Raw genomic sequence first — 72,089 nt, forward strand, 5'->3', positions numbered from 1 at the left:
TTCAATGTTGATGCGTTTGTTCTAGCAATACCAACAAATCTATTCAGATGACACTGAGGTAGCAACAAAATAACATGACACCAAAAACTATGGGTGATCCAACACTGTGAAGTGCTGATTCCCTGCACTCCCATTCCAAGCAAGAGACTGAGCCCACAGGAATATTATCTAACAAGCCTTAGCTTCTTCTACCTACAGATTATACGTTGGCCTCATGCTATTTTCATTTCATGATTACTGAGTGCAAACAGTTGGGGATAGAATGGAACCCATGGGGACCTCGGCTGTCTCATCCTTTGTTCATCTCTTGAACTAGGCCTGTAATTGTCTCTGATGCTTTATTTCTTCAGAATATCAAATGCTATTAACAAGATTATGGCCACACACTTGCTAAATGTCATTGTTTTAAATCACCGCCGATGAGTGCAAAAAAATCCATGAAATTAGAGCCCTTAGTTTCTGAGAAATACTCTAGTGCAACCACAGAAACCTTAAACTGGCTTCCTTTAAGCAAATATGGTAGAATTTTTTTTTTAAATCAACCTTTTCCTCAAATTAAGATGACTGATGCTAGATTTCCTCTGAGTCCATCCTTTTTTCTGGCCTAGTTATAGACCTCCTTTGCACTCCTTAAAACAGAGTTCATATTTAGAGTGCTTGATACAACCTTAACTCTACTGGCGAGATTGGCAAAGGCAAAATCAGTGACATCCAGAAGGAAGAAAGCCTGACCACAAGCTGTTGTGTGACTATTGTGTGCTGTAAGCCAAAGGGGGAGCCAGAAAAGTGGGCAGCTATTATGCTCTCCACTGACACACACATACGCACACATAATGCTGTAGCTGGAAAAAGGCATGCCAAAACTTGGCATCAGGGTTCTGCAGCTGTCAAGCATGCCCCATGAGTGACCACAGCAGTTGGATTCAAACTGGAAGCAGATAAAGGAGAAACAGCAGGAGGAGGATGGAGAGGATCACATGCAACACCATAATCAACAGGAATGGTGTCGTGCCAAATGAGAATTTAAATGACTTCATGTTCCATTCTGTGTTGAATTGGACTGCGATTTTAGAGTGGTTTTATAATACGAACAAACCCCAAACCTTTCCATTTTACACTCATCATTTGGAGTTTCCTTTACTTTTGATTCAACTCTGTCCTTCTTGGTTCTGACTCTTTGTTGTTATTAGCGTTCCTTATGTACAAGGGAGATTTTTTCAACCTTGTTAAAAAAAGCTATGCCTGCCTCAGTAGCATTTCCATGTTATTTAGCACCTTTTATCTCAGAAAAACACCAAGACGTTTTCCCAGTTCTACTACATGCATATGGAATTACTAAAATGCAGCGCTTCTGGGGTAATGGGTGGAGCCAGGCTGAGAAGCAGCACACAACAAAAAAACAGATCAGGTGATCATTAGATAAAAATGTTGATCAAGGCTTCAAGACAAACCCCTAACTCTACTTGGACAAAAGTGGCATGAGTCCTTTAGAGTCCAAACAGAGCAGAGGGAACCTGAATTATTTTAAGTATAAAAAATCCTGATGATGTCAACCTTCTCAACCAATTAAATTCTACAGCAACTATCACAATGTTGATCTCCAAAGGTGAATCTCCTAAGATTTGTAGTTGGAGCTGATTTGGCAAAAGGGCCAAGGTTTGAGAACACGCCATTTTAGTTGTTAGAGCAGGTCAAAATGCACATGTGCAAAATCACACACACTTAATCATTACTCCCCTTTAGTTCCTTTGAAATGTTGACATTTTTTAAAAAAAGCAACTTTCAGAACATTTCAGCCAATACTATTAAACTGGATTTTGAAGTGAGTATAAAACACTTTTCTGCATCATAGGCCTGAACTAAAAATTAATGGTAGTGCCAACATAATTAATGTGTTGGGAGTGTGAAAAGAATCCCACCCCTAACTTAAATAGTTGCCCCAGTGTAGATGCAGCTCTAACAGCAAAACAACCCACCTCCCCGTTCCTCCCCCCCCCCAAAAAAAACCTTGCCTTATAACATATGTCTATACTGGCAAACCTTTCCCAGTGTAGATGCAATCTTAAGCCTCGTAAAAATCTTAAAACCCTGTGTGATGTAGTTAAGTTGACCTAAGCCTGGTGTAGACACCACTGGGTTTACAGAAGAATTTTTCAGTTGACTAGTTACAGCTTTTCTGAGTGGTGGAGTAACTAGAGTCTCAGAAAAATCCCAACCCCAAATGTCTCTGCTACAGCAGTGTTGTTGTAGCAATGCAGCTCTGCCTCTGTAGAGTTTGTAGTGTAGACATACCCTGAGGCTATGTCTACGTTGCCTCTTTTGCCAGCTCATTAACAACTTCTTGTGCTTCATTTGCATAATTTCTCCCCAAGGCTTTTTGCGCAAGAGGTTTTTGCACAAAAACAAGCAGTGTAGATGGGTCTGTTTTGTGCAAAAAAACACTTTTGCGTGAGATCTGTATACCTCCTTTTTTGAGGCATAAGGATCTTGCGCAAAAGGGGTTTTTGGAACAAAAAGTATAAACGCAAAAAGCTTCGGGAGATTATGCAAACGAAGCATGAGAAGTTGCTAATGAGTGCTTCATGTGCATTGCCTCTTCTGCAAAAAAGAGGCAGTGTAGACGTAGCTTTGAGTGTCTTCACAGCTGCAATAGAGCAGGAAAATAGAGAGGAGGTGCTAGAGGTGAAAGCAAGTGGCTTAACAAAGAGAAAGAAAGAAGGGGGGAAATTTTTTTCAGTTGTCCCAAATGCCTAAGGGGTAGGATAAAAAATTGATTCAGAAAGTTTGTGAGAGGAGCTCACATGGCACAGCTTGAGTACAGTATGAAACTCTAGATAGAAATCAAGTGTCCCCCTCGCCCTCTGTACCATCTGAGCTTTCCTCATTGTGCAGAGGAAGATTGATCTACTCCCTCATTTGGGAGATCATAGCTCACTCCTACCCTTCAAACAGCAATTATTTTACAGTGCTATGTGGCTCACCCATTCTTCTAGTAGAGCAAAAGCTTGGCTGAGCAGGCTCTCTACTCAGCCCTACTGCTGCCCTGTGTGAACGTTTTTGTCTTAGGACTTCTTCCATCGTCATTGCAACAAAGTTCACTGTACATGTTAAAAGCCCCAGATTGACTAGGACTTGAATTGCTCTGGTACATCAATTCACCATGTGGTCTTGGGTTCGAGTACATAAGGATTGCCCAAGTGATGGCAAGAAAGGAACCCAATAAAGAAGATGTATGAGCTCATGTGCCCTGCCTCTAGTTCTCCAGGTAAGTTGTAGGAGGATCATAATGACTTTTTGGTGGAGAAAGAAAGGAAACACATAGGCAAGCCAGCGAGGGGGTATATTTCTTGGGGGCGAGGGCAGAGAGTCATGGAGTTAATTGGCCAATATAAATCTGAAAAAACGTATTTGTGTTTATGTGGGCATAGTTTTTTGTTGTGTGTTATTTGTGCCCAGATTAATTAGCTTGTCCCCTGAACTCTGATAGTATTGAATTATTTTTGTGAAAAGGGATTTTAAGAGAGATGGCAGGGAGTGGCCAGGAGTTGTCATTATTGTTCTGATTGTGTTTTGATGTAGGAACTAAAGGTTCCTCCCTGAGCCAGAATAGTTGTACAGTCAGATCTCCTGTCTATCTTAGTAATGTAACACACGTTCAGAGCAAGTAGGGAGCAGCCCTATTATCCGGCAGCCTGGTCTGGAGAAGGAAAATCAAATTATTTGCTGCCTACTGGACATTCTGCTGACCTGCACTTACAAATAATGATGGACAGACCTGTCCATGTAAAAATGGGTCTTCTGCTTTAGCTTCCTTATAGACAGCCCTGCATAGCAGATGATTTACATGCCTAGACCACTACTGTCCTCCTTTGTATCTATCTATATTTATATGGTCCCCATTACCATGCTATTGGAATATCTCACTATCTTTAATATCATTTTCCTCACTACCTCCCTGGGCATTACCCCCATGTTACTGATGGAAGGCCAAGGTACAAAGAAGCTAAGTGACTTGAAAAAACAGGGTTGGGAATGGAAGGACATAGGCAGAAGCTTTACAGTGATGCTTAGAGACAGGGTAGTTTGAGAGATAATGGCCCAGATCCAAACAAATAGTTAGGTACCTGATTCCCACTGATTTCAATAGCTTTGAGTATCGGCGCCAGTCCTGTATCATTTATTCTCAGCCAGCCCCTTGTTAGGTGTTTGAACAGGGCTATGCTTCTTTAGCATGCTCATAACTAGTGTGGCTCTGTAAGAGAAGAAGAGCTCATGCAAACTTTGGTCTCCAATGTTTGGTCTCCATTTCTATCTTTCCCAGTTAAGTCTATAATCTTACTCAAAAGGTGGTGTGATCACATCTGTCAATCAGATTTTTAAAGAGCCATTTGTGAGTAAAACCCGTCGTGATGGAATTCCATTTTCAATGTGAAAACAGCATTCATCTCATTCTCTCATTCAGGACAGAGGTCATCTTCCCCTGGAACCCGCATTGACAGCTGTCCAGCTTCTATTTGAAACAAACTGTATCTAGACAACGCAGGGGATTGAAGGGCTGGATAACAACATAGCTCTGGCTGGCCAGGCTTGCAAGTCTTTGATGTTTCTTCTAAGGCATATTTGGACAATGGGAATCTGAGATATGAGACTCAGCCAATTCTTTCCACATGTACAATTGTAATTGTTTCTAGTAATTACAGGATAATAGAAACGTCATTAGAATTATCTGCATAATGTGTCTGTGAATGTGTCTATGGCTGGGGTTGTCTCACCTCCTGGAAACCGGTTATGAAGGGGATGCTTAGTGCAATGGAAGTCCCAGCTCAATGCATTGTGGGTAGTTTGAGTCTGCTGTGACTTTTCCGGAGCAGATGCCCTTCCAAGTAAGTTATTAAGGCTTAAATGGAGGAGAGAAAATAAGGGAAAAGGGAATCCTTCTTGTGGATATAGGGTGTGTCTACACAGCACCTTTAGCTACGCAAATTGCTTAGCTTATTTCAAGTGTAATTTGAAATAGCTTATTTGTGCCAAATTTTAAATAACTTGCTATTCCAAAATGCCCCTTAACCCTTGTAGAATGGACATCAGAATAAGTTCCCATTATTTCGAAATCTATTTAAAATAATAGGATGCTTCAATAGATGCGGAATAGCTATTTGAGGATACTTCCGGTATCCCAAAATATCTCCTCATTGTAGACATATCCAAATGTTGCATCAACAAAGTGTGCATGAAGACATCTGCACCCACCTGAATAATGCAGGACAAAGTCTGAGTTGTTGAGGATCTAACTACTTGTTTCTTGCACTGATCCCAAGCTGCTGTAAATCAGCATCTCTCCATTGAATTCAGCTGAGCTATGCCGGTTCTCACCAGCTGTGGAGCTAGCAAGTGCAAATCAAGGTCTCAAAAGCACAAGTGCTCACATTTCTTCCCTCTCTCTATTATGCAGCATGTTGTTGCCCTGTATGAACAGACAGATTGCAGCATGGTTAGTGGATTGGGAGTCAGAAGACCTGGGTTTCATTCTTAGCTCATCCAGGGCCCTGCTTTGTGACCTAGGGTAAGTCATTTCACCTTGTTTTACTTTCCACCAGTTTGTCCATCTCCTCTATTTATGTTATAATCCCTGCCAGGCAGGAATTCTTTCATACTACAAATTTTCACAGGGCCTAACCCAATAGGGTTCTGATCTTCATTGGATGCTTCTGGACAATGAATTCACACAAGGTCTCAGTCCAGATGAAAATATACTTCTACTATTTAATAGTAACAGGAACATTAAAATCCTTCTTTTCAAGTTTAAATACACATGTAGTGGGCCAAATCCTGTCCTAATTAACTATATACCATGTACAATTCCAGTGCAGCTATGTGAAGCAAATATCAGGTGGAATTTAGCCCACAATTTCTAAGACTATCACAAATTCACAATAAATATCAAAGCAGGGATATAAAAAATAAACCCCATGAAACAAACAAACAGAAACCCCCAGTGGAATGTGGATGAAAGCCAACAGAATACAAAAATTCCATGGTGGATTAAAGATGCCATAGCCACCCTTAGACACAAAGATTATGTGAAATTCCTGAATAATGTGGAATAAAAGGGACTGAAAGATCATTAAAATTAATCAGAGATTAGCATAAACAAAATGCAAGACTGAGCCAGTGTTATCTGCTATCAATTGAACTTATTTTAGCAGAGAAATAAGACTAACAGATTTGTTGCATGAAAATAAGGATAAGTAAGATCTCTTAACCATTTAAAGGGTCACTGACAAGTCTTGTAAACCCTTTTGTGAGGTTCCCCAAAGATGAAATATTATTATAAAAGACTATTATTGTGAATGTCCCAAACACAAGGGTGAAATAATTTAAAATTGTCTGTGTTCTGAATACTCAACTAACTACCCCTCTTACATGTTAGCTCGCAGTCAACCCTTCCAGCCATTTCCTGTTCCTACAGAACACCCCAGCACTTGTTTGTGGTGTTTTGTCACTTTCATTTCCAGAAAAGGCCAGAGCATGTAAATAGAGGCATGCCAAAAAGAAGCCCAAATATAAAACCAAACATGAATTCTGAATGAATGCAATGGCAAAAAAAATTCCCCTGGAGTAAGCTATGGCTTTTATGCACTGTGGTGCTGTCAATTTTCCCAGAAACAGCATACGGTAATTATAAACAGATAGTGTAACGTTTGTCCAGTATATATAGATTTCTACTAGGATAATATCCTTACGCTGCATTTTTATGTATCTGAATCACAATTAGTCAGCATCTAATCACAACCAGTGAGGTAGATGGAAGTGAATTCATGCCTTTACTTATAACAAAACTAAAGAAAAGATTATTTACTAGTAGAGGCGGTTATGGTTGTGATGAGCTTTGAAAGCTTTAAAAGACCACCAAGATGAATTCAGCTTATATATTTGGCCTTATTCACCATCAAATTAAAGTTAATATTTGAAGAAAAATTTGATCACTGATCAAAGCAATTTTCTCCATGGGACCATTATAAGATAGGCAATATTTTATGGAGAATGAAACACAGGCCCCACTGGTATAAACTGGCATAGCTCAGTTGACATGATGCATATGTCTGCTCAGCAGTTGGGAGCATGTGTCTCACTGCAGCTAGACAGATACGCACTAGCTTTGCTTGAGGTAGCAATATGTCTGTGGTGACGTGAGCCACAGCTGAGGCTGAGTACATACCTGGGTGGACAGGCAGTACTATACTCAGGTGGCTAGCCTGAGCTAGAGCCTGTGCCATGGCAATCATGTTGCTCTATTTAGTGTGCTTGCTACGGATGGACTAACAAGCATCTGTCTACTAGTGCTAGGAAGCGCTCTCCCTGCTGTGTAGATGTAGACCAACACAGCTGAGTTACACTAGATGAGGATCTCATCCATAATATGTATTTCAGACAAAACATAGCATATAAGTAGAGGCTTGTCTGCAAATGTATATTTCATGTTTGCTTTCCTTGTGCAGTTACTTTACTTATGAACTTCAGAGGGGTAGCCATATTTTTCATCTATGCTCAATACACAAAAGAATAGAGGTCACATGCCCAGAATAACAATCCTTTTATTTTTTTAATCTCATTTTTTTACTGGTGTCTTTGCTTTCTATCTGTATGAACAGTAGGACAATGGAACAGACTGCCTTGGGAGAATGCGGACACTCCTTCACTGGAGGTTTTAAAAAGGAGGCTAGATAGTTATCTGGGATGGTTAGACACGACAAATCCCACATCTTGACAGAGGGTTAGAGTAGATGTTTCTTGAAGTCCCTTCTAACCTGATGATGATGCTACATGTATAAGGTGCCATCTACACAGTTCAGTGGGTGAGAAAGCTGATGGGTATGACAGACAGGTCTGGGTGGAAGGAGGTGGAGGAGAGCACTGCATTTAATGGGTGAATAAAGGGGTTATTCTTCATCCTTCAAAGGCTCTCTGACTTCCATTTGCCAAGCGTCTCCTCCAGACACTTTAAATTAGACCTTTGCCTCAGTCTTTTGGGCCTGCTCTATTTAGCTACCCTTTCAGTTCTCCTCTTTTCCAGTTGTAGTATAGTAACTATGGCTTTTTGGGAGGCTGCAGGTCTCACTGCCTATTTTGGGGTCAGAAAAGGTTTTTTCCTTTTCTCTTTGATGGTTTAACCTTTCTTACATCATTATGAGGGTGAATTAATAAGGAAAAATAAATTGACATATTGCATAGGAATTTAATTCCTAATCAGACCCTTGCTGCTCATTCCACTGCACAAAGCATATAAATGGATCCCAGATGGGGTTGTAGTCAACATTTTTTTGTCAAGGAAACTGTTTCTTTGCTGCTACTGATTAATTTCCCAGAGACATTCCTTCCTATGAAGTAAGTAAGCATCTTTCCATATCCCTATGATGCACAGTTAGCAAAAGAAACTATATCAATACTTCGGATTTATATTTAGTCATTTACATTTCTAATAGGATTTGGCCTTCCTACACCACTGACCATCACTTTAATTATAAAATCATGAGTGGTGTGGAGAGGGCAGATAAAGAAAATTTTATTAGTTCCCTAAATAGAAAAACTAGAGGTCACCAAATGAAATTAATGGGTAGCAGGTTTAAAACTAATAAGCGAAAGTTCTTCTTCACACAGCGTGTAGTCAACCTGTAGAACTCCTTGCCAGAGGAGGCTGTGAAGGCTAGGACTATAACAGAGTTTAAAGAGAAGCTAGATAATTTCATGGAGGTTAGGTCTATAAAAGGCTTTTAGCCAGGGGATAAAATGGTGTCCTTGGCCTCTGTCTGTCAGAGGCTGGAGAGGGATGGCAGGAGACAAATCGCTTGATCGTTGTCTTCAATCCACCCTCTCTGGGGCACCTGGTGCTGGCCACTGTTGGCAGACAGGATACTGGGCTAGATGGACCTTTGGTCTGACCCAGTATGGCCGTTCTCATGTTCTTATGTGAAAGAGCATGGAAACTCTGCTAGATCTTCTGCTACCATATTGGTATAGATCTAACACATACTTGATTAAACTGGGATATTTTCAATAGACATCTGATTGTGACTGCTTAATTTACATAGATTTTTGAAGAAGTATTGTTCACCTTTCAGTATGGATGGGATAGTAACTACACTGTGCAATGGTTATTTTGAGTTATTCAACTGCTCTTGCATGACTGGATTATCCAAAGGTGGGGTGTGGGGAATAACCAATCATTAGTGCCTGGAAAATATCTGACTATGCTAGTGTCCTATGATTAAAGAAAAGATGTGCTAAATGTGAAATCTATGCATACAAAGACTGCATTTAAACTCTGGGTGGATCAATCAACTTCCTGAAAGTGTGGTATTAATTTTAGCCTATTTGGACGTTACACAAGTACAGATTATTAAGGCAACTCAGGAAATAGGGAAGACATCAACCTTGTGGTCTTCCTCAAAAATTTGCACCACTAGAACCAAGATTTGAACTAAATAGATTGTCTATCAGTAAATACAGTCCTGAGGTTTATGAAGATTCTTCTTGAGACTGATGGAGACTCCATCTGGGTTATCTACAGAATAGCATTAGGTAGTTTCTCTGCAAGCTGAATAGAGCTCTAATAAGTATTGTTCTTCAAAGAGTTAGTTCAAAGTGGATGCTCTCTTCAAATATTCATAAATGCAAGGGAGAGAGAAGGTTCAGGGATATATCTCCAAGTCATTTCCAATTCCTACCACTGTTTTTCATTTTAAAGACTGGCGGACTGCCATTCTGGCTGCCAATACAAGTTCAAGTACCCATGACTAATAGTGGCTTCAAAAGAGTCACTCCATTAGCCATGTTCACCACAACACATTGTGTTCCAGGCCCAGCCCTACCCTGCACTACCTCCCATACCAGTGACAGCCTTCACTGATTGAGACTTCTCTCCCTCATCCACCTCCTTCTGCTTTCTTTCAGTCCCTATGTGCCTGTGTCTGTGTCGATATTCATACAAAAATCTTAATACTGCAGTACATTTATTTTCTCTGGATTGGCCAGCATATTTGTCACTCCCCACTAAGGGTTTCTGTTGTGCAATTGTCACATTTTTCTTCAACTGCCTTGTTTTAAAATGTTTTGTTTTATTATTCTACTCATATGCTGTGTTAAACTGTGTGCTGTTTCAAAGCACTCCTCGTGCAAGCACATGCTAGCTAACTTTGCTTCTCTGTGCAGTGAAATTCTCCGGAGCTATTGTAAGAAAATCCCCAAGGCAGCTTTCCTGCCTTACAACACAGAGATCTGTATTGTATCAATAAGGACTGAAAATCCCTCCTGTTGCCTCCCTCCATTTCTGAGGGCTTTCTATTTTCAAAGTAAGTTATTAAGAAGTAATGCTTTATTTTAGGATGAAATAGAGCAAACCACATTTTAATATAACACCAGTTTAACCCCTGAGGAATACCACTGACTTGGAAGAGTTACACCAACATACAAATGGAATAAATGAGAATCAGGCTCAGAATACAAAATAAATACCAGAACATAATCAAAGCTGTATACTGACCTCAGTTCATACATGGGTAATATCAATCTAATTCACAGATCAGAGAGTACATTTTGCTAGCCTCTGGAGTCAGTCTGTCAAAAATAGACATTAAAATATATTTTTCTTTCTTCCACAAATCTAATATATTTCATTTTCTCAAAGTCTGTTTAAAAATTGCAGAAGTACTTGAGCAGCCAAATACAGCCTCAGCTGTGAAGTTTGATTTGGAGCCAGATCAGAACTTCCCAAAACATTTATCTCTTATATTCCAGTGGAGGCTCATTTCTAATTTGATGTGATAGATGAAGACTGGGAGATTTGATTCAGAGAAGCAACCCAAAGTCTGATGGCCTCTTTAAAGCTTTTCTGAACCTCTGGAATCTCTACACTGGGTGGGAAATCTCATGAGTTTTGTACTTATTACCTCCTGTCTGGCCAAAAATACTATGTGAAAGACTGTTTTTAATGGTATTTGAGCACTTCTGCTTTTTGTCTTCCCTGGAATCCAGAAATGAAGGGGAAATCTACAACAATTAGAACTAATCGGAAACAAATGACCTTTCCAAAATACCCATTAAGTTCAGTGGCAGTATTAGATTTAGCAAAAGGGATGAGATTGGACCCAAAGATAACAAAAGACAAATTCTTTGTGAGGTTGAACTTTATTTGAAACGTGGATGAATATCCCAGTCTGTCTTTCTGTTCTCGATCCTTACATTAGTCCAGTCATTAAGATTAGATCCTTCTGTTTTCTGTTCTCGATCCTTTCATTAGTCCTTTCACTAAGGCTTGATTCTCATCTCACTTACAGTGGTATAAAGGTACATCTACTCGACACCCTTAGGTTGAAATAAGATACAAAATTTGACCTACGCAAATTGTTTTGATCTAATTTTGAAATAAAGCACTATTCTGATAAGTCCCTTAACCCTTGTGGAACGAGGGTTAGAAGGATGCTGGAATAGCCCATTATTTTGACATCTATTCTATCATATATATAGTAGCCCAATGTCTGTGAGTCTGTAACGCTGACATACACAGCTACGCCCCCGACCGTGTACGTCAGTGCCTCACCCTCTTCCCCTCCCGCCGTGGCGCTCCGCTGCTCAGCTGGGCCCTGGCAGGGGAGCAAGCAGTGGCAAGTGGTCATTTGGTGTCCGCATTCCCATGCATGGCGGTGCTCACTGCCCCGTCCCCCCTTCCCCTCCCGTCGTGGCGCTGAGTGTTGCGCCCCTCAGCCAAGCCACTGTGGGGGAGGGGAAGGGGGACGGTGACGTACACGGTCCTGCCCCCTGGCCGTGTATGTCACTGCCCTGCCCCTCCTCTTCTGCAGAAGCCCGGCTGAGTGCGCAACACTCAGTCAAGCTGCCACAGAGGATGGGGAAGGGGGGACGGTGACGTGCACCTGACCGTGCACGTCACCGCCCTGCCCAAATGGCCGCTTGCGCTGCTGGCTCCCCCACGGCGGCCCGGCTGAGGGGCGCAGCCCTCAGCCGAGCCTTCACGGAGGGAGGGGAAGGGGGCGGGGTGGTGACATACACGGCCAGGGGGCAGGGCTGTGTACATCACCACCACCTCTTCCCCTCCTGCTGTGGTGCTCAGCTGAGTGCTGCACCCCTCACCAGGCTGCCGCAGGGGAGTCAGTAGCTCAAGGGGCCATTTGGACTCCCCCACGGTGGGAGGGGAAGTGGAGGTGGGGCGGTGCCATACATGGCCCTGCCCCCCTCCCTCGTGGCAGCCTGGCTGAGCAGGCAGCACTCAGCCGAGCGCCACGGCGGAAGGGGAAGAGAAAGGGAGGCAGGGAGAGATAGACGGGGGGAGAGAAGCAGGAGGAGGAGAAGAGAAAGGGAGAGTGAGAGGCAGGAGGGGGAGAAGAGAAAGAGATGGAGAGAGAGGCAGGAGGTAGAGGAATGTTGAGAGAGAGAGACGGGAGGCAGTAGGGGGAGAGAGAGAGACAGAGAGGGAGAGAGAGACCAGAGGCTCACGACAGAAGACCAAGGTGGAGGAGAGACGTGAAAATCCCATCTTATGATGGGCTAATTGGCTAGTTTTTAAATAATGGCCATGTTTAAAAATGCAGAATAGCTATTTTGGGATATTTCCAGTATCCCAAAATAGCGCTGCTGTCTAGACGTAGCCTAAATGAGTAACTTCTTTGAATTAGTGCATGATAAGAGAAAGCGGAATGAGGTTTTGCATAAGATTATAACGTCTTTTATATAATAAGGGACACAAACTCTTTACAACAGAGAGATGAACATTTAGATTCTCATTTGCCTGGTATAACTACTCTACCCTAGATTGCTGGTGTGCTGTGAATGTCTAGCCAGTCCAAGCAACATTGCGCTAATACAAGGATGATTGTATAGTTGTCTTAAACGGAGGTGGGGGTTCATACACCATGCAACCTCTTTGCTCAAACCAGGCTGCCGTTCCTCGCTGCACTAACAGCAAAGACAGTGGGATTGGGATGTCTCTGTTCTGTACCAATCCTGGGCTAAGTATTATAGTTATCTGTTGCTGTTAAGAGTAGGTCTATGATAGAGTAGCCCTCAGGCAGGTCCAGTGCAGAGAGTAAGGCATGCAGAGAGCAGATCCAGGATTGCTGCCATGCAAAGAAGAACATGAAGTCAGCCTTGTTCAGCACCCTTCAACATAAACTCTGTTCATTTTGCCACACTTAGGGCGTGTCTACACCTTTGTTCCCTCTAAGATACATGGCCTTTCAGCTTCCCAGGTGATTAATCAGCAGGGGGCCCTAAGCCTCTGACTGGGCAGGGCTGATTAATCACCTGTGAAGCTGTGCTGCCGCGCAGTGCAGAAAGAACACTGGTCTACACTACATTGAAGATCAATGCTGCCATGGTTGATCTTCCAGGGTTTGATTTAGCAGGTGTAGTGCAGACCTGCTAGATTGCACTCAAAGGGTAGACCCATCAGCATTGGGACTCCTGCTCCTTGTGAGGAATAAGGGAAGCCAACTTCCTTCGACTTCACACTGTGTGGATGGGGATTTAAGATAAGTCGACTCCATCTACATAATTCAAATAGCTGGAGCTGCATATCTTACTTTGACCTTCCCATGTAGTGTAGACTAGGAGAACAAACATTTGAGATCAAGTCCTATATCCAGCATAATTGATAGCTTCCACAGGACTCTGGGCAAGATGACAGGCCCAGCTTCATACCTCCAGAAGGGGCAGGGCCTCAGGTGGAAGCGGTGGGGCTGGGGGGCACCCAACTTTCAGTGTCACACAGAGTGCAGTGCATCCCCCTCCTAGCCCTCAGCCCCATCTGGAGCACAGTGTATGTCCCCTCCCCCTGGCTCCCGAGTCCTTAGAGCTGCTCCGAGGGTGCAGTGCACTGTTCTGGCAGCGTTTTAGATCAGTGTTTCTCAACCTTTTTTTATAAAGTACCCCTTTAAAAAAATTATAAGTACTCCCAATGCCTACAGTTTTCAGACACACAAAATTGTTTTCTACTATTGCAACAAGTTTGCTTAAACAACTTAACCATAGCCGGGTGGGCGATGACATTTTTGGGTGTAAAAAGTACAAAAATAATAAAACGCTGTAAAACTTAAAACAAAAATTCAGGTTTCTCCTAATTTCAGTTGTGTTGATGTACCCCCCAGAATTCTGTCAAGTGCCCCTAAGGGTACTTGTAACACTGGTTGAGAAACACTGTTTTAGATGACCTGGGACTCTGGCCACTGCTGATGCAGCAGCGGCACCAGCTGAGAGCCCCAGGTACCTTTGAATCACCTGTCCCCCTGTGCCCACCTCTGCCGGTGGGCCTACTCATACAATCATTGGTAGTACTTTTAATGACCAATTTTTTAATTAGCTTTAAACACACCAGTCTCCCTCATTCTCTACCCTGCGACTGCCTCGGCCCCCAGCATTCTGAACTAGAACTTATTTCAGGAGCTGGGATTCTCCTACATTGAGATCCCTTCATCAGAGTACATGCCAATTAAACTTTGTAGATAGATGCTGCTCTCAGGCAGGGGTGAGCGATGTACACTTCCTGAAGCTAAAGACAACATTGTCAATCAAAATGAAATCTCTACGGGTATGTCTACACTACCCCGCTAGTTCGAACTAGCGGGGTAATGTATGTATACCGAACTTGCTAATGAAGCCCGGGATATGAATTTCCCGGGCTTCATTTGCATAAGCGGGGAGCCGCCATTTTTAAAACCCCGCTGGTTCGAACCCCGTGCAGCGCGGCTACACGGGGCACGAACTAGGTAGTTCGAACTAGGTTTCCTAGTTCGAACTACCGTTACTCCTCATTTCACGAGGCGTACAGATAGTTCGGAATAGCTAGCTAGTTCGAACTATCTAGCCCGTGCCGCGTGTAGCCGCGCGGCACGGGGTTTGCACTAACCGGCTTTTAAAAATGGCGGCGCCGGCTTTATGCTAATGAAGCCCGGGAAATTCAAATCCCGGGCTTCATTAGCAAGTTCGGTATGCATACATTACCCCGCTAGTTCGAACTAGCGGGGTAGTGTAGACATACCCTACATTAGCCATCTCCCTTGCAGAGAGTGCTCAGGACAACCTATTGCCTTAAGGAAAACTTTAGTGCGCTGCCCTCCTACTCCTTAGAATAGAGGTTTTCAATTGAGGATGTGGTGTGTATGTGGAGGAGGGAGGGGAGAAACTCTTCAGATTTTCTGGGGGCATGAGGCAAACCTCTGATGGTTCAGTGATAATGGTTGAGAACAGAGGGAGGAGGCCAGTACCAGGTTGGAGCATCATGCACTCAGGTTTGGCCCTGCTGCCCTTTATCATAGAGGTGGTGGAAAGATTTATGGATGGATCTAGTCCATCTGAGTAACATTGTGACCTGGCACGGGGGGTCACAAGACCACGTAGGTGTGGACTGCCTACTTTGCCTATAGCTAGAACAGATCCTGATCCTTTTGCCTTTAGAGCATGTAGCATACAGAACATGAAGAGAAAGCAGTAAACTGAGCATCAGGAGGTCTGATTTCTATTCCTGAGTGTATCACACATTTCTCTGTAACCTAGGCCAACCTGCTCAGTCTCGTCAGCTTTCAGTTTTAGCCCCTGAAATAGTGTGATAATATTTACCTGCATCAAGTGGGAGACTGTGGCTTAATTCATGTGTATATGCAAAGCTTTGTGATACCTTCACTTGGAGGGTGCTGTGAAAGTGCACAGTAGCTATTAGTACTCCAGGTAACACATGTAATCTTGTCTGTCTTGTCCTCTCTCTTGATGATTGAAATGAGGGATTTGAATCCACATTACTTCCCACTGAGTGCCTTAATCACCAGATTATGAAGTTACTTACTTTCTCCCTCTGGCCCCATGAATATTTGCATATTTACACAATGGAGAGATTGAAAGCAGCCCAACCCAGAACAGGCCTAGAGCCTCCTGCTGCAGATGGTTAGCTGGTAGGTGGGAGAGCTGAAGCCAGGTCTATACTAGAGCTGGAGCTGCCCTCAGCATTCGTTCAATTTACAGGTCTATACTAGACCTGCTAAATCAAATGCCAGAACATTCATCTCCAGTGCAACGAGTGAAGCTGTGAATTTGAGTCCTGCCTCAGAATAGGTGTGAATTTGAGTCCTGCCTCTCGAATCCCAGTCAAACACCATGGGTCAAAGGTCCTACATGGGGTATGTCCAGGCTTTTCAGAGGGTAGCCCCTGGAAAACTATTTTCCCTAGCCCAAACCAATTAGATCAAATATGTGTATCATTCTGGGGTAACCAGAACAGCACTTTTCAGCATATAAAGTATTTGTCTGGCAATGTTTGCCCAGCTCTACTCAGAACACACTTGACATTCTCCTAGCCAATTTAGCTGCACTTTGATTAGTTTCTTTTATTTTGGAATGAGGTCACCATTCAAAATCCTGAACATTTCCTCTTTATTTTCTAGCCTTCCTCAAAAGCCCTGATCTCTGTGATACCTGCTCCAGGGGCAGAGTGGCCCTAGTTGCCTTGAAATTCTGGCAGCGCTATTCATGGTGTTAGCTTGGAAATCCCTGAACAGCTACACCAGGCCCTCCAAGATTTCCAGGTCCATTTCCCAGGTCTGAAGAGGGTGGAAGAGTCTGGAGTGAGCATTCATCTTAAATAGCAGAATTCTTATAATGGTTGCAAGTCCATCCAGTGAGAGAACTTCCTTTTTACTCATTCTTTCCTTACTATTTAAGACTATGAATATGAATCTATTAGAAAGAGATCCATAGAATTTCAAGTTGGTTTTCATAAGGATTTAGATACCAATTAATTTCAGTTCATGAGCAGTTGCCTATAATCCTGAAACGCTTGAGTTGTAATTTATGATCCTTAGTCTCTAACTATAGGCCAAATTCATTGGCTTCAAGGGTGTGGTACTACACCAGCATTGTGTAATTTTTCAGTCCTATATTAACTTTTCATTTATCTAATTTAACCAGTGGTCTTACTTCAATTCTATGTTCTTGAAGTTTATTGTATAGTGAGTGAATGGTTAAATGCTGTGTTTTAGGGATACAGTGATGGCTTTCATTTTATGCCTATCTGCAAAACCACAATGTGCACTATACCTGCTAGATTTCCATTTTTAAGTACCATCTGTATCTCTGTCTTTCTTGATTCATAGCACTTCCACAGTGTCCTTGATGTTTGGTTTGTGGGGTTTACCTACTGCAGTACAGACAGTGCAGTTACTCCTCTGTTCTGTATTCTGCCTTATCTTTAATGTGGTATAAATTCTAGAGCTCTTAGAGTCAGCTGGTATGGCGCTGATGGGCTGCTGAGTTCAGCAGTATGTGGACATATTTTTATAATTTGTTTACACAAAGGGCCTTTGTCCGGCAGAGAGAATGATGTCAGCACTTTTGGGGGTCCTGTTATTTGCTAAAATGCATGTGGTCCACAGTTGCAGTACTGTGTGTACTTAGCATCTTTTTTTCGGGATATTTTTAGAAATTTGTGTTCTTGATAATTCCTAATGAACAATCTTAACTGATCACTACTTAAGTGAAGAACAGTAACTCTTGGCTACTTGTATTTTACAAAGGGTTAATCACTCACAAATTCTTATTACCAAGACATTTTCATTGGAAAATCTGAGTATTCTTTTTTTAAAAGAATAAAAGAATTTATCAAACATTTTTATACCCATCTTTGATATCCCCAGCACTAAATTAAATTTATCGTGGGAAAACATATAGAGTACAAATGAGTACATTTCCATTAATTTTACTCCAAAAATTGATTCACAGGTGAAACACAGAACAGTCTATATTTATTTATAGTAGGGAAAGAACTCTGTGGATATGAATAGAATTATACCATATCATGTAATTAAAATCAATATGACTAATACATTCTCATGCAAATGTATCACAGTACTAGCCATCAAATGGAACTTATGAAAATAAAAAGATCTGGTTAAAGTAACCACAAATCCCATTGTGGGGGAATAAAACACTTTGCAAGGGGTCTTTCTTTCAATCTCTCCTTTCTTTTTTTATTAAAAAAAGTGTCTTGGAGCACATGAAAAATATTAGGTATATTTGCCTATGGAAGATTCTCCCAAGGCTTTTTCACAGATCAGAATTGAAATCTAAACAAACTTTCAAAATAGAGAAAACAAAATCCTTTGTTTTAGTTCTAGCAAAATAAAAGACAGTAAAATAAAATGAGCATGCTAAGCAAACACAAAATGAGGTACCATGTTTAAAATCTTAGATGGGTAGGATGTAGTGTGGAATTTTGGTTCCATTGAAATCAATGGCAAGACCCCCATTGTTTTCAATGGGGCCAGTATTTTACTGTTAGGGCTTCATCCACAGCTCAAGTCTTCCTTTTGTTTTCAATAGGCTTTAGATCAGACTCTCCAAATAAAGCGTAACTAACCTTTAAAGGAAATGCAGAGCATGTGCAAACAAATACTTCTTAGCATAGCATAGAGTCACTCTCCATGAGGGTTATGATTGAACACCCATAGTTTTGCTTAATTGTAAATCTACTGAAACATTGTTGACATAAAAGCTCACCTCAAGCATTATATGGTTCAATGCCTGTTCAAAAAAGATGGAGAGGAATAAGAGAGAGAGGAGAATATGGGAGGAAACAGAGTGAAAATAGATAAATAAAATGTGGAAATTAGGATTGCAACTTTCACAATCAGATGCCATTTGCAGCAATGGTGTGTGGCTGGGAAAGTTGGCAAACCTGGATAGGCTGAGAAGGGAGAGAAAATGTTAATGGACAACTAAATATTGCACACATCTATGAATAGACATGAAAACTATCCGTGTAATATCTGAGTGGATGATGTTTTCCACATTAAGAAAATGCACATGGTTTTTTGTTTCATTTGAAATCCAATCTTGGTCATGATTTTGTCACATTAGAAAAAAGGAATGGGAAAAAATCACACCCAGTCTCCCATACAACCACTAAAAATTGATTTATCTGGGGCATTTCATGGCCTCATTTGGGTTTCCACAGATCTTTATTTTGTATTATTAAATCTGCCTATCAAAATGTTCCTTTCATATAGTGTGAAGTCTGTTGTATTTGACAATTCCTAATAGATATGGAGAGGGAGGCTTTGCTGAAGCTAGAGAGATTAAAAAAAAAAAACCCAACACTATTGAACTGTGGTTTTGCCATAAGCTCCAAATAAGGGCAGCAATGTTAGCACTGCTCCAAGTGCAGACCAGGGAACAGATTGTGAGCGGAGAGTCACATAATTGTCCCTTGTTCACCTCTTCCTCTGAGAGGAAGTATTTGTGCCAGCCCTGTATCTGGAATAGATTTCTTTTCCCTTGCCTTAACTCTGCCCATCTGCATGGGAGTTTAGATGACACTCTTCTGCCTATGTTTTGACCCAGGCTACAGCTAGACTGCAGGCTTATTTTGGAAGAAGCTTTTCTAGAAGAGATCTTCTGAAAAAAACTTCTTCCGAAAGAGAGTGTCCACACTGCCAAAGCGCATCGAAAAAGCAATCTGCTTTTTCAAAAGATAGTGTCCACACTGAATGGAGGCTGTCTCACATTTAAGCTGTGATTACTACGGACGGAATGGCGACTAGGGCAGTTGTGCTTTTTCCTCTTTCCTCTTCTTCCGAAAGAACTCCCTCTTCCCTGTCCTTCCTTGCAGAAAGAGGATTAGTAATGTCTGAAAAAAACCCTCCATTCTTTCGATTTTCTTTCAAAAGAATGAGATTGCAGTGTGGACGTAATTGAAGTTTTTTTTCAGAAAAACTCTGTAGTGTAGACATACCCCCAGAGTCATGGGTAAGCAGCATTGAAAGGAACAGGGCAAGTTACAACCTAATCCTAATCTAGCTTCAAGCAAGGTGTGTGAATACTCCATGGTATCTGGCTCACCTTTACTTAGAGAAGTGGAGGGCAGCATAGAGGCCATTATTTCACCTGCATGATCTATACTTTGCTGTCTAAGATCATGGGTGGGTAAATCAACAATGAGAAGAGTGTGGAGTTTCCAGCCTGCCTCTACCCTCTATGAGCTTACATTGTGTGCATGCTTGTAAGCAAAAAGAGCATGTGCCAGCATGTGCCAGCAAAAAGAGATGGTACCTGTGCTTTGTCTCCATGGCAGCAACTCTGAAAAGCCTTGGTAGCAAACAGCTGTGAGGGGGCTAACTATTCTTTTAACCCTTTGAAGATAACCTGCGTAGATAATAAAATGACTTACTATTGCTGTTGATTTGAGGAGAAAGTATCATTAGCTCTCATGTATCCTAGAGTAGGAGGTGGTTGGTCACCACAGGAGAGGTCCAAGCACCAGCATACACTGCACTGATGTAATTGAAGGCCAAGGAACAGACAGAGGTGGGACTAAATTGCCAGGCATTTCTGGCTTGCCTCATGCATTGAGCTACTCTCTGTCAGTGGAACAGAAACAATGGTGACATAGCTTATGGAGATAGACCTGGCCAGTTCCAGATAAACAGTGTGTGTTTCAGGTTGTAGTTTCCAGTTAAATCACAGTATTCAACCCTGCAGGAGTGAGGGTTCATTAGGAAAGCTGATTCCCCAGATTCTCTGATCAAACAGCTGCAGAGCATGTGTGTGTGTGTGTGTGTGTTGGCATTACAAGAGTGCAATACAAAGAGCACACACATGCTTTCCTAGGGCTGGAATGGGCTCTGCTGCCCTAGCAAGGCGTGGAGAGGCTGCTCAGCAGTTGGAATCCACAAAAGGAATTTTGGGTGAGTCAGCCAAGATTCCTCCTAGGAGCTGCCAGGTAGCTCACCCCAGTGTACCAGTAGTAGCAGAACCCCACAGACCAGCCATTTTGACTCCTTTCAAGCCTCTGTTATCAGTGGTAGTGGGAGAAGGCACTAGAGCAGCGTCAAAGAGTTGGCAGATGGTCAGGACAGAGATGGTAACACCTGGCCATAAGCAAGGAAATGGGACAATGGAAGGGCAATGTCAGGTGTTCAACCTGTAGCTGGAAAATTATAGCACTTGACACTAATTACCCTACACTGATGAGTTACAATTTTCCTTTGCAGCCTAATTTAAATAAATTCAACAAGTTGAATTGTTAATTTCTGTGCAGTGATTATGCAAAATGCCATGTTGTCCTTGAGATTTGTAGATAACATTGTTGTCTGCTTAATGTGTATGGTGTTTGTAACAAAAAGGGTGTAGGGAGGGCAGGGGGAAGAGGCACAGGAACAAGGGATAAGGTGACCTGGTCAGAGTTAAACTGGTATCAGAAGGCCTACAGAGGGCCCCTATTCATTTAATTCCAGGTGGTAAGGCTGCATGCTGGGAACTGCCATAGGGCAACAATCTAGCGGTGCTGTCTGTCACTGCTTTACATTATCCAGCAATGGGGCTGGAGCAGAGACAGAGGCAATAGGATGCACACAACTTTCAGATAGGGTCTGGATTCACTTTTCCATGCTATTGCATGAAGTAGAGATTACAGGACAGTGCACTACAGTCCTAAACATCGTCATCCCTGGCACAAAGACAGTCAGTGGATTTTATAGGGCAGGAGGGGAAGGCACCTACATAAGATTCCCAATCTGGAACTCAGCTGTGGAATTGCTACAGAGCTACTTCTGCACTGGAGTTTATCACCACTGACTGAGTGTCTTGAGGACCTAAAGGTCATAGATTCACTCTTCTCCTAACCTGTCTATATTACATTGCAAAATGACAAGGATGCAAAATGTTCACATGGGACACAGTGATATAGCCGACTGACTGTATTTTTCTAGCTCTCAAATGTCTATCACTTTTCTCCTGCTACTTTACAATTAAAAAAACATGCAGTCAGTACCAAATAGCAATGAGTCCAAACCAGTGGCTTTTCATGTGTTTTCACTGAAGGAATCTACTGCTTTTTCATGTCTTGTCTTGTTGAATAGAAGATTTTTCTTCTGGGATTATTTTCTTGCATCTTTGTAATCAAAGTAACTAGCCTGAATGCCTTCTAAAGAACTCTTTGAAGGCTAAAGCAGTCATCTAGGCAACAATTTGGGCAAAACCATCTTTCAAAGAGTCAGACTTCTACTATCTCTGTTGTACTGAATGAGAGACATCTGGAAACATACCAGTTCTCAGCCATGAAGCACACTGATAATTTTGTATGTATTTAAGATAGAGCCTGGCCCAGATCCTCAGCTGGAGTAAATCAATGCATTATTGAGTTTAGTGAGACTACTCAGAGGCTTAAAGGTAATCACTGGTTTAAGTGCAGTGCTGGATTGGGACCAAAGTGTTCCCCTGACTCAGTACACAGGAGACAAGCTTAACTGATCCCGTTTCACTCTTAAACCCATGGAATGCATTAGTCACAGGTCATCGGCTTAGGTTCTCCTGGAATACTTCAAAGGGACTTTTTAACCTACAGATCTAGGGACAAAATCATTTATTTTTCACTGTAGTTGTTCTCCTATAGGCATCACAGAAGTGGGTATAGATGTTAGGAAGAATTTCTTTGATTTGTCCATCTACTTTAGCAGGTGGTCACTAAAGAGTTAATGGCGTATGTGGGGGAAGTGCACACAATGCCTATTATTTACTAGCTGCAGCTGCCTCCCCTAGTCTGGAGACCTTGATTTCAAAAGAGCTCTGCTAGGGCTTCCATTTTCCCAAGTGACTGGTTGTTTTTTTGTTTTACTCTGAGAGTGGAGGGATGGGGTATGAGGCAATGATAGTTCAAAATACCCCAAGGAGGAAATAAAACAAAGCCACTCCAATAAGAATCTGTCTCCCAGCAAAAGTAGCCCTGTGAAAAAGGAGGGGAAAACCTACTGGTAAAAATAGATTAGCAAATTACCAGTGCAAGCTTAACAGCGATCCAAACACCTGCAGCAAGCAAATGGCCAACACAGCTATGCCTGTGAGTATATGTAAAGTCAATGCAATCTCCTTGCTTTTTCCAGCTTTTAAACACAGGAGGTACAAAAGGTATCCAGGCTGACACTCCACAAGCTCACAGCTGTGCAAAGTGAGTGTAAAGCACAAGCAATCTGATTTGGGAGCATTTGGCAGCCACTTTGCACATTGGTGTAAACAACATGCAAGACTGACAATCAGATGCAGAATTCGAGGACAGACCCTTTAGAGTCCAGTTAATGGTCCCCCACCTTGTTCTTCTGTAATCAACAGATGCAATCCAAATGTCTTTCTATCAGTAATGAACTAACCCCCAACTTTAATGTAAGTGTGCAGATAAAGAGGCTGAAGTGCAGCAGGTCAGAGATAAGTCCTGCCCCTGCAGCATCACCCTACAAGGCATGGAAAGGTCAGAATTCTCTTCATGCAGGGGAAAATGCCACTGAGAAGCTGTTTGTCCTCTGTGTGCCATGTTATGTGGTGGCTGTCTTTAGACCAGTCTGGAGGGAGCACCTAGAGGATAGGCCAAGGGAGGAATGAATCTGGGACCTTTAGGTCCTCAAAAGACTCAGCTCAGTAGTGGTAAACCCGAGTGCTAAAGTAGCTCCATGGCTGAGTTCCAGATTGGGAATCTTGTGTAGGTACCTCTCCTTCCTGCCCTGTAAAATCTATTGACTTCTTTGTGCGGAGGATGAAAAAGTAACCCTATGTGACTTTTCCAAAGTCCTAGAGGGAACTGGTGCCAAAGCCAGGTTTAAAAGTCAGTACTGAGACCACACCTCATTCTTCATCATGTCCGGTAACAATACGCTTACAGGGTCCTAATTTTAGGATTGTTCAGTGGGAGCAAATATAAAATATGGGAGCTCAATGCCTACCCATCTTTTGAAGAGAGCTGTTGAACAGGGTTAAATGGGTAAAAGTAAAACAACTGGGAGCGTGGTGACTGCTGCCTACCAATATAAGCGTAACAGTGCGATTAAGGAAATGAACGCTCTCCCCTTGTACAGTAGCAAAAATTTCCACCGGGAATAATTAATCTTCCAATGGATGGCTGAAAGGATGTAGCAAAAGGTCAGCAAGTGGACAGGGCAGGGACAGGACATTTTCAGGGAGTAATTTCTGCACTACTTCAGGATGCAGGAAACAGAAGGTCAGTGCATCAGTTTAGTAAATCTGTCATACAGCCCATCAGCATTGATTTGTTGGGTTGCTTCACTTTGAGGTGAATGGTTCAGGATTGCATAGCCTCACAGGGATAATAAAAAATTAAACATGGCTATCTTAAATATCACAACATGATCCTGTCCAAGAGCAAGCAGTGATGACTGGGGTGGCAAATGGCACTTATACCAAATACTTCACTCTTCAATAGCCCCTTTCTCCCAAGCACCACAAACCTGGGCTTCATAAACATTCGTAAATGACTGCTGGGATTTTTGCCAAAGGGAATAAATCAAAACAATGGTTTCTCTATTCTCTCAGCCTTCATCTCTGCCTACCTTGATATGCTGGACTAAATTCCCCACAGGCTGTAAAAGACTGCAACTCTATTGGCCCCATGGAGAGGAAGTTGTGTGGATAAGAGTTCATCTTTATGTACCAGTAAAACATTTCACAGGAAGACCAGCTAGATTTGTCCCAGCCCAGTCCCAGCCCAGTTTCTTGTGGCACTGAGTTTAGTAATGAATATTATGGTTATGTTGAGTTAGAGACAAAACAGGCGACCCGGGAGCAGATGGGGTAAATGGAACTGCTTTATTGCCCACGCACATTTACCTCGGACGTTCAACGCAACGTCCAAGTGGCAACAATTTGGTACCAATTACACCTTTTATCTACAGTATTTAGTATGTTAATTCACACATCTATCATTACTTTCCCTAAAACCTTATTAGTAATGTTAACGCCTACACAATGAATATTAATAAACAGATGATGAATACTATTATACCCACCCCAATTACTATTTACAGAATTTCTAATTAAATCAACACTTTCCTATGGTACAAACTTTCCAAATCAATAAATTATATAGATTACAAGAGATGTAGCCCTGAAAATACTTCTACAGAGCCAGTGAGGGTAAGTAAAAGACACAACAAAGAAGAGCAACTGCATACTTATTTATTTTTCTAGGCTACAAAAATGAAGGGAAAGAACATGTTTAGACATCAGGAAGGGTAATACCTATTTTGGACGGACTCTTAATTTGTTTTTCCAGGCTGTAGAAACAAAGGGAAAAAACATGTTTAAGGGTACTGCTGTGGCTGAACTCCTTAACCACCAGTTTACAGCCATCCCAGATCCCTATTAATTTTTATATATCCCAACATGTTCTTTGTCTTGGATCTGTGTGTGTGTGTGTGTGTGTGTGTATATATATATATATATATATATATATAGGGATTGGTGAGATTACCTTTTTGTTTCATGACTGATAATTCCTGAGGGGTATGTACGTGGCAGAGTTTTTACGTATTTTCACTGAAAAGCTCTGGAAGTACTTGTCTTAGGTTCCTGTGGCAGCTGGTGTAAATGAGCATTGTAGTTTATGGTTGGCCAAATTCAACCTACATGCAACTCTATTGAACTCATTTATCCTTCCTTCTCAGCTGTGTAATAACTTTTTATTAATGAAAAGTTACAACAAATCATACTATATTGTGCACTATTTACTGCATATCCATGATCAGTTTAATAGTCAAACAACTTGACTAAAGAATCTGGGGAGCCCTCTTCCTCTGAGTATGCTAAAAAGTATGTCCAGATTTCTAAATAAATATCCTCTTTTTGGTGCATTTTTTGTAATGGAAAATCTTTTGCACCAAGTACATACATGAGGAGACTCCATATTTTACTATTCTACAATCCCACAGCAAGAGAAGTTGCATTTTTCAAACGTGCAATACAAAGTCTTGCTGCTAACAACAAAAATGAAATTAAATTGTTATTCTGTTTAAAAGATAGGTCTTTTATTGGAGCATTTAGTAAACACATCAGGGGACATAAGGGAATTTTGCTATAAGATGAATCTCTTTTAATATTTGTCTCCCAAAACTATTAATTCTTGGACATAAACTCTACAAGTGCTATATTCCCTTTTCCCTTCAGCCCCTCCAACAGAGCACCATATTCTTTCCTTACTCCTCCTGTTTCTCTCGTTACCCAGCTCTCTGCTTTCTGCCATGTTTCTCATATGCCTAGAAAAAGCCTAATATAATTGTTCCAAGCCCACACATTTTCTCTCTGATTCTTCAAAGCAAACCCATTCCTGGAAGTTTCCTCTCCTAATTTCTATATTCACTATTCCCCATCTCTCTTTCTTCATGTACTGTTCTCTTGTGTCTCCTTAAGGTTGGGGAAGTTCCTTTTTCTTTTGTCTGTCTTAGGGTACTACATTAATTAATTATTATGTCCAAGGATGAATCCAGCCTATTAACTATATATAGGAAGATGTTCTAGTTCTGTAATGTAACTGGTTCCACTGAAGATTTAATCTCCCTAGTCTGGCACACATGGGACCTGAATAGTCCCAGACCTGGGAATTTGCTGCACTAGGAGAGGTCAATGAACCAGGGGCTCCACTTTTCCTCTTTGGCCACCCCAGGCTCTCCCCATGGGGGTGGAGGGTACTCCATCCCCCCCTACACACACTTCCTCTACTGCCACCCAGAAGTCTACTTTTGCCCAATGGCTCTGCTGCCCCTAAGGGTGGGGGCTCTATGCTCCTCCTGCAGCTCCCCTGGCTGGTGGCTCCTACTGCCTCTTGGATCTCCGTGCTCCACCCAGCAGCTCTGATGCTGCCTGGGGCTCTCTCCATCTGTCCTGCGGCCATCTGGAGCTTCGTGAACCTCCTGATAGCCCCACTGCTACTCAGGGCTCTGCTTTCTTGATCTCCCAGAGTGGCAATTCTCCTGGCACCACAGGGTCATCTCGATGATACTGGACCAGCGGTTTTGTCTGACTAGGGAAGTCCAGATTACAGAGTTTCAACCTGTACAAGTAAATGCCTCAGTAAGGATGTTAAGTATTGGGTAATTGATTAATTGAATAGTTGATGCATTTTTGCATTGACTATTCAATTAATCAATAGGGTGCCTTCGCCTTCGAAGGGCTGGTGCTAAACTTCAAAAGTGAAAGCACCAAAACCTGGGGTCAGCTGGGGACTCCCCCACTGACCCCGGGCTCCGTGCGGTGCTGCCATTTTGAAATGCTGCAAGAAGCTGGATGCCAGGATCCCCGTGGCATTCAAAGCAGCAGTGCCGCACAGAGCAGCTGACCCTGGGCTCCATGCTGCGCTTCCACTTTGAAGTGCCCCTCTTTTTTTCTCCCCCTTTGCTGTCTCAGAGTAAGGGGGAAAGGGGAGTGACTAGTTGACTATCCTGTTGACTAGTCCTTCACATCCCTACACCTCACACAAAGAAATCTAAAGGGCTCATCATGATCGTATTCCTTGTGAGTTGTTCAAATGAATGTCGCTCGTCAAGTAGTTTTACTAATGTCGTTACTTAGTTTCATTTGATAAATATTCCTTCATTTCTGAGCAGTTCTAAAGCACTTGATAGTGCCTGCATTTGCAATAGCAGCCCTGGAATGATTACGGTTTTGAGCTTGAATTTTGCAAGCAGTAAGCAAATCCCTCGTACCAGGTCAAAAAAAGCCAGTTTTTAAAAAGTGCTGGACTAATGTACATCATACAATTTTGAAGGCCCTGAGCGATTAGGTGCATTTCCAGGGCCCTAATCTGGTAGGCAACTGAGAATAGCTTCATAAATCCTTTAAGTATCCACACTGCACGTGCTTCCTTCTCTTCTAACATGGCTATCTTGCTATGCTGAAGCTTGTGTCAGTGTGTGATTTGTCTAATCTCATTTCTAACAACCTGCTGCCCTTCATTGTGTATTAGCAGCATGAAAAAAAATGGACAAGGCCACTTGCAAAAGGATGACACAGGGCACTCTGAAAGACTTTTGCATCCAAATCAGAAACATGGATAATTCAAGGAATGTCTAGACATATCTGGCACAAATATTTTTTTTCTTCCTAAAATGCTAAATCTAGAGATGCTTAAACACTGGTGTGTTTCAGTAGAAGAGGAGACTGAGGGAGGATATGATAGAGGTATATATAATCATGAATGGTGTGGAGAGGGTGAATAGAGAAAAGTTATTCATTAGTTCCCATAATATAAGGACTAGAGGACACCAAATGAAATTAATGGGTAGCAGGTTTAGAACTAATAAAAGAAAGTTCTTCTTCACACAGCGTGTAGTCAACCTGTGGAACTCCTTGCCAGAGAGGCTGTGAAGGCTAGAACTGAACAGAGTTTAAAGAGAAGCTAGATAAATTCATGGAGGTTAGGTCCATAAAAGGCTGTTATCCAGAGGGTAGGAATGGTGTCCCTGGCCTCTGTTTGTCAGAGGCTGGAGACGGATGGCACGAGACAAATCGCTTGATCGTTGTCTTTGATCCACCCCCTCCAGGGCACCTGGCACTGGCCACTGTCGGCAGACAGGCTACTGGAATTGATGGACCTTTGGTCTGACCCAGTACGGCCATTCTTATGTCCTTATGTTCCTAGTTTTATTTGACTTACCATGCCTTCAGTTACACCTGCTACTCTCTGTGCTGCAGATCTTGGGCCAGACTCACATGGGATCTCCAGGTGGTCTAATGCAAACCACTTTTATGCTCATCTACTTGCATCCATTCTTCCTAGGCTGAAAGGAGTGTAAGGCTTTGTGTTCATTTGAGATGCCTGCCTAACGTAGCTATGCCTGCACAAACAGTCAATGAGGATACCTTGGCACCAGTGTAAATTGGGACTTCCATCAATGCAATGTACACAGTTTCAAACTAGTCAGATGAGAGACACACTGCTGCATGCCAATTTACACCCATGTTGTCCCTCTTCACTGCAAAGTGGATGCTGGAGTAGCTACGCTGGTGCAAAAATATTTAACCCAGACAGGCCCTTGGTTAGTGTAATCTGCATGCTGAAAAGTAAGGGGAAAAAATGTAAATTAAAATGCCCCTATTCCATTTTAACTGTCTCAGTGTGCTTACATGTTGAAACGCCTGTTTAAAGCATTCAGGTTCCCTCAGGGACTACTTATACTTTACTGTGCTTATATCAACCATACACCACCTTAGGTACCAGATCTGAATTTGGTACTGGGTGGGTGGGTGGCCGGTGAGAGCACACAAACTGCTGCTGCTGCAGGAGATATACAGCAGGCCAACAGCCTGATCTCTGGTCTGTGAGCCTGCTCCAGGAGGTATTTGGGGACCAGCCAGCACCCAGAGGGAAGGAGGACTTGATCAGTGGCTGAGGGCACATGCTAGGGGACACTGTTTGTTTGCTGATAAAGGTGATTGTTTGTTACTGATAGTGATGTTGGTGTGATTTGTGGGTGAATTCCTGTTTCCTCAAATGCTATAGCAGGAGTCTCAGCCCAAAGGCAAGGGGAGGGAGTTTGGAATGAGCTACTAGAGAGCAGAGGGCCCCCCCCCCCCACTTAACTTTGTTTACCATCAGTTCAGCCATCTAAGTGAAAGGGCCCTCTGTGCAGCCAGGGGAGAAGGGGGAGAATAGACAGCCGCAGTGGCTGAAAAGCTGCAGCTGCGGAATGAAAATGAGCTTGATTATGTGGGAGAGGCAGCGTGTGGCTTGGCCGATGGTTGGACTGGTACTCGAGAGACCTGAATTCTACCACTAACCTGTAATGTGACCTTGAATACTTCACTTCTTGGTTTCATCTGCCATCCTTTGTACCAGCCTTTTGCATAGGACCCCGTCTCCTCCTGTTTGTTGGCTCACTACCTGATGCTACTGGAATGCAAAATAATAAATAATTTCAATAATCTATTGAGGATCTTCAGATTATCTGGTTTGGAGCGGCAGAGCAGAGCCTTGTTGGAATCCTACAACCCAGAAGCAATATTGTTCCTAAAAGAGAAAGGGTCCTTTTCTGAGGTGATAACCGGCCCTCTCTCAGTGCACAGACAAATCCATTGCCAGAGCCAAGCATGTTGACTCTTAACTGTAGTTGGGGTCATCTCCCTCTAGCAGTCTGTGGCTGAAGAGCCATAATTTCACCGTAGAAGTAAATACAACAGGGATTATCAACTCTTGCACTCCTTTAAATGTAATCAATGTTATTTAAGCAAGATGTCCAAATCACTTGTGTGTGTGTGTGTGTGTTGGGGAGGTCAGTCAAAGGAATATAGTGAAATAGAGGAGTAAATGACCTCTAGTCCTATTAAAATGCACTGACCTAATTTAACTGATGGATTTTAGGATTTACATGGGCTGCCCACAGAATAGACTGGCACTGACCAGATTAACTGCAATTATTTGGGATTTACAGAGAGCGTTTGCAGAATAAACTGGCACTGAGCAGATTAACTAAGTAAAATAATTTGGGATTCAGGGCGACTTCTCACAGCAAACAGACTGATACAAACTAAATTAAGGCAGGAGTAAGGAAAATACAATTGTTTACTTACTTATCTCAGTTAAAATATCTGCATTCTATTATCTCCCAGGCACCGAAACAATCCACTATTTTATTCCCAGACAAATAAATGGGACTACGAGATTGATCTATCCTCACAGTTTTTGCCATAATCAAATAGAAGAAAGTAATTACAGATGGATAGTTTACTTCGGCATACTTGAAATCTTTTGATTTTTATTTGTTGTTGTTGTCGTCCTTGGAAACATTAAGCACATCCTGATCCCTTGCCTGCACTCACAAAATGAAGCTACTTTTGCTTAGAGAACACATTATTATCCTGATTTATGACCTGTGACCAATTAGGAGCCTGATGCTAGAGCCTGGAGTTGAGATCAAAAGAGCCATGTGGAAAACCAAAGGCAAGGGGTGGATGAAGCAGATTCAGCATCACTGCTGTGTAGTTCTGTAAGCACTGCTAGTGTCATTCTGTAGCTTACAATAATGCTTGTAAATTCTATAGCACGGTCCACCTGAAAAATCTCTAAGTGCTTTACCAATAACAATGAATTGAGCTGCACAAGAGCCCCCTAGAAGAGAGGTACAGACACACAGAGAAATTAAAACTAACATTTTCATAAGTGGCCTCTAATTATTGGTGCTTCAGTTTTCAAGTGCCCATTCTCAGATGCCTAGGACCTGAATTGCAGAGACGCTGTGCACCAGCAGCTCCCCTGACTTTGACTGGCAATGAAGGTGATCTCTTCTTCTGTAAATCAAATCTTTAAAGTGAGGGACTCAAAAGATGAAGCTCGCTAAATCTGTGGCTATTTTGTAACTTGCCAGAGTCACACACAAGAATTAGGCCTATATCCGCTAAGGCACCTGACTCCTGAGCCTTTGTGACAGGCCACTGGGCCTTAGGGCACGTCACAAAGGCACAGCACATCACAGCAGTATTATTTTGGAATAACAGACGTTATTCTGAAATAACTATGAGAGCATCGACATAGCAAGCCCGTTATTTCGAAATAAGATCGATATAACGGACGTCTTATTCCAGATTCTGTAACCTTCATTTTATGAGGAATAATGCCTATTCCAAAATAAGTACTTTGGAATCAGGCATGTGCAGACAAGGCAACTGGAGTTAGCCTCCAGGCCTTCCCACAAGTGCCCTGCTGGCCACTCTGGCCACACTCATCAGAACTCTGTAAAGATTTAAAGGTGCAGACACAGGGGAAAGGGCTTGTGGCACACAACAGGGCCTGACAGTCTTGAGCTTCTGAGGAGCAGCCTGCACAGCTTTTGCAGTTGCCATGAGCAACCCCATTGCTCCCACTGAGCCCTGCATGGCTGCAAGGGAGCTGGCAGCCAGCTCCCAGGACCCTGTCCAGGGATGAAAGAGGCACGTGTCCTCCTGGTCTGGTGTGGAGATCCTGGATCACAATGAGATCTGGGAAGAGGAAGTAAACCTCCAGGATCTCTGCTACAGATGCTGGAATACAGATGACTACAGCCGAATGGCTGACAGCCTGGGCCACAGCACCACATGCGCACCCAGGAGCAGGTGCACATGAAGGTCAAGGAGCTGAGGCAGGCCTATGCCAAGACCAGGGAGCGCTGCACCCACTCCAGGGTGGCACCGCAGGCCTGCCCATATTATGTTCAGATCCACTGCTTACTAGGGGGTGGGTCAATTCCTTCCCCACCTTGTTATGGACTCAGGGCTTGAGACGTCTGTAGTCCCCCTCCTGGGGGAAGGAGCCAGACGAGGCCAGCAACATTTTGATGCCTGCCAGCCAGGAGGTCATGCTCTCCCCGGAGAAGGTACCCCCAACCCAGGATGTCTCCTAGGCATCATCTGAAGCTGAAGAAGGCCCATGAGGTGAGTGCCATTACTTTCTCTAGACACGCATGGGTGGAGGTGGCAGGTGGCAAGGAGCAGCTGCATGCTCCTCACTTGGCCTTCTTGGCCTGGGGATTGCACAGCAGCCTGTGCACATGGGTGCACGTGGAGTGCCAGTCCAGGACACGCAGCCCCAGAAGGATGCAACAGAGGGCCCTTGTGCTCTTGCTCACTGGGTGTCTGGAGAGGCCAGCCTTACTCCCGACACCGGGGTGGGAAATCTTCACATCACAAGCCACCACCAGAAGGAGGCTGGGGACATGGAGACACACAACACACATACTCACTCAGGAGTGCAACACACAGGCATGCTCACAATCTCAGGGCAGCACCCACTCTTGGGGACAGTGCCGTGAGGCGGAGGAGCATCTGCCGCTCACATACACCTCCCCCCTACCACTGAGCCCCCCTCTCCTCCAGTGGGCTGCGTTACAAGTCCTCTCCCTATGGATGCCACCACTGCTGGACCCAGCATGTGCATGGCGCAGAGAGAAGCCCAACCACCCCGCGGTCCCCCACAGGCTCCCGGTCTCACTGGCACCTTCCCATGCCTGCTGGGAAGGGCCTGCTGTCTGGACCACAGATGGCCTTGCTCAAAGCACATCGCCTTCATCTGACCTGAGACTGAAAAACCTCCCGGAGATGAGGCTTCCACTCCCCTCATCTCCCCTTTCCTAGGGAACCCCATTTCAGTGGTTCACCACCTTCAAGGGACAATAGTACAAGAGTGCCATACCTGCATGAGCACGGCCCCGACAGTCGATCTCCCCACACTGAACTAGTTCCCCACGGATCGGTAGCTGTTCAGTGTGGTGAGCTTCCAGATGTCGATGGCAACCCACTTCTGGAGGGAGACAGCAGGTCTCCTGTGGGTGTCCCATCTCATGAGGACAGGGGAGAGCCACTCACACAGCTCCATGAAAGTGTCCTTTCACATGCAGAAATTCTGGAGCCACTGCTGGTCATCCCACTGCTCCAGGACAATCCGGTCCCACCAGTCAGAACTGGTGTTCCATTTCCAGAAGCAGTGGTGCACGGTGCAAAGGGGAGGGTAGGTGGGGTTAAGCAGTGCCCGGTGAGGAGGTGCCTCACAATAAGTTGCAGGCAATGTGATGAGGGCAGTCCACAGAAACTGCAGCAGAAGATGCAGCATGTGATATAAGAGCTGTTGACTTCTGGGAAGGAGGTCCGGCTCCATGGCTAGAGTGCTGAGGTGTCCGCAAGGACTACCACAGCAGGCAGAGAAAAGGCTTTGCTGTCCTTCAAGGAGGTAGGCCAAGGAGATGAGCCTGAGACATGACTGTTCAGGGGGTCCCTTTAAACACAAGCCTCAGCTAGCCTCAGGCAGCAGCTACAGAAAGTGAGTGTTGTCCTGATGCCTTGCTTGAAGTGCTTCCAAGTGGCCTTAAATGTGATTAGCGTCCAATGAGTGTGGACACTCCAATTTGAAATAGCTCAGTGCTATTTCGATGAGCATTTGCTGTGTAGATGTGCTATTTCGAAATAAGCCATTTCAGAGTATTTCTTCGAAAATAGCTTATTCCAAAATAAGCATGCAGTGTAGACATGCTCTTACTGACAGAGCTAGGAACAGAATCGCAATCTCCACACAAGCACAACCATCACTTGGTTCCTTATGAGCAGATCTGGATTCAACTCATAGATTTCCTTTGTAACCTTGGGCCAATCACCTGATCTGCCCTGTACTCCAGTTTCCCTATCTACCACATGGGGATGATAATAATTCCTTTTCCCCATCCTTTGGCAGGCTTGTTCACTGAGGACAGCTTTAGGGCAGAGGCTGCATGTTTCTGATAGCACATTGTAAATGTTGCTTAAACACACACAAATTACCTCACCACATACAACTGAGCAAAGGTTTGAATACGCACCTAAAATAAGAATGCTTATACCCATTAGGTATACAAAGCCAAACAGGGCACCACACAAGACTCTGAGTATGTCTACACTGCCACCCTAGTTCAAACCTGGGTGGCTAATGTAGGCATTCGGAGTTGCAAATGAAGCCCGGGATTTAAATATCCTGGACTTCATTTGCATCTTGCCAGGTGCCGCCATTTTTAAATCCCCCTTAGTGTGGACTCCGTGCCCACGGCTACACGCGGCACGGAGTAGGTAGTTCGAATTAGGCTCTCTAATTCGGACTACCGGTACACCTCATTCTACAAGGAGTAACAGTAGTTCAAATTAGAGAGCCTAATTCGAACCTCCTACTCCGTGCCGCGTGTAGCCACGGGCACGGAGTCCGCGCTAAGGGGGATTTAAAAATGGCGGCGCCCGGCAAGATGCAAATGAAGCCCGGGATATTTAAATCCCAGGCTTCATTTGCAATTTCGAATGCCTACATTAGCCACCCTAGTTCGAACTAGGGTGGCAGTGTAGACATACCCTTAGATCCTTGGCCTGTGGTATTCCCAGTTTAGTCAACATTCTTATAAGATAGCTATGTCCCTTTACACCAGCTGGGTAGCTAACCCATGTGAGGACAACCTGTCTTGAAGTAGATTTGTTCTTTGGAACTGAACCAAGAAACACAGACAAGCAAAAATAGACCACGGGAAAGGGTGAGGGGGTTAGTTTTTATGAGGCTCAAATAAAAGACTCATGCAGGTTCATTAAAGCTTTGAGGTAATTTTTATTTTATTTTCATAGATCTTCCTGAATGCTCATATCCATGGCATCTGAGGACCTAGTGAAGTGAATTGGTTGATTCATACTTAGCTGTACACCCCTTAATATTTTCTCTCTGAATCTTTTTAGAGTGGAAGGAAACGATATTTCTCTTCAATGCAAAACATCTAACATTCCTCTCTTGGCACTGTTGGATTGACTCAAATTGTGGAAGGGGGGAGGGAAAAAGAACATTTGAAACAATGTTACAGGCAAATCCTGCAGTTGTCACTCGGGCAAAACTTCCATTGACTTCGATGCGTTATAAAGCCACAGCTAGATTAATAACAGTGCCTTCAAAAAAACATCTCCTAGGTAGATCTAAACCACCCACAGTACTTCTCAGAGACCACAAGAAACACTGCAGCAGATATACATCACTACCATACTCTATATTGAGAGATAATGTGGAAATAAGAATAACAGATGTGTGTCAAAAAGTGAACCTACTTAGATGCCTTCTCTATGTTGCTGTTCTACAGAAAACAGTCATTTAATGAGTCACACATTGGCAGTATACCATACTGCCATCTAGTGCATGCAGAAAATGTTGATTCTGTTTGATGTATATGAACAATAGCAATAGAAAATGTCTTTATAGAGGAGAGATATTTATATCTGTTTCAAAATATTAATGATAAAATTAAGCAGTTCTTGCAAGTGGATTGATAGGTTGATTCAATCATAAATTCCAATGCCAGATGGCATTGTGATTATATAGTCTGACTTCCTATATAACACTGGCCATAGAACTTCCTCCAAATAATTCTTACAACAGATCTTTTAGAAAAAGTCCAGTTTTGATTTAAAATATGTCAGTGATAGAGAATCAGTTTAGGTCCACAACTGAAAACTTAATTTACAAATACAGTTATCATGATTATTCGCACATATTTGGTAATTATGCACATGCAAATGTTCAAAGTTACTAGTTCTAGTTGCTAACAATATTTTATTTAATTCTATCACTTTTTCATTTGATGGAAACACTATCCTGAAGTGAGTTTTGTGCTGTATTAACATTACCTCTTTTTTCCCCCTTCCTCCTTTTGCTTATTTTTAGATGCAAATTTGAAGTACGATCTAGAAGTTTCACCCATGACATGCCAGATGGGAGCAGAGGAATGGTGGTGTTCGAATACAGGGTAAAACATATCAAATTGAGGGGGGGGAAGCAAGTTTTTTAGAAATCAGCCTCCTCAGGTTTTAAAATGTTCATCCACATCTCCTTTCAAAGTCACTGGAAGTTCTGCACCTCCGATCCCACAAACACTTTGATCATTTTCCCTTTGTGTGTGGACTGCTGAGTGAAAAGGCATCCTTGATAAGGCATGTCATGGGTGAAACTACAGTATGGTAATCTGCAGAAAGACTTCAGAGGGTGAGTAATTTAGTAACCTCTTTCTGAGTATAAGAGCCTATTTTAAAGTTCTAAATGGCACCATAAATGTAGTCAGGCATATATTTCCATACTGATACTGGATAATAAACACAGTAGGAATCTAAAGTACCTTGAGGGACATCCTACTGTGCTTATTATCCTGTACGTCTCCACTAATTACTAGAGCCTATACTTTAATACTCATGTATTTGTTTACCTAGCGCTTTATCAGCTGCCGTATCTCTCTGTTTCGGAGCATTGCTGTGACTGCACCTATGTTGCCATGTTTTCCTTTCAGTATGGCCTCTGGTATTTTGGTTAACCTATATCCTTCCTCTCCCCTCATGCAGTATGGATTGCCATGCATTCGGAGAGACCTGCCGCACTGTCCCTGCCAGACGGTGGCTGAGTTGGTGCTCTCTGACTCATTTCCTCATGTTCTTAGGCAAAGTAAATGTCAACAAGGAAGAGTGGTGAAGGTAGCACTCCAGCTATGGCCCTCTGCCTCCATGGCTTACCCCCAAAAACTTCTTCCCTACTGCTGTTGTAGTAGCTCTCTACCCCTGAGGGGAGGCTCCAGTACTGGGGAGTGGGAATATTTCCTTGTGACTGTTTCTGAGGTTTTTTTTATAACATCAGAGTAACATACAGAGGTTGAGCAGCAATGGAAAATCAGCCCAGGTTTTCCTGTCAGAGCCAGATTACCATCCATGAACCATACTCCATTGGCCTGATTCCACAAACAGCCTCGCTGCAATGAGTAGGACTACTTGCAGAATATGGGACACCCTTCTGGTAAGAGGAAGAGAATCTGGCCCTGAATTAGATGAACATACCAAATGGCAACAAGAGACAGATGGGAGGATAACAGGGAGAGGAGAGGATACGTAAACTGAGCTCATTTTTAACAGTGCCTCCTGAAGCATGGTGAATTTTGCTATTCAGATGGTCCACAATCAGTGTGACTTTCATCATTGGAGCCTTCTTAGGCATCTCTTCTGAATTGCAAGCCATTCTGCTGGAAGAGGAAAGCTGATTTTTTTTCAGGCAAACTTCCTTCAGACAGGTGTGTAGGGCTGGTTTTATGAGCCTGACATACAGTGACAAACACGCACATCCTGCTGGTGCTCAAATAGCAAACACATGTAATTTTATAGGTAGAGATACATACAAGAGGGTTGTATTGTCAGAAGGCTGAGCACCCTCACCTTTAGCTAAGCCAATGGGAAACATAAGGGCTCTGCATCATTGGAGAAACAGATCCCCTTTGCACTGAATCCTCAGTGCAGGAACAGGTGCAGCTACATGGGTTTCAGCGGTAATGCGTTCCCTTCATTTGCCCCAGTGGCTGGCTGTGATGGAAATAACTGAAAATCAATGTCAAAGGTTAAAAATAGCTCCTGAAAGTATGGTATGTTGCCTACAGCCAAAGACCCAGCTGAATGAAGTAATGTTCTTTTTGGACAGTCAGTTTTATCATGGTTGCTCTGGAAGACGGTGAATGTTTGTTTTGTTAATAGCTAGGGGACTTCTCTACCCGGTGTAGCTGGTGATAGCAAGTTCCATGATCTCCTAAACCCTTGTAGGAGCAGTCCTTGGGAGGCTGGGGAGGTTCTGAATCAGCGTTTCAGGGAGGGCAGTGGAGGTTATACAATCCACTCCTCTGGCAGCTGCAATCAGTTTTGTTTTGTTTTAGGGATTGTATAGATCCTCGGCTCTTTGATTTCTGTAGGAACAGTTGTAGACCAATTACTAAGCCTATTTCTGCAGTTGTCATGGCAGTGGAGCAGTGTTGGGCGAAGGGGGGGAGATAAGAGTTGGAATCCATACTTAGGAGGATATTCCATAGCAGGTGATACTGGAGCCATCGTGTTTGCCTCTCCACTGACAGCTGTCAAGAAGTCTCTCCCTGAGCTTTCCTCTTTACAGAGAGATCTTGAGGCCTGATATTTCCTTTGAGGTGTTGGCCAGTTCTGGTGATACAGGGGAGTTGTGGTAAGTAATCAGTGTCCCAGTACCAAAGATTTCTGTCTACCAGAATGAGCATTCTTCTGCTACTAGTACAATCCCTTCCCAGGTTAAAGGGAAACATGTATTTCTGATGTACATAAATGCCTTTCACGTGAGCTTTTGTCTCACTTGCTGGAGCAATGGCACATTAACTCCACATTGAAGAACACTGCTAAATAGTTTCTACATTTTACCTCAGACATTGGCTGCATTTCAATTGTGGATAAAAACATTCCTGTAGGTAGCTCCAAAAGTGCTTAAGGAGCACTTGGGACACCAGATGCTACATAAATATACATTGATATCTGTAACAACAGTAGGAAAGTACTATAAGTTTGTTCTATATTTTTATTTCATTTTTTGGTGCTGAGGACTTTTTGGTAGCTTTTAGTCAGTGCTTGTTGATTGTTGTCCTTCATTTGGCAGACAGAGTACTACTGCATGGCACCTAGAAGTGCTAATTTAGATGACAAAATTCAAAGCATTCAAGTCCAATAAATTGGATTATCACCCTTTTGTTGGATTAAGATGAATGACTTTCCAAATTTTTGGCCTGTTAACTTTGGCTGAGCTTGAATCCTGTGAACTGTGCTTCTGATAACCACGTCAAAAAGAGGGATATGTAGGAAAAGATTGAAATGGAAATACATAATCAACAAATTACTTTCTAGTTGATTTTGTTCTGTCTCTGAACTCTGAATCTTTCTGTAATTGCCTTCATTACTCTTGACCTGAGAACCGAATTCAAAAGGCAATTTAAAAAGAGATTAATAAAAGGATTTATGAGGAAGAGAAGGTATTACAAATAATTTTCATGTCTGTCCTGCATAAATTCAATAAAGTTTTCCATGAGGTAGTCAGGATTACCGAATAGCTATAATTCTGGCTTTGGCTAAATCATAATGCATTCTTGCTGAATCTCTTTACTTAGCAGAGAGAGGGTCTGGGCTTTTCATTGGCAATTTCATCTGTACTTTCCAAAAAAATCCTCTGTATTTGGAATCGTTCATTGTTCTTTTAGTTTGTAGTGCTGTAACTATACTTTCAAATGCCAAACTTAAACCACTGAAAAGTATTACAAAGCCACAAAAACAGTTTTTTAAATCCGCAAACCACATGACCAGAAAAAATATATCCAGAGTCTTAATTTATAACAACATATTCCCAAATTCTACCAGAGCCAGACAAAGCTGAGCCCCTGGAGTTAAAGTCGGAGTTGTTCTAATGATTGGTGCACCTGTTCCAAAGCCCCTACAAGTCAGTGTCAATCCTGATTGGATCAGTCCTGATATGGTAGAGGCCCCAGGCCAACAACTATTGATGTTATGCCCAGTTTCAGGGCACAAACCCTTAATCATTTGTGTAATCTTTACTCAAGGAGTAGTTCTATTGATCTCATATGCACTTGAGATCTACACCTAATGCTAGTCTTTTAGTAGGAATTATAGTATGTAATTGAATAGCATGAATAGATAGCCACATCAGATTTTAGCATCAGATTTTCCCCTTGATTCCCCTTGATTCAGCACTGGTGAGTCCACACCTGCTGTATTGTGTCCAGTTCTGGGGCCTCCCACTATAGAAAGGATGTGAACGCATTGGAGAGGATCCTGCAAAGGGCAACCAAAGGGGACTGGAACACATAACTTATGAGGAGAGGCTGAGGGATTTGGCCTTATTTAGTCTGCAGAAGAGAAGAATGAGGGGGGATTTGATAGCAGCCTTTAACTACCTGAAGGGAGGTTCCAAAAAGGTTAGAGAGAGGCTGTTCTCAGTAGTGATAGATGACGAAAAGAGGAGCAACCATCTCAAGCTGCAGTAGGGCAGGTCTAGGTTGGATATTAGGAAAAACTGTCTCACTAGGGCTACGTCTATACTGCGAGATCTTCCGGCAAACAATATGCTAATGTGGGACTCATTTGCATGCGTCATGATCTCATTAGCATATTTTCTGCTGTTTCTTTTTGTGCAAGGGGTTTTTGCGCAAAAAGAAGCAGTGTGGACAGGGGATGGGGGGTTGCACAAAAAAACCATTTTGTGCAAAAAAAACCCCATCAACACTGCTTCTTTTTGTACAAAAACCCCTTGCGCAAAAAGAAATGGCAGAAAAAAAGCTAATGAGATCGTGACTCATGCAAATGAGTCCCGCATTAGCATATTTTTTGCTGGAAGATCTTGCCGTTTAGACGAAGCCTAGGAGGGCGGTGAAGCATTGGAATGGGTTACCTATGGAGGTGGTAGAATCTCCATCCCTAGAAGTTTTTAAGTCCCGGCTTGACAAATCCCTGGCTGGGATGATATATCTAGGATTGATCCTGCTTTGGGCAGGGGGTTAGACTTGATGACCTCCTGAGGTTTCTTCTAACCCTATGATTCTATGACTATTCAACAGTTCCCAGGGGCAGTGCCAGCAGCCAATTGTGCTCTGGATCCACTCCTGGGGAGCCCCTTGCCATCCTGGACTGCTGTTTCTCTATTGGACAGCAGGACAAGGTGGCAAGTAGGAGCCAGTCTGTGCGGGGAGCCGGTTTAAAAAACAACTCCCCGTGCGGACTGGCTCCTGCTTGCTGCCCCATGCTTCTGCCCCTGTATGAGAGGTAGCAGTGCAAGGTAGTAGCAGTCCTTGTCCATGGGAGGCAAGAGGAGCTGAGCCAATGTTGTGACAAGATTTTAAAAGGATAAATGGGATGACCGGGATTGTTCATCTTAGAAAAGAGCTGAGTAAAGGGGAGATATGACAGAAGCCTACCAAATCATGAATGCTGTGAAGAAAGTGAATAAGGAAATGTTATTGACTCCTTTGCATAATACAAGAACTAGTGGTCACCCAATGAAATTAATAGTGATCAGATTTAAAATAAACAAAAGGAAATAATTGTTAACACAATGTAGGTAACCTGTGGAACTCATTGCTGTAGGATGTGGCGAAGGTTAAAATGATAACTGATTTTTAAAAGAATTAGTTAATTTCATGGACGATATGACCATCATTAGCCAAGATGGTCATGGATGCAACTGCATTCTCCAGGTGTCCCTAAATATCTAACTGCCAACAGCTGGAATGGACAATAGAGAATGGATCACTTAAAATTGCTCTATTCTGTTTATTCCCTCTAAAGCATCTGGCATTGGCAACTGTCATAAGACTGGTTATGGGACTAGATCAGTGGTTGATGTAACATAATTAGATTTCTGAAGGAGTTTGACTTAGTACTCCATGACAGTGATTAAAAAAAACCCTAAAATGATATAAAATGTATATGGGACATATTAAGTGCATTAAAATACAGCAGCTAGTTGATGGGTCACAGAATGTGTGGGGAATTATTATCAAGAGGCAATATTTTCAATGGTGTCTCTCAGGGATATATACTGGACCTTGTTTTTATTTTTATCAATGACCCAGAAGACAACCTAGAATCATCACGGATAAAGTCTGTAGATGACACACATACTAGGGGAGTGATAAATAAGGAAGAGAACAGGTCACACAAAGCCCTGGTCTCTAGGGAGTTATTTCAAAATAGTTATTTTGAAATAATAAGAGCATCCACACTATGAAGCCTGTTATTTTGAAATAGCAGACTGGTTATTTCAAAATCTGTACTCCTGATTTCCTGCACAAAGTAATCTGGATTGCTTGGTAAGCTAGGTACGAGTAAACAATTTGCACTGTGATATGGCTAAATGTTTACTTCCACTGGTTGAACCTCTCTAATGTTGCACCCTCGGGACCTGACCACTGCCGAGCCAGAAAATTTGCCATACCATGGGTGGTCAGTATTGCCCAGCAGCATTATTGATGCTTCCACTGATTACTGGGTTCCTAGAAGACAGGGGTAAATTAGAGCTAAATAACAGTATAGAACACTGAAAGCCAGGCCTGGTGGCTGTAAACAAACTTTATGGGATCTTGGGAAACTTGGCTGCACCCATGATAGGTTGACATCCAGCTAAAAAATCATGCCAGACTACGGATGTTGCTGGACCAAAGAGTGCTGAACTAGAGAGATTCAACCTGTAGAAACAAAGAATGTAGACCAGTGATCTCCAGCCTTTTTAGGCACAAGATCACTTTTTTGAATTTAAGTGCAATGCAGGATCTACCTCACACACAGATACCCTTGCCTGGCCTCCTTTGTGCTCCTTCTCCAAGGCCCTACCCCGCTCACTCCATCCTCCCTCACTCCCCCATCCTTCCTCCCTTTCATCAAGCAAGGGCAATGGGTTGAGTGCAGACTCTGGTCTTGAGTTAAGGGATTTGGAGTTGCTCTGATCTGAGCCTGGGGCAGGGAGTTGGGTGTAGGAGGAGGTTCAAGGTACAGCTTCTGTAAGGAAGTTTGGGTCTGGGGGAGCTCAGGGCTTGGGCAGGGGTTTGGGGTCCAGGAAGGGGTTTATGACTGGGGCAGAGGTTCAGGATACAGGCTCCAGCTGGACACTGCTTTCCACAGGTGGTGCAGTGGGGCTAAGGCAGGCTCTCACCCGTGCCCTGGCCCTGCACCACTCTCAAAAGAAGCCAGCAAACTCCCTCCATCCCAAGACCTGTTGTGCCCCCCTCCATTCTGTAGAGATAGACTACAGGGTGGGAGAGAGGGAACCCTGCCATTAGCAGCCTCTCCTCTTTCTTCCCTGCCCTGTCCAGCAAGTGCAGGAAGGCGGAGGCAGCTCTAAGTCAAAGGGCAAAAGATGTGCAGCAGAGGGGGAAGGCATCGCTGAAGTGCCAGCATTTGATTGCCTCTTGGCCAAACCAGTCAATATCACCTGTCAGAGGCGCCAAGATCTACCAGTAGATCCCGATCTACTGGTTGGGGACCACTGATGTAGACCATACTTAGAGGATACAGGACTCTATCCTGGGGAAGAAGTAACTCTTCTGAGTTCATAGTGGGTAATTATCTGACCATGAGCTCCCAGTGATGCTATGTCCAAAAGGGCTAATAGAATCCTGGGAATCATGAGTAGGAACAGAGAGCTTATTTTTCCTCTGTGGCATTGCTTGACCACTGCTGCAATAGGGTGTCCAGTTCTGGTATCCACAGTTCAACATGTTGGTAAACTTGAGAAGGGTTGAAGAAAAGTGAAGAGATTAACTAATCGATTAGAAAACTTGCCTTATAGACTCAAGAAGCTCAATCGATTTAGCTTAACAAAGAGAAGATTAAGAAGTCACTTAATCATTATCTAGAAGTACCTAATTGGGGAACAAATATTTAATAATGAGTTCTTCAGTCAAATGGGAAAAGGTAATAACATGATCCAATGGCTGTAAGTGGACAAATTTAGACTGAAAGTAAGGCATAAAATGTTAACAGTTCAGAGTAATTACTGATTGGAACAATTTACCAAGGGTCATGGTGGTTTCTCCATTGCTCATCGTTATTAAATCATGATTATACATTTTTTCTTAACCCTGGTCTACACTAGGGAGTTATTTCAAATTAACCTCCCTTATTTTGAAATAATAAGCAGCACATCCACACTACCAAACGGGTTATTTCAAAATAACAGGCTGGAAGATGTTTTTTCGGAAGATCTCTTCAGAAAAAAGCATCTTCCGAAAGAAGCCTGTAGTCTAGACGTAGTCTTTTATTGACTATTCTTTTCCCATTTTTTCCTCCTTTCCTTTCCCTCCCCTCTCTGCTATTTATTTGGAACTTGGATCCCTTAAACTCCATTCATATGCAGAAGTGGGTTGTGCCCACAAAAGCTCATGATACCATGTGCATTTTTGTTAGTCTCTAGGGTGCCGTGGGATTATTAGTTGTTTTTTAATTTTTTTTATTAATGTGAAGTAAATAAATGATGGTGGCCACTTACTGAGCAATGAAGAAAAAGTGAAACACTAAATAGCTGCTCATTCAGGGTACGTCTACACTTGCTTCCAAGTTCAAACTAAGGATGCAAATGTAGATGACCGAAATTGCTAATGAAATAGGGATGCATTAGTTCAAACCAAACTCCTCTGAGGAGTAACGTTAGTTTGAACCAAGGGATTTGGTTCAAACTAATGTGTCCCGGTGCACACTTCCTGGTTCGAATCAGCTGTTGAGCGGAGTAACGCGCCGGTGAGATCATGATAATGAAGCATGGGATATTTAAATCCCTGCTTCATTAGCAATTTCAGTCGCCTACATTTGCATCCCTAGTTGGAACTAGGGAGCAAGTGTAGATGTACCCTGAGTGAGCAATATTCCATTCTGGCACTTAGTAGCGCTGGGTGTGGTTTTTTGGCCACAACTTTTTAGTGATGAAAAATGCAGATTCGGATTAGCAGAAACATGTTGCAAATTGCTTCAGTTGAAATGAAAGAGCAAACATTTCCACATTCATCAGAATGATTTGTTTGCGGAGCTAGGGAGGAAAACTGCCATTAGCCCTGCACTACTTGGCACATAGAGATTCAGACCCTGGTCTCCTATCTGGAGCAGGAACTTGGACTTTAGACTCAAGAGAGTATTTAACCATGGGTCTATTCTACAGTGGGACTTAGTGTTTTCTGATCTTCGGGTCTGAATGGTTAGTCAGCCGGAGAGAATCAGAATAATTCTATAGACTGGTATATTGGAGGAACTCACCAGGGAGAGGAGACACCTGGCTCCTTTTCCAATGACAATACAAAGTGGAATGGTTTTAACAGGAGAAATTTAGAGCAGAAAGAGAAAAAGAGGAACATGGCTGTGGCTTGTTCCAGTAAAGGCTGAGAACAGTGTTATTTCTCTGTGGCTACGTCTAGACTAGCATGATTTTCCAGAAATGCTTTTAACAGAAAAGTTTTCCGTTAAAAGCATTTTCAGAAAAGCACGTCTAGATTGGCAGGATGCTTTTCCGCAAAAGCACTTTTTGTGGAAAAGCATCTGTGGCCAATCTAGACGCGGTTTTCTGCAAAAAAGCCCCGATCGCCATTTTCGCAATCGGGGCTTTTTTGCAGAAAACAGTACTGTGCTGTTTACACTGGCCCTCTTGCGCAAATGATTTGTGCAAGAGGGCTTTTGCCCGAACGGGAGCAGCACAGTATTTCCACAAGAACACTGACGATCTTACATGAGATCGTGTGTTCTTACGGAAATTCAAATGGCCAGTGTAGACAGCTGGCAAGATTTTCCGCAAAATCAAATGATTTTGCGGAAAAACTTGTCAGTCTAGACACAGCCTGTATGTATAGATGACTTGTATCCAAAAGTCAAACTGTGCTTTGCATTATATTTGGCCAAATAAGTCATAAGATATTGTTTCTTTTTCTCACTGGGTAAGTGTGCAAACACTAACACAAATTATTTCATGTAGGTATTTAAAATTTGGTCTCAGTGAACTGTTGTCTATTTGATCAGCAATGGCTTTCTATAAACACTCATGCTAGTCCATGAAGATTAAATGCAAAAGTGCTGTGAATTTGCCCAAAACAAATGAATTAAAAATCCAAACAAATATTCTGTTAGATAAAAAGAACAGGATGTTATGTTATTTCTCAGGTATCAAACCAAGAGTTATGAAAAAGAACAAAGGATTTCAAGAGATCTTTCCATGTATTGTAGTCTGTGTGTGTTGGGGGAGAGATGATATATAGAATCAAAGACTTCAAAGACCAAGGGACAGAAGTGACAGCATGGCTGACCTAAGTGAACTCCACAGACATTCTTCTGGTGCTAATACAAGTGAAGAAAGGTGAAGATTGGTACTTGAGCTCAGCTAATGGTTGTGCAGATGGTGTGGAGAGGAGTAGTGTTAGATTCCCTGAGTGCTTTTTGTGATGAGAAGCAACAGTTTGGAATATACACAATCTCCACTTAAGCAGATGGGTTACCACCCTTTTGGCTTCAAAACTGGCAGGTTTCTTAAGCAAACTTTTAGGTTGGAAGGGAACAGAAGAGTTTTGTGTTCAGAAAATCTGTCATGTAGTTTTAAATACAAAGCTAAGTAGAAAAGAAAAGTACAACAACAGAAATGCCATGACTTAAAGATATTATTTATGTGCCAAAGCACCTACCTACAAATGCAAAAGACATTAGCAATTCTCATCATGTAGACCATTATTGATATGGTATTTTATATGCAGAGTTCCATTCTATACATGTTATATTTGGATACCTGAATATCGCCTGCTTAGTCTGCAAAAGATCAGTGGTTTTGTCTTCCCTTGCAAAAGATTCAGCACCCATGGTCTTTAAGGGTGGATGTCTTGGTGGTATTTACAGTCCTTCCTGCATTGATACAGACAAATTTGGCAGTACAGAACCAATGAACATAGTAGAAAATGTCTAAATATTAGGATAAGCTGCTTTTTAAAGATGGTAGCAGAGAGAATAATACTGAAAAATCATGAAGCTCAAATTCTTTGGGAACCTATTTAGAATGAAATTTTCATCCCAAAGTCCTTCCAACTCTAGTTTTCCTCACTCAAAAAAAGTTCAGAACAAAACCTTTAAGAAATACAAAACTGATTTAAGCGCTCAGGCAAATGACCACAGACTCCTTTCATTGTTGCAGCATTCTCTTCTAGGGATTGTAACCAGGCACCATTTCAGGAATGGGGGATCAGGAGAGTCTGTAGCTGCATGCACTGGGATGTTGCTTGTGCTTCTTCTCATTGTCTGGACTATAAGGGTATATCTGCACTGCATTCCTCTTTCGAGAGAGGAATGCAAATGCAGGTGAGCGAAATTGCAAATGAAGCGTGGATTTGAATTTCCTATGCTTCATTTGCATAATCGCGGCCAGCCGCTTTTTCGAAATACCCTATTTTGAAAGAAAAAACGCAGTCTAGCTGGGGTTATTTAGGAAAAAAAACCCTTCTTTTGAAATAACCTTTAAACCTAACTTTTTAAGGAGTAAGGCTTATTTTGAAAGAAGGGAGTTTTCTCAAAATAAGCTCATCTAGACTGCATTTTTTTTCTTTCGAAATAGGGTACAGGCAGTCCCCGACTTACGCGGATCCGACTTATGTCGGATCCGCACTTACGAATGGGGCTTTTCTCGCCCCGGAGCTCGCGGGCGGCGGGACCGCCCAGAGCACACCGGTCCCGCCACCGCGTCCTCCGGGGCAAGAAAAGCTGCTCCGGGTCTCCCTGGTGTGTTGGGGGGACTCTTCAGCACAGCAGGGAGACCCGAGCAAACCCGCACAGGCGGCGGGACCCCGCTGCCTGTGCGGCTTTGCTCCTTTGCCCCGGAGCAAAGCCGCACAGGCGGCGGGGTCCCCTGCCTCTGCGGCTTTGCTCCTGTCTCCCCCGCCTGTGCGGTTTTGTTCCGGGGCAAAGGAGCAAAGCTGCACGGGCAGTGGGGTTCCGCCGTCTGTGCGGCTTTGCTCGGGTCTCCCTGCTGTGCTGGGGGGGACTCCCCCCCAGCACAGCAGGGAGACAGGAGCAAATCCGCAGATGCGGGGGACCCCGCCGCCTGTGCGGCTTTGCTCCGGGGCAAAGGAGCAAAGCATCACGGGCAGCGGGGTCCCGCCGCCTGTGCAGCTTTGCTTGGGTCTCCCTGTTGTGCTGGGGGGAGAGGGGGTGCAGCTAGTGCGCCCCCCCCTCCAGCAGACCAGGCTTTTGTTGCGGGACGCCTGGGGTAGAGCAGATGGGGTGCTGCCGGGTTGGTCCTGCGGGGACCTACCCAGCAGCGCCCCAGCTGTTCTGTCCCAGGAGTCCAGATTCAGCCGCTGTTGAAACTGATCAGCGGCCGATTCCAGGAAGCCAGGGGCAGAGCAACTCTGCCTAGGGCTTCCTGTAGTCAGCCGCTGATCAGTTTCAGCAGCAGCTGAATCTGGAGCCAGTTCCGACTTAAGTACAAATTCAACTTAAGAACAAACCTATAGTCCCTATCTTGTACATAACCCGGGGACTGCCTGTATTTCAAAAAAGCGGCCAGCCACGATTGTGCAAATGAAGCATGGGAAATTCAAATCTGTGCTTCATTTGCAATTTCATTTGTCTGCATTTGCATTCCTCTCTTGAAAGAGGAATGCAGTGTAGACATACCCTTTAGGGGAGTGAAGGGAAAGTACACAGCTTGCATGAATTATTCCTGTGCCCCCTTCCCCTCATTAGCTTGGAGTGAAAGGAATGTATGTAAGCTATGTACTTTCCCCTTGCTCTCTGTATAACAGCATCCCAGTACATGTGGCTGTAGCCCTACCCCCCTCCTAACATGGCACCCTGGGATTATAATAGGCTGGCTTTCCCCTGAAGAGTTCGAGGCCTGGTGCCAGCCAACCCTAGTTCCTGTACAAATCACGTGCAGGGAAATCATGTGTCTACAGATCAATTAGGGTTGGCTTGCCTCAAGTCTCTTCCCTTTCAGGAACACACTGTCCAGTTCCAGAAACCCTCAGTGGGATGTAGTAAGGAGGGGTTAATGGGGTTCAACCTGCCTTACTTTAAAAAGCAAAACCCCTTTGTTGCAAATGTCTCTTCTCTCCATTTTCTGCTGCAGCACAATGGAAAGGAACACTAGAGATGAAATTCTGGCTTCTTTTAAATAAATGGGGGTTTTAACACTGACTTCAGTGGACCAGAATTTCACCCTGAGGACCAGTTCAGTTCTAGCCCACAGTGACTTTCAAACTAGCCAATATTAGGAATGTTGTTGTGAACGACACCTATAGCACTGCTAATGTGAAGAGCTGAAATGACTAATTGTATACAAACATTATTTTAAAAAAGCTTTCACTAGATTCTCTTGTTTATTGGTTGTGATCAGTCCATATGAGCTATAAGCATGCAAATGGGACCCAAGCTACACATAAAAATTGTCTACAGTATCAAACTTTTCACTCAGTATCATTCCTGTACTGACATGGTTCAGCCCAAGCTGATCCAAATGTGCACTTTCCCAAAATTTAGATTCTGGTTTTGATTTATCTCCATTTCTGGAGAGAAGGCTAAAGAGTCAAAATTAGGCATATGCAATTTTGAGCAAATACCACATATTCATGTTTGTCCTAATGAGGAATGTGTGTACGCATGCCCAAATAGGTGTATAACATGCATAGCCATGCACATGTGCACACATGTGACTGGGTTCTCATAGAATATATATGTTCTAATAAGTTCTGCAGGTGGCAATTTATATATGCAATTGCACACAATCAACTTTGAAAGTCTGCTCAAGATTATCCATTCTGAAATCTTGTTACAATCAAATAGTGAATCTACTTTTGGGCTCTGTCCATCTGATCACCTTGCTTCTGACCAGAAGGGAGTTAATTTAATAATTAAAAGGGATGTAATGGAATTGACGGCCACTGTCTCTGTTGAGCACTTAACCCATTTCTAAAAGACATGCGGTCCCAGCCCAACATGGAGAGTGAATTAAGAAAATTGTTTCTTATTTACTTTGACTCTGAGGCTTTATGGCATCCAATTCTAAACATGCGGAAGGAAAATAATTTTTTAAAAAAGAATGAACAATAGCTAGAAGAAAAGCAACTGGGTATAGCATATTTTAAGTGACCATGAAATTTACAAGAAATGTGCTAATCTTCATCTTGATCACTTTAGTTGTATGTTGTATTCCCTCCCACTTTTCCTGTGTTTTTAATACATTAAGATTATAAATGCTGGGAATGTGTTGTTTTGTATAGCACCTAGTTCAGGGATAGGCTCCAGTTCACAAGCCCACGAGAAACTCTTTAATGTGCCTCCTTCAACTCTTTGAAGCACATTATATTAAAACCCTGGATGCTTTAACTCTGTTATTGACTATTTAAGTTATGAAGTTGTACCAAGTCATTAACTTATTACTTTCACAGTAAATATATAACCACACTAAATATTTGCCCTCTCTTACTGTTTAAACATGGATAGTAATATAGTAAATGAAACAGTGAATTCACACTCCTGTGGCTTGCTGGGTAATGTTGATTGCTAATTTGGCTACTGAGCCACTGAGGTCTGAATATCACTGATCTGTTGCAATGTAATTTAATAAGTGGCCATAGTTTTTATTAGAATGCAAAGTTAATACTAATAATTATAATTTAATATAATCAGAAACTAACAAAGCCTATATTAGGTAGAAATCTACAATGACAAATGTTGATGGGAAAAGATACAAAAGGGAAACAGACTGAATTAGTCCAAACAAAAAGACATATGGATATAACTCAAAGACCATATTACGATCATGCCTGGTAAAGAAGTGTGGAACTAGAAATCAGTGAACCAAAATTGGTGTGTCAGAAATTAGGCCTAATTGGAGACGTAAATAATGAAGGGTGGGGCTGATCCACCTATCATTCCCTTTGCAGGTCCTTGAAGACACCTGAGCGGGAGGGGGAATTGGCTATTGGAGAAAGTTTCACCATCATGGGAGCCACTGCCACCATCATCTTGTCGAAAGCCTGGAGGACATCTTGATCCTGAGAGGTTCGAACCAGAATGGGCTGGAAAGAGGGATCCAGGTGACACAACAACCTCTTCCAGCTCTAGTTGGATCCCAAACCCCTAGGAAGAAAAGAAATCAGATTTTAACAGCAGCGACAACATCAATAACTGTCCAAAAGGGCAGTTATTACCATCTTTGATGCCGTCTAAAAGACTATCAAACAAGGCGGGGGGATTCCTTCTAAAATCTCTCTCTAGGGAAAAGGTAACAGGGATTTTGTTAAAATGGAAGTGTTATTTAATGTTACATATCAAATGTTTTCACTGTTTTTCCTCTTTTTCCTTTTCTTTAATAAAAAAGTTTAAAGGATTTTTTGTAAGGCTGCAGCCTCAAATCTAGTTTAACACTGTTTAATGTTTGATGGTGACTGGGTCATGTTCAGCCCAAATATTCAGTCTAAATTGAACACAACAGAAGGTGGACTCATGACTCCACCTGTATTTATCCACAAACTGCAGGAATATCTGGCACATAGGCCTTGACCTTTTTATGCATCCAAAGCCACAATCTGAAGCAGTCTAATGCAGAGGAGAAGAGCTGGAGGCTTCTCCCCTGCACAACTATGTTAGACTGAACCTCATTCCAACCCAAAGAAATGCCTGGTTCCTTAACACTTGTAACTCTATAGTTAGATGCAGGGACAAGGATTGCTACTTTGGAGAGAGGAAACAATTTGCCAAAATTAAATATTCTTGTGAGAGTGCTACAGGTATTTTGTCTTCACCAGTTTTACATTTTTTTACTCTTGGGAGAGTTAATTACAAACAATTTAATTAAAATCTCTCTCATTAATGTTCTAGTAGCTTAGCAAGTTTGGGTTAGCTCAGCAGGTTGCAAAGGTTTTATTCTATCAGTTATCCTCCCATTAAGTCATCCCGCATCAGTACTGTGCTTGCTTATCCTTCCCTGCCCCGGGTATCTAAACAATTTGAAATATCATTAAAGGAAAGATTCAAGGATCCCTCTGTTTGTGGGTTGCCACCTATCCTGCTATGTGCTGGGCTCTCCTTCTGTATACTGTGCCTCATAACTGGTCACTAGCTGTACAATGTTCCATATTTAATCTTTACAGTGATATCAGTCATGAAGGTAAACCAATTGCACATAGGAGAGTTGTAATGGTGGTGATCAAATATTGCATTGTGGGTAATGTAGTTCTTCAGGATGGGCTATACAGTATTTCCCATAGCATGCTGTAACAGCAACTTCTTAAGGGTGTCTGAAAAAGTGGGAGCTGGAGGGGAAAGATTGGGAAGGACTTAAAAAAGAAAAGAGAATAAAAATTCTGTTTTTACATTGGAAATTTGGGGATTCTCTGCACAAGAAAAAATCATTGGGACCTGGAGAACAAGTGAAATGAGGTGAAAATAGTAGTCCAAGAAACTGAAAAATGAGAAATGATATTTTTAGTAGATGGTTCAGAACTTTTTTGCATTTGGATTGTGATTTGTTAAAACCCACAAATTCAATAAGCAACTCTTGTGCAGGATATTTTGATTTCCATCTTGCTCTCAGAAGATGGTTACACTTCAATTTAGGAATAAGAATCCAACAACAGGAAAACTTCAATTGTTTCTAAATGGAGCAAATTTGATTTTGTCACCATGAATATGAAATGTCACACCAGTTACACAGGCTTCTTAATTGACACAGTATCTCTGAAAACCATCCTTTCTGACTTGTATCATCCATGTATGTTGACTACCTGCACTTGGAATGGTCTTTTCAGCTATCTCTGTCAGAAAAATGCTTTTGATTTTGAAAGCACTCTTCTCACCAAATACCAAAGCAGCATAGTGATACCATTTTCCCATAAATCTTTTATGATAAGAAATTTCAGGGTTGCCCCCAGGAGATGCTGAAATAAAGCATGTGCGCATTGTGTTCTAATATTGGAAATATTGATCAACTGTAACTAGGATTGACTTCACAGTATTTTGAGTTTGCCTCACTCAGATGATTCAGATTACGATCAAAACTACCCTGGTAAATTTCAGGAAATGCCTCACAGATGCAGCTGAATCAGTGGCAGTAGTGGAGGGAGACCAAGTGTAGACAGGGCTCAAATATTTTAACTACAAAGTCATGCTTAGAGCTCTGATATAGTGATAAAAATGTCGATGGCTGGTCTTTAACCCATCAGTGGTAGCAGTTCTACTTTGTTCTACTTTCACAACATCCTCAAATTCATGTGCTTTTAAGAGTGGAGGGGAAATATTTAGAAGAACTTTGCTTATCTTGCTGTAATGTGTGGCAATGGTATATATATTGATATGCTTTCTGTTTTTGCAGCATCTGAGTGAATGGCATACATCTGTATCTATCAAAACAGTAATGTCTACTTTCACAGCTGCTTGTCAAGTGAAAATTTCTACATAAACCATTAAAACTAGTCTCATAGGAGAGCTGGGCAATGATATTTTATTGTAATCTAATGAAAAACTAAAACCCTATAGCATGTGGCACAATTTTCTTTTCATAATGATTGGTTATAGACTGTGTACTTAGTAATGTACTGCACTCGGTGGTATGGTATTTGTCTGTGTAGCTGTTTCACAATCAAATAAGCTGGACAAGGGTATAAATTATAATGGTCTTTGGTAATATTTGTCTCTGGTTTATAAATTTATCTTTAAAAGCTGTTACCCGTGAGTTTTTGCTCTTATGCGGCCAGAACCACTATCTGATGTCTAACACAGAGGCACAACAGTCCTTCAGACAGCTATAATTAGAGCCTGGCATAATCCAGTCAAAGGAGGAATGACTTTTGGTCCCAAATACTTACAACTTTAAATAGCTAGAGGTAGGAATAATTCCTTTTTGGATAAAGGAAACAGGGTTGAGGAATATATTTTGGTGACAGTTCAGATGAAACAATTCATTTTCAGCAGCATGAAGTTCCAAGATGCATCTGTAGACTCTTAGCCTATAGCTACTGAATATGATGTTTTATAAGACACTGTTTATGTGTATTCCAGAGTGAAATATCCTACTTTGCCAGTGATTCCCTGACAAGAAAAAACGTAGGTATAAGAGACTGATTTTTACATTGACAATCGAGCTGAGCAAAATTTGGAAACCATGTTAATCTGTCAGGATATGTCTACAGAGCAGGGCAAAAGTTGAATTAATCTATGCAACATCAGCTATGTCAATTGTGTAGCTTAAGTTGAAATAGCTTAACTTGGCTTTCAGTGCTGTCTACACAGCAGGAAGTCGAAGGAAGAGCACTCTTCCTTCAACTTCCCTTACTGCTCATGAAATGAGGGTTACCATGAGTCAGAGTAAGAAGTCCTCTGGCTCAACATTATTTTGAAATAAAGGCTTGTAGTGTAGACACGCTTTTTGTTATTTCAGAATAACTGATGCTGCTGTGTAGATGTACCCTAACTAAAAAAATTTAAACAATTAAAGGTCCTGTAGCATCTTAGGCTATGTCTACACTGGGAAATTATTTTGACTTAACTCCTGAAATAACTATTTCGAAATAAGTGTTATTCCTTATGACAAGCAGGTGTTGTTATTTTTTTAGAAATAACAGGCTTGTTGTGAGGATGTCTTACCTTGTTATTTCAAAATAAGGAGCATTATTTCAGCATAACTCTAGTGTAGACATACCTTTAGAGACTAACAAAAATGTAGATAGTATCATGAGCTTTCGTGGGCACAACCCACTTCTTCAGATAAATGGAGGACAGGGTCCAGAGGTACAAATAAATAGCCGAAAAAGGGGAGGGGGAATGGAGAGGGAAAAGACCTGTTTATTTGTACCTATGGACCCCTTTGTGTCTTCAGGACTGTTCATTGTTTTTAAGTCACCTCAGTAGCAATCTTGATTGACTTCCTTCAGTTGTTTCCATCCTTAAATGTGAGGACAGGTTGAAATTTCTAATTTTTTTATTGAATAGACATTTTGAAAAAATAAACGAGTATCCAGGCTTTGCATGTGAGCAACCTAAATGTTTTCTGCTCCCCACCCCCCAGATCCTTACTATCTGGCATAGATTGATATGATTAAAGTATTCTCTGAAAGGTTTTTTGTGTGTAGCAGTTCAATTTGAAATAACTACCTCACTCATGCACTCCACACCCATCAGCCAAAATCAGCCCCAACCTGCAGCAACTGTGAAATCTGCTAGGTTTGTGGGAGGGCCCTTAAAAGGGAAGAACATAGACCATTTGGGATACCCAGAATCAATGTTGCCTCTAATTTTTTCCATCCATGTGCAGAATAAATGTTGTGATGTTCACTGAGGCATATAGGATGTGCACCACCAGCAGAAACACATGCTGCCAGATGAGGGCAGTCGTGGAAACTCTGCTAATCAGATGGGTAGCATTTGAACTTCTCCTCGGTGGCCACCCAAGTACACAGCTTATAGGAAACACACTAGCCAGGCTAGTGAACTACGGACCAAAGAATGGCTCAAGAGCCCCACCAATCTGTCTGCTGAAGAAAAGAGAAAGGCTAGTTTGTTTCTTTTGGGGGCAACTCCCAGGACTAAGGTCCTTATGCCCCAAAAAAGGAGGTCTACCGATCTTGTGGGAAAAGGGGGGTCTACACAAAAAGAAAGCATCCACACTGCTTGTTTTTGTGCAAAAACCCCACCACAAAAATGGACCGACAGGAAAATAAGCAAATGAAATCATGACTCATGCAAATGAGTCCCTCGTTTGCATATTTTTTGCCAAGAAAACTCATAGTGTAGATGTAGCCTTTGAAGTGTTCTAGCATCTAAGATTACCATTTGCTTCTGGTAGTAGCCAGGATGGTGCTAACTGCTGAGTAAACACACAAAGTATGGTCCCTTCCTTTGAGAGCTTACTGTCTGAACCATTGGGACCATCAGTGTGGAGAGGGAAAGCAAAATTGTGCCAGGCTTTCTGGTGTGATTTGTCTGCCGAGGGACCTGTCCGTGAGGGACTGAAGTTCTACTCTTACGTCCATTGCACTCTGGGAGTTTTGCAACTGACTTAATTGGAAGTAAGCTTGGGAAGTAAAGTTCTACACCCACTACTAGTAGAAATCCTGACAGTAGCTCTGACCATTAACTGTCTCTCTTGAGCTGTGTTTCTCGAAGTAGTCTGCGAAACCACTTTGAGAAAACCGCTAATTGGCCATTCTGGCGTGTTTTTTTTACCAGCTCCACAGCCATGGACCCTCGCAGATCCCATTGGCTCTGGTTTGCCATTTGCAGCCAAGGGGAGCCATGGGAAGTGGCGGCTAGGCCCAAGCTGCTTCCCGCAACTTCTCTTGACTACAAACAGCAAACTGGAGCCAGTAAATAAATATACGGGAGAGGCCAGTTAGCAGGTTCCTCAAAGTGGTTTTGTGGACCACTTTGAGAAACACTGCTCTTGAGAGCGGTTCTGCTCTTCCTCCCCCCAGCTCTTGTGGTGACCTTGATTCAGCTTACAAAATGTCTGATTGGGTAGATATAGATTTCACTGAGAGATGAATCTGTTCCAGTAGGATGCAAATTTATTGCAGACTGAAATGAATTCAAGTCACCATACAACATAATGAGGTCATTTTTGCTGTATAATATAAAAGAAGAGCATTATGCTGTGAAAGGGTAGCTTGGGATTTACTGAGTACAATACATGTAAAGAAGAGGGGGAGGGGAGATGTTTAGCGAGTCACCTGAAGCCTTGATTGAAAAAATCAGTTACACTAAATATTTTCCTAATTTAAATTATCTTGATCATAACACTACTTAGATTGAATTCAATATCTGAGTAAATGAGTTGTGACACTGCTATTAAAACCTACTTAGAAATCTCAGTGAGAACTACCACTTTGAGGTTTAATACATATTAGGAATGTGGCTGGGGATTTTGGAGGGGAGTGTGGGGGCAAATGAATTTATTATATAGATTTATGCAGCACATGTGAATCAAACATAATGCAATTTTAGAAACTGCTCTTGCAAGTTTGGCTATGCTTAGAGAGCTGGGCCAGCGAAATGTAATACAGTTGGTCACGGTGAGGATTCATGGACCTGATTCTCATTCACATTAATGCAGTAGTTCTGATAGTGTAGAGGGTCTTAAGGTAGATTTCAGTTTATTTATATATAAGGAATGTTTACACACATTTTAAGGACAATAATACTGGAGTGATGAAAGGAGCTTTATGGTATAAGAGAAATGGGATCAATTTAGTGTAACAGGTTTCTCTGTGTGTTTGTACAGTACCTATCATAAAAAGGAGAGGGGAGAGTCTAACTGGGCCCCTACAACTTTACTTTAAGTATTAACTCAACTGTGAAAAGTAAGAAAAAAGTTCCAAAAGTGTCACAATAACTCCTCTCCCACTGGAGCCTGTCTAAGCGCTCCCTACCACCCCACCGACTGTACCACCATTGGACCGTTGGGGTGTGTCTGCACGGCAAGGCTTAAGTCAAAGTAAGCTATGCAAATTGAACTACGTCAATTGCGTAGCTTATTTCAAAATTGGGAGCGCCTGCACAGAACTTATTTCTAAATAGAGCACTCTTCCTCTGACTTCCCTTACTCTTCAGACCCATGAGGGTTTCAGGAGTCAGCCTTATTTTGAAATAACTGCCTGCTGTGTAGACGCGGACTAAGTTATTTCAAAATAATGTTGCTGTGTAGACGTACCCTTGCTGTCCTGATCCTCTGAGATGCCCTATCCTGACGGCGTCAATGGAGGGATCCAGATGACATTACCACTGTCACTGACTCTGGTTGAATCCCAAACCCCTCCAGGGATGTGAAACAATTGTTTTTGTCTCCCAGTGTGTCCTTTTTGTCCTCACCTTATTTTCTTCTCTTTCCTACTCCTGTCCCTTTTTCCTCTAGTCTAATAAGAGACTGACTTAGGTGACTAAGACAGTACATTTTGTCAATGACCAACGAGGTAACTGAATCAAGGCTCTGAGCAGACTGATGCTTGTACAGATTTACCAAGTTTTGGAATAGTTAATAAAGCCATAACCCTAATAAAGCCATGTACTCTGCCTATGTTTTTCTAGCAGGGAGGTTGCAAGAGGGAGTCAACACCAAAAACAGAAACTTAATGTTGTAGCCATATTGTTCTTTCCTTTCCTGTTTTGTGTTTACCTTATTTTTTGTCTTCTAGGAAACAGGACAGTTATGAAACAACAGCAGCTACAGGTCAGTCCAGTTAATTTTTTCTCTCCCTCCACCCCCAAAGAACAGTTATTACCACCAAAAATTATCCAATAGGGCTTTGCCTCCAAAAACTCCATCCAGCTGAAGACAAAGTCTCAGGGATATTGTTAAAATGGAAGCTTCACTCAATACTTTACATTTCAAAGGCCTTAACAGCTTTCTTCCTCTTCTTCTTCTTCTGCTTCTTCTTCATATTTCATAAAAGATTAAAAGGATTTTTTATATTGTGCTTGCCTTGGTATTAAGCAGGCTGAGGCATTTGACCATGAATCCCTGAATCTTGGTTTGTGTTGGACAGGGTCATGTTACCAACTTTAATTCTTTATGTTATTCTGTTATAGCTAAATTAATACATGCCCTGATTCTGCTTGATACTGATCTGGATGCTACCTCCATTGTAAGGTGTCCTGTCCCAGGTAGGGATGTCCTGTCCCAGGTAGGGATGCTGGAAAACCTGTATCAATGTCTTCTTGCTTCTCAATTCTACATTTGAATTTTTGTTGATTTGAATGTCCCTGCAGCAAAAATCTGAGGGAAATCAATAGTGAATAGCCCCTGTCTTCTCTGACGTACAAGGGACCCACCTGCTTGCAAGGAAGTATAACTTCAATCTCTCTGCCCCAGCAGTAATCCGCATATTCCAGTGTCTCCACAGTAAGGTCCATGTTCAATTTCCCTTTGCTTAATTTCTGTTTTGCAAAGCTGCTAACCCATAACACTGGGAATAGGGTACAATAAAATGCACAATTAACTCATCATTCGGAATTTATTTCTACTTTGTCATTAAAACAATTGTCATTTGACAATTAAAACTACCTGCCATTTGAGCCTAAGGCCAAGGGCTATTATCCTAATGATTTACCAGCAGAGCAGCTAGCTCTTAAGCCTGGTTCATGATTCTCCTTAATCAGGAGTTTTGCTAAAGCTATATAACTTGGCTATATACATTGCCATCAAAATGTCTTGGGCAAAGAGACTCTTAATTAATGCTGAGACATTAAAGATAAAACTGACTTTCCAGATGTTTGTATTTCCTGTGCCATTATGCCTTTACCTTCACATTCATGATGCATATAGGTCCTGATCCAAAGCCCTATCCAGGAAGAGGGAATCTTGCTATAGATTTCAGTGAGCTTGGAATCAAGTTTCTAATATCGTCAATGTTTTCAGCACCTGTTTCTGGGTACAACAGAGCTGGGTACACCTTTACTTGAAAAGGTTTTTTTATTGCTCCAATTAGTCTTTGCAGGTTAGTGCTGTCTTCTGTAGTTTTGGCTAGAGGTAATCACAAGTTAATTTTTGCTGATTTTTTTCACCTCAGTGAAAACGCGCTAACACTGAAGATTGTGGCTTTCCACATTTACAGGATTTTTGGGTGAGCACAAAAAAAAAAGGTATTTGTGAACGCATAACTTCATTTTTGTTTGTTACCACATATTGCTCATTCTTCTGGTGTGTTATTTGCTTTCCATCCATGCAGTGCCTGTCTTATTTGTTTAAATGATAACTCTTTAGGACAGAGAAGTCTGCCATTGAATGTCTGTGCAATGCCTCACACATAAGAGGACTCATTCTTGGTTGATCCTTAGACACTGAGGGTATGTCTACACTACCCCGCTAGTTCGAACTAGCGGGGTAATGTAGGCATACCGCACTTGCAAATGAAGCCCGGGATTTGAATTTCCCGGGCTTCATTTGCATAAGCCGGGCGCTGCCATTTTTAAATCCCGGCTGGTTCGAACCCCGTGCCGCGTGAACTAGGTAGTTCGAACTAGGAAGCCTAGTTCGAACTACCTAGTTCATGCCGCGGGTAGCCGCACGGCACGGGGTTTGAACCAGCCGGGATTTAAAAAGGGCGGCGCCCGGCTTATGCAAATGAAGCCCGGGAAATTCAAATCCCGGGCTTTATTTGCAAGTGCGGTATGCCTACATTACCCTCCTATTTCGAAATAGGAGGGTAGTGTAGACATACCCTATTATAATAAACATGATTATTAATAACAAATTTTGGGGAAAAAGCGTGGTAGTACCCTTGGATGGTAGTCTGAGCTCTTTTTATACTTGCTTTCTGTACACATCCATAAAACTGAAATGTTTGTTTGGATTAATTTTGTTCCCAATACTTTCTGTGGAAAGAGAACCTGTTATGAATGTTGATGGGAAGGTAAATTCACACAAGGATTTGCATGAGTAATTCTCGGAAATACTTACCATTATAAAAGTTTCACTAATCCAACCAGGAAGCAGAAAACATACAATATAAGAAATTATACAAACAGCAAATGCCAGACTGAATACTTAATAATCAATGTGTTTATGGATAATTCATGAACAGATAAAGAGGCTGACTTAGCTGATAAAAACGTTCACTGTAATTATATTGCCCAGCAATAGTATAAACTTCATTATCTGCTTTAATGTATTTTTTGTCAAAACAACATTAGGAGTATGTTAGTTACATTGTCAAGCACTCATTATTCAGAAAATACCAAAGTTAAGTAATATTCAGATGCATTGTATACATTATAATACATGGGTTTTTCTTCAACTTTAGATACACATGTGCAACAGCTTATATTGCTATGCACTACTATATAAATGCAAGACAAAGAGAGTTCATGAAGTTAATTTCTATGCAAGATGCTCTCAAACGAGTCAAGGTCATTATATCAATGCTGAGTCTTATTACTGCTTGGAAATGTATTTGTTATCTCTAAATGGGTCCAATCGGTTTTTATTGAGACTGCCTAAAATAAAAGCTACTCCTATATTCTCTCAACATTCAGATGGAACTGAATCAAAACCATTTGAAATTTAAAGAAGCTTGATCATTTTTGTCTTGTTTTAGTTTTCCATTTCTGCATGTTCTTTGTGGCAGCCATATCAGGAAACATATATTTTTAAAAAATTGAAAAAAAAATTATGCTCACAGTATTTTGAGGAGTCAGTTCAAATCTCAAAGTTCAGGGGATATTCAGACCTGGAGTTCTCATTTGAGCCTTTACAAACATATGGGCCGGCTATGAAATTGAGTTTTGCATCCTCTTTCAATTCCATCCCTCTGACTAGAGGGGTTGTAAAAAAAGGCAACACATATTGGAATGTGGGTACAGTACAATTTGAATAAGCAGGGTAGTTTGTCGAAATTATCATAAGCAATTAAATTTAATTCCATAGTTTTATCCAGGCTCTCAGACTTCCAATGGGCCTAAAAGAAACAGTGTCAGAAAATGAAATCAAACGTCTAGAGACATGGAAAGAGAGGATGCAAACAGTTATAAGGCTACGTCTACACTGGCAACTTCTTGCGCAAGAACTGTTTTGCGGAAGAGTTCTTGCGCAAAAAGTCTTTCACAAGAGCGCATCTACACTGGCATGTACTTTTGTGCAAGAGATATGGACGCTATCTTGCGCAAGAAAGCTCTGATGGCCATTTTAGCCTTGTGGGGAGAGGAATAACTCTTCCAGAAGAAACTCTGTTTTCCGACGCGTTCAGTTCAGCTGTTCTTGCACAAGAAGCCGCCAGTGAAGATGTAGCCTTAGATTTCAGTCCATTTTCTCTTGCCTATTTGATTGCAGTAAAGCAAAGAAAGCTGTAAGGCAACCTAGTGATAAAAAAATGAGGGAGAGATTATGGAGCTCTGACTTTAGGGAATCTACTCATGCAAGTAATTCAATAAATCAATAGGACAACTTACAAAATATTTCCATTGTGAAGAAGGGCTTCTACTTTCCGACCCTTAATCAAGTCTCAGGTAGTTATGACAGGCTGAACCTCTCTGGTTTGGCATGATATTAGTTAGCTGGATGTCCATCTATCATGGATGTGCCCAAGTTTCCCATGGTCCCATAAAGTTTGTTCACCACCAGTTCTGGTTCTCAGTGTTCTGTGTTGTTATTTAGCTCTAATTTACCCCTAAATATCTTCTAAAAGCCCAGTAAGCAATGAAAGTGTTGGCAATGCTGCTAGACAATATTGATCTCCCATGATCTGGCAAAATCTCTGGTTGGCACCAGTCAGGTCCCAAGGGGGGGCCAGATTAGAGGGGTTCAACCTGTACATAATTCTGGGTTTGATGGCTAGCTGATTATGAGGATCCAAAATATGCCAAAATATTAAAGAAAATAAAGTGAAACATTATTAATTGCATATTTTATATGTATCCAAAATGTGATTTACCATATTGATATCCGAGACTATATTAGGAAAGCACAGAAGAGCAAAGGGGCCTCACCTACTCAGCCAAATTCCATACCTTCCCTGATGGAGGAGAGACAGCAGGGATTGTAATCACTGGCCTGAAGAGAAGGACCTAGTTGGTGCAATCCCAAAAGAGTGGAGCTGCCTTCATGGGAGCAATCTTCTTGATAACCTCTGCTAGGTACTCTCCCCTAAGGGAGGAAGGGAATGGAGTCAATGGGAGACTTCACCACTAAGAAAACCCCAGGTAAAGTTGGCAACGATTGCCTCTATAAAAGCAGAACCTCTTCAAAGAGAGATTCAAACAAGACAGAAGGTGAGCAGGCTAGAACAGTGGGAGGTGCTGTCAACTTGTAAGTAGGCTTACAGGAGGATCTAAAAATGTAAATTGGTTCAATTCCTTTCTGTAACTGAAGAGAAAAATCTGTCATTTATGTTCTAGTGAGGCATCTGATTAGCTAAGACTACATATGCACATCAGCTGTCATTTTCACATCCTCTAGTCTTGGTTCCCTCTGCTAAACATAAACTTTGTTTTTAAGAGGCTGTTGGTTATGATCGTTGGTTGCAATATTGGATTAAGCAAATTCCTGAAACTGAGACAGGCATGCCTGGTGATAAGTAGCTGGCATACATGGGATAGTGTACCTGAGTCCCACTCAAACAATGGAAGAATCCTAATGTTTGGTCCTTAGACAGGGAAGGGCAAGAGACTGAACACTAGGGGTATGTCTACACTACATGGCTCCGTCGACGGAGCCATGTAGATGAGTTTTGTAGACATAGCAAAATGAAGCATCGATTTAAATAATCGCCGCTTCGTTTACATCAAAATGGCTGCCGCGCTGTGCCGATCAGCTGTTTGTTGGCTCAGCGTGGTAGTCTGGATGCTTGGCAGTCGACATCAAAAGACTTTGTCAACTGCCCCATTATGCCTCATGGGATGAGGTTTACCAGGGCGGTCGATAAAGGCTTTTGATGTCGACCGCCAAGTGTCCAGACTACCGCGCTGAGCTGACAAACAGCTGATCGGCACAGTGCAGCAGCCATTTTGATATAAATGAAGTGGCGATTATTTAAATTGATGCTTCATTTTGCTATGTCTACAAAGCTCATCTATATGGCTCCATTGACGGAGCCATGTAGTGTAGACATAGCCTGGGTGAGTACACACATAGAGACCCTAAGAGGGAATGAAGTACAGCCAATCCCAGAACTGTGACACAGGGCATGTCATTTTATTATAGAAATTAGGATACACTAGTAGCTTGAGGAAGAGGAGAGCAAAGATAACTTAATGTGTGAAGAAATGGCATGGGAAATAGGAAGTTTTACAAATGCACGTGCATATCTTCTACTTTCATTTCCTTAGAATCAAAATCCACTTTCCTCACTTAGGGAAACTTTGCAACACCTAACTCCTTATCACTAAGGCAGAGACCAAAATGTAATTAAAACAGTATCATATATCATAAATCCTAGACAAATCTCTCACCTTCAGACTTTGTTTTCAATTTTCCCTGTCAATGTCTTGAAGGGAGCCATGAGAATAATGAAAAGCTTGATGGCATGATGTAGAGCTTCTCTTAACTGCAAGCCATCCTGACATTTCACACCTTCACGTAGACTGCACTTTCACATGTACTTTCTGAACATTTCCAAAATTAATCTATAGCCTCTTGATAAGATTCTTGCATTTTTATACTAGGCTTTGTAGAAAGATTTCAAACTACACATGACAGGTAATAGGAGCCTTTTGCTTATCCATGAAATACTTCTTCCGCTGATGTGAAATTTAGCATTTGTTTAACAGTGAAAAGAAACCCTATAGAACTGCTTAGATCAGGAACTAGTGAGGGAAAGTATCAAATTACTAAATTATAGATTTAAATTATAGATGTGACTATTTAATGACTGCGCTAAAGCCTGAAATCATCCCATTTGGACTAAATGTTTCTAGTCTGAACTGAGTGCTTTTGTAATACTTTCTCTCTTGACAAACTTGGCTCCTAAGGATTTTTCTAAACATTACAGAAGTGAAGATTCCAGGCCTCCCTGTGCTCTGAAGCCAAGGAGGCTCGCATGCGCATGCACCCTCTCCTTCCTTCCTCTTTTCCCCGGTATAGGGTGCTGGACCTCAGTAGAAGGGGCAGGGCTAGGAGTTTGCCTCCCCCAGCTCTACCTTCACCCACTGCCCATGCCAACTGGGGACAGAGCAGGGGTGGGAAGAGATAGGGCCTGGGCAGGGGAGGTTGCCCAGCTCTTCCTTCAGCTGGGGGAATCACAAGGTTGGTGGCCTCCCAATTCCCCTGACCAAACACCTCTGCTAGCAACAATGACCCAGATACAAGTCATTCCTGCCCACCTTCCAATAGAACTCTTAAGGAGGTATCTCTTTCTTAGACGCGTGGGTTACACAAAGGTTATTGTTTTCTTCTTAGCATGGTATGAAAACACATTCTGAAGCCTTGAAAAGTTGCCATGAAATAGACTTGGCAGTCTCTGATCACCTCTAGATGAAACCAAAGACCACGCTATAATAATACATAAAAAAAGGAGGCACACTCAAATTGCTCTCACTAGCTTAATTCTTTTATTTCTGACTTTAAGCATGTAGCCTTAACTCTTTGTCAAAGAGTTTTGTGTAGCCTATATGTATATGTGTTTTTCAGTCTACATTTGTGTAATTAAGACATACATATTAACTTTTCAGCTGACATAACAAGATACCATTTCAAAGTATTAGAAATTTACTCAGGAAAGAACACATCTTCATGTCCTCCATTCTATAAAAAACAAGTGATATTTACAGGAATACTTCTCTATGTAATTACACAATTATTAAAAACATAGTAGTGAAGTAGGAGCTTTTATCAAGTCATTTAAATTAGAGCTTTTCATCATAATCACCATCTACTTGAATATGTATTGCTTGGATGTAACTGTAAAATGCTCATTAAATAAATTTTTCTTTAAAATTTAATTACTGGGAACTTCTTTAGAAAATAATGATTGTGGCTCATAATTAGGATCTTTGTTTCTGTTTGTTTTTATACGAAAAGGTATAGACTAAGAGAAAGAGAAAAATTGCAGCTACAACATTTGGTAAAGGTGCTGTCAGAAGCGCAATGGAACGTTAACAAGCCAGATCCAGCCTTACAAGAAGAAAGATGGAGCTATAATTTGATGCATTTATTTAACTCCCTCATTTTGGGTATTAAGCAGGCTTTATTGCAGTTACCTTCTTGGAAATGTGAGAAGCTATCATGAAGGGAAAGGAGCCCAGGACAGCTGGCAGTATTTTAAAGAAGCCTTATTGAAGGTGTAACCCATGCACCTAATAGGAAGCTATCTCTTTAAGAGACCCTTGTGGGGAAGGTAAGAGTGAATTGCGTGTTACTGTTGCTGGGTGGATTCAGCACTCCACCCAGAAGCTTCTGGAGTTGGGTCCTGTAGTTTGGGGTCATACTTCATGAGCATGTGGCAGGGCAGATGCTTTTTTAAGGCCTGTGTGAGCTGGAAGAAGCTATGCCAGGAGCAGAGAACTGGCTGCTATTTCTCACTCTGCAGCAGATAGTGATGTTGTTAACCCTCTACCAGGGATCATGGGCAATGCTACTTAGAGCAAGGAGAACCTGGCAGGGAAAATAACCTCTAAGTTAATTGTCTGCTTTAAATGCTGTTTTGATTTTAGCCAAACTGGTTTAGTTCACTTTCTCGGTCAGTGTGGTTCTTCAGCTCCTCTGTAAATGTAGCAATAGGGAAAGAGTCATTTCTATTTTGTTGTTCTCAGTTTTTGTATTTTCTTGTAACAGGGTTTCTTTAAGCCTGTTCACCTGTGAGTTAACTGACCAGTTAATCAGTTAGTTGGCTGCCTAGCAGCGATCCACAGCAAAGGAAGAGTCTGCCTGGACTCCAACTAAGGATTTCCTAAGTGGAGAGATGCTTCAGACTCAGCATATGGTGCAGATTTGATGATCAGAGGCACAAACTGAGATTTTAGTGAACTAAATCTAAGCTTTTGGGACCCCCTCAGTCTTTTCTTACTGTTTTTGTGTGAACTGAACTGATCAAATTTTACTTTTAGTTTTTTCTTCATTTATGTTTACTGTAACTGTGGACATTATCTGTGGGTTATAAATAGCTGTGTTATGTTGTAAGAATTAGATTATTTGTTTCTTCGTAAGATTTTATAAAGTTATTTAATTAAATTAATTTCTTCAGTTTCTTTGGAACTTGAATGTAGGAAGTCTGACACTGGGCAATTCCTTACAGACTGGACTCTGAGTCTCCAGTACTGCTGTGGGAGTGGTTTGTTTTTGTTTGTTTGTTTGTTTTGGTTTTTTTTGGAAGAAGAGACCTCCAGGAAACAATACAGGTGCCCTTGTGGCCACTCTGTCCAAAGTAATCACAACTCTATAGTTCTTGGCTCTTCTTAAAGCTGTCTCCTGGCTCCTCTTAAACCTGACCATGGGGCTCTTCCTGCCACAGGCTTGCTGACCCACGGCACAGCCACAAGTCCATGAGCCCCGCTCAAGCCCTTGCAGGGAGCATGACTAGGGCTCCCAGGACGCACGGAGGGGTACCAAGCAACGGGAACCCTCAGGGTCTGGAGCAGAGATCCTTATCCTCCTTGAGCTGTGGGGGGACGAGAAGACCCTACAGGATCTCCGCTCCAAATGTCGCAATGTGGACATTTATGGCCGGATGGCCAAGGCCTTGGCAGAGCGGAGACACCCACCCTGGACCTTAGAACAGGTCCAGAGTAAGTTGAAGGAGCTCCACCAGGGATATGTGAGGGCCAGAGAGCACAGCTTGTGCTCCAGGGCAGGACCCCACACCTGCCCCATTACACAGAACTGCACCAGATCGTGCGGAGTGGAGAAGCCCTGTCCCCACCTGTTGTCATCGACTCTGGGCTGGAAACACCTGTCATCGCCCGGCCGGAGGTCATGGAGGAGGATGATTAACAGCAGGGGCAGAAGGAGGACAATACGGCCCACAACTGTGATGCTGTCCCTGGAGCCAGTACCCGTGAGCCTGGACATGTCACAGGCATTGTCAAACACTGGGGAGGGATCCTCAGGTGAGTGTTATCAGTTTGTCACACACACAGGGCGGGGGAGGTGGGTGCAGAGGAGGTGGGGTGTGAGCGTCGCTTGGCCTGCACATCATGCTGCAGTCCGTGGAACCACACGCAACATTACTGTGCACCACGTGGACTCAGCAGACAGCCCCTGAGCACTCCCCAGGATCCTGTTCCCTGACATACATCTGGCCCCAGGAGGGATGCCCTCCCACCACCTGCCATGGCTGGAAGCAGGCTAGCCACAAGTGCACAGGCACGACTCCAGTCACACCGAGGACTGCTGCACACACGCATGTCTGCATGTGAGAGGCACCACCCACTCCAGAAGACAGCGCTACAAGGTCAGTGCCAGGGAGGGCCAGGCTGCTCCCAGCTCCACGGCCACCCATGGGTTCCCACTGTGGCTGGACACTTCCCTTAGCTGCTTGTCCATAGTTCCCTGGGCACCTTGGGGCCCCAATGAGGCAGGGTCTGCTGTGCAGGCCACATGTGGCCTTGCTCTCAGGACATCCCCTATCCTCTGGCCCAAGAACTGTTGGTTGCTGCTCACAGAGGAGGGCACGGCCTCAGGGACTGTCTGCATGGATTACTGACTGCCTCTCCCTCTTTGTATTCTTCACAGCCAGGATTAAGGGGCGAGCCACGGCACTCCAGCCAGCCGCCCAACTCCGGGGGACCCGAAAGGGAAGCAGGGTCCAGGAAGCATGTAGGCATCCTGTGCATCACGCAGGGGACCCTGGTGCATGAAAGATAAATACAAAAAATTTTCTGTAAAAATCGAAACAGGTGTCATTATTCAGAGTTCTGGGAAGGGGAGAAAGAAGAGGTCGTGGTAGCAAAGGGAGCAAGCCAGAGGCCAGAGTAGAGCAAGCCAGAGGCCCTTAGGGGAGGAGACCTTGGGGAGAGTTACTGGGGTCCTTGAGAGAAACTCTCCCTCAGATGCACTCCGCGGCCTGATGGGCCTGGCAGATGGTAGCTGTCTGCGGCTGCTTAAAGGGTCTCCCCTCATGGCCGGCCTCCGCCTCCCATCCCAGCTTGCCATAGAGGCTCAAGTTTAGAAATTTTATGGGCATTGTGTGCCCTGCCTGACCACCAGACAAAAATATCAGTAAAATATCCACGGTGGTTGACCAGGGCCTACAGACCATTGAGAAATAGCCCTTGAGGTTGAAATGCTGGGCTGCTCGATGTTGTGGTGCATGGATCGGGATGTGTGTCCCATCTACAGCTCCACTGCAGTTTGGGAACCCCAGGGCATCAAATCTGGCATCGACTGGGTCCAGGTCTCCCAGGCGGATGACCCTGCGCAGCAGGATGGAGTTGATGGCCTTTACAACCTGCAAAAGGAGACACAGAAACACACAAAACAGAGAATGAGAGGGAGTGCCTGAGCCCTTGGGAGGTGCCCGCCCCCTCCCATCTCCGCTCCCCTCCAAACACCCCACAAGCCACCCCCTATAAGGCTGCCCCCCCAGCAGCAGGGCTGTGTGAGGGTGGGATGGCACAATCCCCCCATTTCTCCATTTCCCAAGGGTCCCCTTTTCCAGGACTTCTCCCTCCCCCCACCTGCGGGGACTGCAGTCCAAGAGTGCCTTATCTTCATGAGGAGGGCCCCAACAGTGGACTTCCCTATGCAGTATCAGTTGCCCACCGACCGGTAACTGTCAGGGGTGGTGAGCTTCCAGAGGGCAATTGTGATTCATTTCTCCAGGGGGAGGGTGAGCTGCAGGTGGGTGTCGGGTCATTGGAAGGCAGGGGCATGGCAGACACATAGCTTCAAAAAGGTGGCCTTCTGCATGTGGAAGTTTTGAAGCCACTGCTGGTTGTCCCACCGCTCCATAACCAGTTGGAACTGGTGTCCAGCCTCCAGAAATGCGTCTCCACTGTGGTGCGCAGTTTCACAGGTCTGGCTCCCGCACCTAGGGAGAGGATCTCAAGAATGAGCTCTGTGTTCAGCTTGTGCAGGGCCAGGAAGGCAGCCTGCAGAAACTGCATCAGAAACTGCAACATGGCCGCGTGGGGCCATCTCATGCCCAGAAGCAGCTTCGGCTCCATGGCACAAAGAAAAAAGCTGTGGCATCCAAAAGAGCTGGGCAACCAAAGCAGGTACTGCAAGAGCTTTGCTGTCCCTCGAAGAGGTAGCCAAGCACGCAGCAGAAGCAGAGAAATGGCTGTCAAGGGGAGAGTCCCTTTAAGCGCGTGTCTCAGCTAGGCTTCGGCAACAGCACCTGGAAGCAACTGGTGACCTAAAGCCCTGTCCAAAGTGGTTCCAGATGGCCTTATATGTGAGATAGCGTCCAATCAGTGTGGATGCTCTCTTTCTGAAAGAGGCCTGCAGTCTAGATGTAGCCTGAGTGGCTTAGATAAAACACATAGGTAACTCAGTTGGGTAGTGCCACCTGCTGTTGTAGTGGGTGATAGCAGAGCTTGCAGACCAACTGATTCACCAGCACAGCAATATGAGGCTATATCTGTACTGCACTCTTCTTCCGCAAAAGCTTATACAAATGAAGTGCAGATTAGCATATTGCCATGCTTTATTTGCATAATTAATTAGGGGCCATTTTTGCACAGGAGGCTTTTGCAGAAGAGCTGTTCTTCCTGAAAAAATGAACCATTCCAATGGCTCCCACATGGTACCCATGTCATATTTGACATAATCATATTTGACAATAGGTATCTAGAAATATACGAGAAAAAACAAGAGGACAAAAATGGTGACCTTAATTTTTATGTTCCTCACAAAACTTGGTCTGTTATTTGGAGAAGATGAACTAGAATGGCTACTATTAAAGAATCAGCATTTGTCCATGCAATGAGAGCTGAGATATGACGGTTTCTCCTGCTTCAAATAGTAAATGACTGATAACATTGAGATAGCTCTTGACAATTTTTATGATCATGTAGGAGATCAAGAGACTGACCATGTCTGACATTTTTTTCTCATAGGAAGGCTAGAACAGGCGTTTTCAAACTCTGGGTTGTGGCTTGTAAGGGCAAGTGCTAGCTGGCCATAAGATGCTTTGTTTACCTGTGCTTCCATGAGTATAAGTGATTGCAGCTCCCATTGCCCATGGATTGCCGTTCCCAGCCAATCGGAGCTGCGAGAAGTGGTGTCTCTCTCTACACTACTTCCTGCAGCTTCCATTGGCTGGGAATGGCAATTCATGGCCAACGAGAGCTGTGATTGCCCTTATTTGAGGAGGAGCAGGTAAACAAAGTATCTCTCAGCCAGTTACCAACTTGTCCTTACAAACCATGACCCAAAGTTTGAAAACCCCTTGGCAAGGATTATTACAAACTGACAGAAGGAAATAATGTTGCCTCTTGTAGAAGGAGTGCAAAATATTTGACTCTTTACAGAAAATCCCTGCTTAGAAACTAGCAGTTCTTTTCTGTGTCCCCTGAAGGAAGAGCACATGGTTATTGACATCATGGAAAAACTGACCAGTTGCATTATTTAAGAATGATTGTAACATAATGAAAGCCTTAGAAGATGGTATCTTTAAGTATAGCCACTGTTTGGCCATTGTTTAAATCACATATGAAATGTTCTTGGGAGCAATTAACTCAAGGATGTGGTGAATTCTTTATGTTGTCTGCTTCAGAAGTACTTCTGCAAGTACAGCTAAAACAAACTATGCCCACAGATTGAAAACCCATAGAGGAAAGCAGTACAAACATGGTCTCTACATATTAGTGCACAATAAAGCAGAAGATATTCATTGGCTTTTTGAACAATACGTGCTAATGGATCATTTGTGCTGTATGCTGTAGCCTTTTGAGTCAGTAACAAGAGAAATCAGCTCTGATGATGCTTATCTCAGCCAAATTCTCCTAATCAACCAGATTAGAAAATGGAAACCTCAGTGAATAAAACCATCTTTTGTAAAATGGAGAGCAAATGTGGTACTCAATTATAAATAATCTACTGGACAGGATGGAAAGTGATTTTAGATTATACGGAATGGTGTATCAGCAGCACATATCCTTTCTACTCTCCTTAGCACATGCTTTCAAAGCTTTCTTCTTCTGGATTACGTATGAAAGGGCTTGATTACAAGCTTAGATGAAGAATGAAGTACAGCAGCATTTTTTCTAAAACAACTTCTATTCTTTCTTTTGCCTGAAAGGTGAAACCTAAACATTTCGTTCCCATATCCAGAAGAAAACATTTTTCCAGAATGTGTCATAATCAGCAGCACTGTCGGTCTCTGAGGACCAAAATATTCAGGTGCCCTTATTCCCTATTCAATAGGTTAGTATGTAAGGAAATGACAAAATATGATCTGGGTTTTTATTTGTTTGTTTTTATGATTTGTTTTAAAGGCACTTTGTTTTTGCTAACCTAACCTCAGTTGTCAATTTTGACCTGTAGTTCTGAAGGAAAAAATGCATGCAAAGTGAACCAGCAAGCTTCTCCAGAGAACAAGAGTGATGCATTATTAACCAGTCTGAGCAGTACAAATTCCCTTTACTTTCATGGGAGGAATACCAAGTGAAAATATTAGTAAATTTTGCCCACTGGCCTCACAAAACAAAACTGGTGAAACTGCAAATGCTGGATGCATCATTGTATAAGGAATCATCTTTCTAGCCTCTGGGTTTTTCCAATTTGGCATTAGTAAACTGATTCAAGCTATATTTAAGATATATAGACCCCACTTTCTATCAAGGGATAGGACTAGGAGAAAAGGTTCCGGTCTTGAGGTGGGCTCAGGCAAAGATACATTTATGCAAGCAACACAGAGGATCATATATGAGATCAGAAAGATTTTTTTTAAACTTTTCTTTTGACTATGAAACCCTTGGTATTATTGGCCACTGCTGCATAAAAGCCATAGAAAAAGTATAATTGCATCAAACATATATATCAGCCCAGGCCCTAACTCAAATTCATAAAAATGCTATTATCATGGTGTCTCCTTGATCAAAGA

At 42.7% G+C, this 72,089-nt stretch overlaps 1 long non-coding RNA gene across 1 annotated transcript; it reads left to right on the forward strand.

Annotated features, from left to right (window-relative positions):
* The first annotated feature begins 5,444 nt into the window (after window positions 1-5,444).
* On the forward strand, window positions 5,445-53,347 carry LOC142829773 (uncharacterized). The gene is made up of 2 exons (XR_012904525.2): window positions 5,445-5,563; window positions 50,568-53,347. It is a non-coding gene; the product is annotated as an uncharacterized LOC142829773 (long non-coding RNA).
* The last annotated feature ends 18,742 nt before the right edge of the window (window positions 53,348-72,089 follow it).

Source organism: Pelodiscus sinensis, chromosome 6, assembly GCF_052426305.1.
Source record: "Pelodiscus sinensis isolate ZL-2025 chromosome 6, ASM5242630v1, whole genome shotgun sequence".
NCBI lineage: Eukaryota > Metazoa > Chordata > Testudines > Trionychidae > Pelodiscus > Pelodiscus sinensis.